The 72,089-nt window shown below is 33.8% G+C and overlaps 2 protein-coding genes across 2 annotated transcripts in view; both read left to right on the forward strand.

Annotated features, from left to right (window-relative positions):
- Positions 1 to 28,337: 28,337 nt before the first annotated feature.
- LOC129231591 (leucine-rich repeat-containing protein 15-like) lies at positions 28,338 to 45,682 on the forward strand. The gene is made up of 4 exons (XM_054865952.1): positions 28,338 to 28,401; positions 39,863 to 40,485; positions 43,237 to 43,405; positions 45,373 to 45,682. The coding sequence occupies exons 1-4, from the start codon at positions 28,398 to 28,400 to the stop codon at positions 45,531 to 45,533; spliced, it is 957 nt and encodes a 318-aa protein (XP_054721927.1). The 5' UTR covers positions 28,338 to 28,397; the 3' UTR covers positions 45,534 to 45,682.
- A 12,359-nt stretch (positions 45,683 to 58,041) lies between these two features.
- The window catches only part of LOC129231634 (oplophorus-luciferin 2-monooxygenase non-catalytic subunit-like), a 27,615-nt gene continuing 13,567 nt past the window's right edge, over positions 58,042 to 72,089 (forward strand). Inside the window, exons 1-3 of the mRNA XM_054865997.1 lie at positions 58,042 to 58,157; positions 63,106 to 63,728; positions 65,465 to 65,633. Coding sequence (XP_054721972.1) covers positions 58,154 to 58,157; positions 63,106 to 63,728; positions 65,465 to 65,633 — 796 coding nt within the window. The 5' untranslated portion in view covers positions 58,042 to 58,153. The remainder of the gene's footprint in view (positions 58,158 to 63,105; positions 63,729 to 65,464; positions 65,634 to 72,089) is intronic.

Raw genomic sequence — 72,089 nt, forward strand, 5'->3', positions numbered from 1 at the left:
AAACTGATGAAGTTTAAATTGGGTGATTGTAAAATAGAAATTAGGTCGAAATTTGATTTTTTTTTTGCTGATTACAAGTCCTTACGTAGAAATTAAGTAAAGTGAAATGAATAAATGATCCTTTAAATCCCTGACAATCTTATCAATTTATTTCCGTTAAATTTTTTTTTCTTTTGCCATCGGCCAACGGCATCGGCCATCGGCCATCGGCAATCGGCCATTTGGAGAAAAACAATCGGCAATCGACCATCGGCCATCTTTGAACAATAGGCCAACAATCGGCATCGGCCCATCGGCCAAAAAATGCCATCGGTCGAGCCCTACGAAACAATCATTTCTCTGAAATCTTTAGAGAGAATCGAAGTAAGGTTAAAAGTAATAGCTTTGTCACATTTTTCGACTCACCAAGGAAGTACCAAAAGCGTTATCGCTACCATAGCCACTGCTAAGATGAACTTGCAAGCATGCGCAAAGTATTCCACTTGCTTGTTACTCTTGGAAAGTTTCGGAATCGAGAGACTCACTTCCTTCAATTAGGAGTTACGTCAATCTGAACGGACCACGACGACGATAGTAAAGTCAGTTCTTCACTAAAATTCATTAAATTATCCTTCTTGAAATTATTCTGGAATCGTTTTCAAGAATTCAGTACTATCTTAGGCAGCACAGTGCAGTTGAGCGTATATAAAGGGTGTGTGAGGGCTTCGGAAAACATTTCAATCGTTGGCGTAATGCAGAAACGAAGCGATTTATCCGACGTCCAAAATGGCATGATCATTGGCTTTCGGGCCAAGGGTGGAAGCATTTCCGAAACGGCTGAGTTTGTGAACTGTTCGCGTGCCGCCGTGGTAAAAGTGTACCGTGCATGGCAAAATGGGACTGTCCAAAATCAGCGACGTGGCAAATGTGGTGCACCACGGGCCATAGATGACAGAGGCGAACGACGGTTGTGGAGATGCGTTCGGGCAGATAGACGGGCTACCGTTGAGCAACTGACCACCAAAATAAACCAAGGGGCTACCAAAAGTGTCTCCCAAACTACTATTCAACGAACATTGCTGCGTCTGGGCCTCCGAAGCAGGCGCCTGGTTCGTGCACCTATGCTGACTGCTGTTCATGGACGACGAAGGCTATAATTTGCACGCCGGTACAGCAGCTGGACGTCCACTGAGTGGCGACAGGTAGCGTTTTCAGATGAATCGCGTTTTATGCTCCATCGGACAGATGGACGTTGGCGTATAAGGCGTGAAACCTTTGAAAGGAACCACCCTGCAACCATTGCTGGAACGGTCCAAGCTGGAGGCGGGAGCATTATGGTCTAGGGAATGTTTTCCTGGCATTCTCTGGGTTCACTGATCATTGTGGAAGGCACGATGGATCAATTCAAGTACGCATCTGTCCTTGCGGACCATGTCCGCTTACATGCGCATTGTTTTTCCTCAGGATGATGGCATCTTCCAGCAGGACAATGTGAGGTGCCATGCAGCTGCCAGTGCACGTGCTTGGTTCGAAGAGCACCAGGATGAGTTTACCGTCCTCCCCTGGCCAGCAAACTTACCTGACTTAAACCCAATCGAGCATCTGTGGGACCATCTCGATCGAGTTGTTCGCGCCATATATCTTCAACCGCGTGATCTAGCGCAGCTGGCCACGGCATTAGTGTCGGCATGGCTCAACATCTCAGAAAACACCTTCAGGGACCTAAGTGACTCTCTTCTTGTACGTCTCGCAGCAGTCCGCTCTGTGAAAGGTGGTTATTCTGGCTTTTGACAGATGGTCACATTAATGTGACTGGACTGTGTATATATATATTGTAACGGATCCGGTGCGGCTTCCAACTTTCTTGAAAGGATGACACAGTTCTTGATTAAAAACACGTATTTACTTCCAAATACGAAAACAACACAGCGAAATGCCTCGCAATAAACAGAGCTAATACACTCTCAGTACAAATTCTCCATCGAAACTAACTTTTTATCCAGCGTAACGGCTTATATACACACCGAAAAGAGAGCTCTCAAATATTCCACAACATTCGAAATGCTTCTCGAAATGCGTAGACCGTTATCTTATTCCATTCACAAATTTTATCAATGAAAAAAAAGAAATAGGGGGTCGTATACTTCAGCCGAATGTATAGTGACTGTATATTCTTACGGGAAACTATTTACAGGTTACGTTACTACAATAATTACTATTTACAGAATTTGTAACAATATATATATATATATATATATATATATATATATATATATATATATATATATATATATATATATATATATATTTTCAATTTTTATTTTTGGCTTTATTTAAGAGTGAATCACTTCAATAAAATCTATACTTTGTTATTTAGAAAAGGTAGTCCCCAACCCCTCTTTTATTCTTAGAATCCAATATAATTTTTGCTTTCAATTTTGAAAACATGCACTTTACTCTTTTAATTTCTTAGGCCCAATTGCGAACCCATCAAAGTGGAAGACGATGATGAGGACGTACAATTCATTAGACAGAGGTATGAACTTTTCCAGCACAATCTTATTATAGTGTAATAAAATATGACATAAAGATAGTATCGATGCTAGTTCGTTATTATCAAGTAATTTTAATTTTCTTTACTTAAATTTGAATTTGCATATTAAACTATGACAAATTAAAAAAGTAACTTAATCAATAGTCCTGTGTCGTTTTTGCATGTGATTCGTTACACCACCTAGAGATTACAAAGCTTGAAGTGTATCATCTGAACCTCTCTATGTAAAACATGTTACGCAAGCTGTCTACCGATCTAGCGCTCCAAAACTTCAGTAAACTTCCAATATTTTTAGGGTAAAATTTGAAAACTTCCAGTATCATATATGAAAAAAAAAAAGCTTTATGAGACATTACAGAAATATTAGATGCATTAATTTTAAAATTTTGCTTAGGATTTACTAGCAGAAATATGTCAAAATATGAATACAAAATATTGTTGCACTTATTGTACATAATTAAATACACCTTTAAGAAAAATCACTGAAAACAATGAAAAGAAACCACAAAGCAAAGTATTATACAATTTATTATTTTGTTTAGCGAGGAAAATTTTCTGAAGTGAGCAAGTAAAATATCCCAGGACTCCGCGGAACCAGTGGTCGAGAACCCCTGGACTGAAGCAATTTTGTTCCTCTGTTCACATCAATTGCATATATTCCCGCAAATATTTTCTACACTGTAAAAACGATTCAGAAACGTTCCTGGAAAATAATGGGCAGCTGATGTGCCCAATATCTGCCAGTAACATATCTTGCAAATTCCGGGAGCTTTTTCCGCTAACATTCAGTAACCTTCCTGATATTTTCCTGGAAGTCTCCCGAAAAATTCAGAAATCTTCCCGTTTAAAACCAGTCGTGTTCGTAGAAATAATATCTTGGCATCATTCCGATTTATCAAGGAAGTTAAAAGAGCATTATTGCAAACATGACCAAAGCTATGCCAGAGTTGCAAGTAAGTAACGAGAATTTTACTTGCCTGCAAATCTTGCAAAGCAATGCAGTCCACACTTTTTCGCTCCCTTTGGAAGTTTAATTAGCATGGACGGGCCGTACGTGATGCAAAGTCAATACACTTTATAAATGCGCTCAATTAATCTTTAAACTGGGAGTTAAAAATATTTTTCACAACAGTGAAAAGTCTGCATTCTTGCGACTTGTAGCAATTCAGGAAACTTTTTGTCAAGAATACTTAATTTTTCCAGGAAGTGGATAAAAACCATTAAAATCTCGAAACGTGACACGGAAATATCCAGTAACGCTTCAGAATTTTTTTACAGTGTAAAATCTCCCATTACTTAATTAAAAATTCCAGTGTAAAAAAAATCAGCACATTTCAGTATTTTAATGATTTCCACATTGTTAAAACTAACGGTGACAAACGGGTAACTTTTTAGACCTTAGGGAGAAAAGACATTACGTGCACTGAAGGTTTGAAAATGTGATGGATGCATGTGATTGCTTATCTCCTTGCATCCAACCGCTCACTATTTCAAATTTTCTTTGTTGGGTTAGCAGGACGCGGAAAAACATTACTTATCAATCTCACAATGGAAATTTACAACCGTTTTATGGATAATAATTGTTTTTGCAATCCAAACAATGTGAATCAGCGGGGAAGGTTGGTACAACAATCGTAGCAATCGATTTTACAACAATTCACACTTCAACTTTGAAAATATCACTTTCAAAACTCTTACCATTATCAACTGAAGGAGCACAACAGTACAGAACACTTTTCAAGTGTGTTCAAGTTATACTCATTGATGCGATCGAAGGATGAAAACCAGATTTCGGAAGAATAAAAAAGGGAGAAAAAAGACTTTTTTAATTTATTAATATCTCCGCTGATTAAAGTCGTACAATTATACAACCAAGACAAACATGATGTTTGAAGTCTTCGGAGTTATAGAGATGCTCGAATGATACATAGATACATTCATTAGATATACATAGATAGCCAAGATATATAGTAACCCAAGATATACATAGATTCATTAGAATATACATAGATACATTCAGGTTTTAATATTAGACCCGCTAATGGACTAGAGTAGCAGCCTTCGGCGGCCACCTTCGCCTTGGGGCCTACGGCGTCTTCTGCAACCCGCCAGGAGCGGGATGTACTTTGGGGGGTTTTCACCCCCTTTTTGCAGCCTAGTGTACTTCGGGGGCTTGGCACCTTTTACCACCTGTGGCGGTACATTTATTAATGAGCAGTACCCAGTGGCGCACACAAAGAGGATGTCCAGGGATCCGAAACTCCTGTATCCGTCTATTTCGTTTTCGGTTATAATCCTATTTATGTAATAGTAATCTCACCACGTGCAGCAAAAAAATAAATTTTTTCATTACTAATTTTCATGATAATACATGACTGTGAAACGCGCGTATTCTTTCAATAGAGAGTAAATCCATTTTTTTTTAGTTGCAAAAAATGGTATTTACATAATATACCGTACAAATGAGGGAACAAAATCGAACGTCACGGAGCTGTCTTTTGAGAAAAACGTATGTGATGATGAAAAGTAAAATATTCTAGAATTGAAAGAAGATTCTCATTTTACCGCAAATTACTTCCTTTTAATTATGAAAAAAGTAAATACATAAATTCTTGTGCTCTCTGATAATTTAATAGGTTTTTTTTTAAATAAAAGTTAAATTTATTAATTAATTCAAATTTATTTATTCAATAATTTATTTTAAAATGTATCTTGCTCCCGACCATAAATAAAATCAAATGAAGATGCTTGGTTGCGAACTGGAGTATAATATGAAAATAATCGACTTTCGACCCTCGATCCCCCTCCCTGAAAAATGCCCATGTGCGCCACTGGCAGTACCTTAATATTAGGAAGGTATAGAACACCAACGAGGTACTTTATCCCACGGCATGACAGGCTCAATTAAGGGGTTAACTCCCAGCTGGGCTGGTGCCCAGCAAGGGACCTTCTCTGCCGCAATGCAACATGATGTCCGTGGATTGCTTACGACTATCAACCTTTCAACTTTTCACTCCAGGGTCCCCCGTAGCAACGACGATTTGTGGTTTAACCAGTTGGATGGGACCCTAAAGACAGCTCTGATTTTTTGATCCGGATCAGAAGCCGAGAAATCTCTGATCCAGCACCCCCAGAGTAGGGTGGTTCAAAAATACACGTAAAAAAAGGCTTCTCCTAGATAACAGGACACCCCTCAATATTTTTAGACTTGTGGATAGTAATATACTGGAAGAATTTTAGCTTCCTATTCAAACTGAAAGGGGGTGCTCAACCCCCTCCCCCAACTTCATAAGTATGGGGAAGGGGGTTAAAAAAATACTTTGAACTGAAAAAATAATGCTACATATTGTAATATACATTAGTAATATACATATACATTGCAATAAAATAATTATTTCCAAACAAAATGAAAAAAAAAATAAAAAAAAAGAACAACTGGGGAAATTAAATGTTTCTAAATTTGTGGCATTTTTTATGGTACGTCTAATGTAAAATGAAGTGGTCATTGAGCACCCTCTTAAAATTGGGACAAGAAGCTCTTTTACAACATAATACTATTGGTAAGTCTGAAAAAAAGGGGGGGGGTGTCCTGGACTCTAGCTGAAAAAATGTTTATTTGAACCACCCTACCCCAGAGGTATCATTTCACTTGGAGGACTTTGTGACCACGAGTATATTTAACGTCCCTCAGTCACCACTAATGAAACCGGTGGATCTTCGACTGTCTAAGATCGAACCCGGGACCCTCCGGTCACCAGTCCGATGTCTTACCGATTAGGCCACACGGCCGTACGATTATCGACCTTCAAACCCAGTCGTACAGGGTGCTCGCTACGCGGTTCCCTCGTGTGGTAAAACCTAAAGCGTATCCGCTAAGTGGTGGGGTGAGATGGAGAAAAGTAATGGCCGTTTTTTACAAGAAGGCACTTCACCACGCCTCCTCGAACGCAGAGTTTCCATTTTACGCGTGGGTGATCGGTAAGCAATCCACGCGCTTCTAAAGAGGAAAAAACCAGACATTCTTAACTTGGGTGTGCATTTTAATGTGCAAAAAGTCTTAGTGTCCTTTACATCACTTGCTTCACTTGTCTGATGTCATTTTAGTTATTCTTACATTTTACAAACTGCTACTTGTACAACAAAATGCTATGATCCGAATATACCTTCAGCTGAAAATAGTGAAATAGAATCATCGGATACCACGTGACGAGGGAGGAGTCAAGTGCCTTCTCCTGAAAAACGGACAATACCTTCTCTGAAACCATTCCAAGTTCCGTTCGCCTTTTGCCAGGTGAAAATTAAGAACCGTCGAGGGGATATTTTTTTGAAGCGAATGAAACATTCTTAAGTTAATTCAATGTGCTCTCCTTGTTAATTCAATTTGGACCCTAAATTCATGAGGTTTAATGTTGTTTATTGAAAAATACCTGCTGAAGCATACCTTTTACGTGACAAAATTTGCAGAACAATTGTTCTGTTACTTCTTGAGAAATTCTTTAAAAATGTGAATTTTTGCAAGAAATACAGTCCCCCCCCTCTACTGTAAGTTCTTTTCTCTCTCTCCCTCTCTTTTTTTTTTTACTGCAGATTTGTATCATTTTTGCAGAAAACAGTCTTGAGTTTATTGCATAACAAAAGTCAACTGTAGTTTCAACTGCTAATCCATCACTAGACTTTTAGTAAAATTTTTATAAATTAGTACTACCGATGTTGAAAGGAAGAAAATCAATAAATGATTTTCTGATGATTTAGCAGCATATTTTTCACAAGACTTTTGTTTACATTTGGAAGTTCATGCGAATTTTATTATTATTTTCTAAAGTCTTAATTTAACTTTGCAGGTTCTCAGATATTCCCAACACGTTCGAGGAACGAATCGTGTAGTAAGTGCATTTTCGACTCACTTTCATATGTAAAATTGATGTCGGTGTTTGGGTGGTACGTTGTGAATCGTTTTCGCAATGAATTATTTTCAAATAATAATAATAATAACAATAATAATTTAAAAAAAAAAAAAGGAAAAAACGCCAGACGGATCCAGATTTTTTTTTTTTTTGTACAGGGTATGATAAACTATTTTAATACTTAACTAATTACGTACGATTTATTAATTTTCATTCACTTTTTCAGGTCAGTCCTTTCTATAAACTTCTACCTAACCGAACTGACTACCCACCGAATCCTGAATTAAACACCAATTTAACTTCTTGACTAACAATAAAGCTCAAAATCTCTCTGTCTGGATGTCTGTAGGATGTCTGGATCTCTGTGACGCGCATAGGGCTTAGACCGTTCGGCCAAATTTCATGATATTTGGCACAAAGTTAGTTGATAGCATGGGGGTGTGCACCTCGAAGTGATTTTTCAAAAATTCGATTTTTATCCTTTTCTATTTCAATTTTAAGAACATTTTCCGGAACAAAATGATCATAAGATGAACGAGTAAATTACGAAATTATCATGACGTGGAATGGGAGAGCGAATGAACATAGCCAATTGGCGAGAAATTCGTCATCCATTATTTGTAAATATACAGGCGAACTGAATGACCTTTTAATTTTTAACTACAGGCAAAGCCGTGCGGGTACCACTAGTTTTTAATAAAATTTGTAATATACTCTTTGGAACCCAGACAGTGTACTTAAAGTAATAATTTCGTGGAAAAAGTAATTTTCACGAGAGTTAAATGTTTAAACTTAAGTAATTGCATGGGTTAAACTGTTCTAATTTGACTTTATACATTTTAGAGTTATGCTGAATTTCACAAATGGGCTCTAATTTGTCTACTTTACAATTTAATCGTTCATTCGCCATCAGACTTCAGTTATTTCAACTAGCTTCGTGCCAGTATTGTGCTACTTTAAATTCAAAATTTTAAATCACTAATTACTGCTCTTCATTCAAAATTTTCAGATGAGTCAGAATTGTCAGTGGTGAGATACACACAAACACACACACATTGTTATAAAAATTCAAATTTACTGATCACAATTTTTTTTTTCTTTCATTTTTCAATTTTTGTGCTTAGCTCTGTTAAAGAGTGAATTATCTCAATAAAATCTATACTTTATAATTTTGAAAAAAAAAAAAAAAAAAACGTATCACCCTACTCTTTTTTATATTCATAGAATTTAATCTGAATTTTTGCTTTCATTTTTTTGTAAAACATTCTTTTCATTTTTCAGTCCCAGCGTATGTGCCCGCCAGATGGGTGGCGACGTGGAAATGCTATTCGACAGGTATGAACTTTACCAGTACATTCTTATTATACTATATAAAATGTGACATAAAGTATCGTGGCTAGTTCGATTGTTATAGAATTATTTAATTTTCTTTACTTGAATTTTATTTTTCATTTCAAACCATGAAAAATTTTGAAAAGGGACTCTATTAATAGTTCTGCCTCGTTTTTGTTTGTAATTCGTAAAAATCTTTTAGAGATTACAAAGCTTGAAATGATCATCTGAACGTCTCCAAGTAAAATATGGTACACAGGTTGTCTACTGATCTGGTGCTCCAAAACTTCAGTGCATTTCCAGTATTTTTTAGAGCGAAATTTTGAACATTTTCAGTATCATATTAAAAAAAAAATGCTTTACCAGATAAAACAGAAACGCTAAATAAATAAATTGTAAGATTCTGCTTATGATTTACTGCAAAAATATGTCAATATATAAATAAGAAATTTTATTGTACTTGTTATACAAAAATTAAATAAATATTTGAGAAAAATCACAGAAAACAATGAAAAGTAATAAGAAATAAAAAGTAAAATATTACATAAATTAGTACTTTTTAAGTAAGGAAAACTCTCTAAAGCGGGCACGTAAGAATCTCCGAGGACTCCGCCGAACCTGGGATCGAGATTCCCTGGACTGAAGTAATTTTGCTCCCCAGTTCACATCAATTGCATATTCTCCTATACACATTTTTTATATCCTTCATTGCTTAATTAAAAATTCCAGTATTTCGATAGAGTAAAAAAAGTCACATTTTTTTCACTATCGAAGAAAAAGGTATATTTCCAGGGTTTCAATAATTTAAAGTATCAGTACACTGTTAAAACTAAGAGTGACAAAAGGGTGCCTTTTGGGATCATAGGATGAAAAGGCGGTACATTGCGGTTTACTAGAAGCTTGAAAATATTTTTGAAAAGACTTTTGTCCCGTAACTGTGTGATGACGCTAATTATAGTGCCAATAAACCAGGAAATAGAAATATTTTTCCACTTCTAAAGGCGAAACGTACCTTGCGCATGCGCTTCGACATAACGTCCAACCAGTTTAATGGCGGAGCTTTATAAGTTTGCCATTAAAAAGATGTTGGTAATCTTTCACATTTAATGGAATACGAGAAAGGATAAAACTTAAATGTTTCCTACAAAATTTTCTCGTAATTAAAAGTTTTTGACAATGGTGTAGCTTTTAGGCTTTAAAACGGATTTGGAAGCAATAAGCAGTAGTGCTTCAAAGTAAGAGCACTACTGCTTATTGCAAGTACTGTTACAAACACTGTAATGTCTTGCTCTTGATGCTATTATTATGCATGAAGGTAAGTTACGTAGAAATATTTTTAAGTATTTTTAGATAAACAATGTTTTGTAATCAAAATGTTTAATTTAGCGAATGTTTCTTAACTAGAAAAACTAATTCAACTAGCAATGAGGGAGTATTAAAAATTAGATTTTCTTAAACTGTAAAATCCCACTTTTTAAAATAATATAGCGGTGTTTGTTTATATTGTCAGTGATGCAAGCCCGTCATTTATCAATTGAGGCAGTGAGAAGCAAAGGGATGTAAGTAGACATTTTTAATTTCTGAGTAATACGCGTTTAGAGATAAGGTCCTAGGTAGGCTTTCATTGAAAAATTTTCTAAATCATGCTGTATAACAGAACTTACCAGGGCTACTAGTACTATCTCTTAGCTAAGACAGAGGAGAGGTTCACCTACCATTTGTACACTGGTTTTCTCCAAATTTTTAATTTTGCCACTTACTTCCCTTTGCTTCTCACTGTCTTAATTGCCTCTGGCATTGAAACACCAATATTTTTACACATAAAGAGGCGTGGTTTTTTCCATTTTCTGATAAAATTCGAACATTATTATTATTTATTTATTTATTTATTATACATATTTAAACAATCTGCAATTATTAAAACTTTAAATTTGCTGCTAACTTTTTTACGTATTTTTTCGCTTATGTAAACCTTCATGAGATACTATTTCTGGAAAAAATGGCATGAAACAATTTTTCTCTTTCAGTTCCTGTCTCTGTCAACTGTGCAAAAAATTAACTAACGGTAAGTTATTACAGCCTCTGAATAATTTTTCAATGCTTTGGCACTGGCCCGTACTTTTTAAAACTGTTATTTATGCTGCGTTTGTTCTTATCAGTATATAATATTGTTCTGCTGTAATTTTCAGCTTTATCAGGATTCAGCAATATTTAAGAATAATTCCTGGTCTGATTTTGCTATTTTACGAGACATGCTTTCTCTCTGCTTGTCAAGACGCGATACCGAGATGGAATCATTTTAGAAATGTTAAACTTGAACCATATAATGTACATTGCTCAATCCATTCGCACATATTTTTACCCATATATTTGCACTTTATTCCTGGAATTTTAAGGTTTGACTTTTGAATGTGATACATTCTTCATATATAAGGGATCATCATGTACCAAGTACCAAGTACCATAATAAGAAGTACCAACTTTCTTGAAAAAAAAATCTTTTTTTCTTGAAAACACATTATCCTTATATATTATTTCTGTACCCTGTTTTTTGTTCCTACGCGAGATCTTCCTCAATTTTTGATCGATTTCTTTAATCTACACCTTATTTTAAAGCTTATGGTGCAGGCTAATGACAAAAAATAGAACCACGGTCTAAAAATGTTTTTTTTTCTGTCAAAAAACCTGTTTTAAAGAACCAGAATGAGGTTTTCGGTTAAATTTATAACTTTAACTTGCATTGTGACCGACACAGCTGAATAGCTCGATATGCAGAGCGTTCGACTGGTAACCAGGAGAATGAGTGTTGGGGCCCATGTCCAGACAATCTGCATAAAAAAACTAGAGAAATATCGCGCACTACATGAACACTTAATAACAATGAATAACAAATATGAGTAAACTAGTCGACCCGTGCGGAACTCCGCACTGTGCTTCGAATCGTTTCATAAGGCATTTCGCTCTTCAAAAATTTCAAAGAAAGAACATTATGAAGAAGAACCGAAAAAAGTAAACGGAAAAAAGTAAGCGCACATGAGAAGGCATGTAATTTGAAGAAATCAATAACAAAACCTCGTTAAATACAACGTTGTAATAATTTGATCATCACTCACCTTTTGGTTGTACGTAGTTTCAATGCAAACATAAATATCATTAAAAGTGTGGCTGAGTTACTCGTGAAGAAGCAGTAATTGTGCATGTGAAAAAACAGGTTGTGACAAATACAGTCCTGCTCATGTGAGCATCTGGCAGAAAAAAACAGAAACATTAAAGAGATATTTATTGGCACGGATTCGAACTAGCGCCATTCTGATTAACAGGACACTCCAACAAACCTAGCAATTGTACCCTCCTTTTCGAATGCTATTTATTGAAGGAATGCGTAATAAAAAACAGCAAAAAAGCTTTTTGCCGAAAAGAAAAAAAAAAGATCATGCGTCTATGTTTTTTCATTAGCCAGCATGATACGATTTAAAATTAATTGTAAAACATAAAATTAATCGTGTAGCGATTGAAATAAACATTCTAGAGAAGTAATAAATTAGATTGAAAATAAGTGTTTTTATTTTTGAATATTGAACTATTTCCCATAGCAGGCTGCTTTAATCGTTATGGCTTAAATGCCTGTACATATTTCTCTTTTAATCGAACACTTAAAATTCAAAACCAAAACCAGTTGAACTGAGTTCGTTTTTTTAGTGTAATTTTTCGAACGTATATATATATATATATATATATATATATATATATATATATATATATATATATATATATATATATATATATATATATTCAGTCGAAAGCAGAGAAGTAGAAAATGATTTTTTACTAATGAAGTTGGTAGTAATTTTAATGATTCATATCGTACTCGAATAAATAATCAAAGGTTTACTGGGCGAAGCTCGTAATTTCAATTTGGCGTAGTATTTTTTCATTTGTACAAAAGGTCGAACACTGCTAATAGAAAAATCTACGTTTCAGCATACAATGAAAATGTTTTTCTGCACAAAAAGGATTCCCTTGAGGTAAATCTAATACTTTTTTATGCTTACATTATGCTTAGTGGTCTGGACGGAGTCAAAGCTTAAAAAACGAGCTGATGTGTGCATCACATGACTTCCTTTTACTCCAATTTAATGTCATTTCTCCATTACTGGCAATTTTAATGTGATTCAATAGTTTACTCTCTAAATATCACCAATAGTGGCCAAACTGAAACAGATTTTTAAAAAAATCCGTCAAATTTATCGCCAAGTTGGTGGCAAAACTTGGCGACTAAAAGACTGGCGTTATATCGCCAAGTGTCCGCCAAGTTATAACGCCACTTGAGTTTACATCAAAATTAACAATGATTTACCTCCAAAAAGGGGCAAAAGACCCCTTTAGAAATACCCGAATGCAACCAAAAGGGGAGGTGCACAACTAGACTCCACTAGGAGTCTACGTACCAAATTTCACCTTTCTAGGACTTCTCGTTCATGAGTTATGCGACATACATACGCACATACGTACATACATAGATAGGTACATACAGACGTCACGAGAAAATTCGTTGTAATTAACTTGGGAATCGTCATTATAGCTATTTCGCGTGTCTATATGCTCTTAGGCAGTTACCTACGTGTGGTCGAGTCGAAAAAAAACTCAATATTCATTCGGAGGTGAGTAAAATGGAAATTATGGTCGATTTTTGAGTGAAATATTTTTCGCGAATACAATTCTTCCTTTTTTGTAAAAGGAAGTAAAAAAGGAAGAACACCCTTCGATTAACAGTCCACTTATCTGAATGATAACTGTAGCCTGCATAAAGGAGTCGAAACACCAAGTAGCATTTCCATCGCATTTATTTTATTGTCTTACGTGTGTTATCTGTTGTATGTTATGAGTACATGTAATGCGTGATATTAATCTAAATTTGCTATTATGTCGGACAGCCTGGACTTCCCCGAAGTTCAGATAGTTTATAGCCGAACGCTCTACCGAAAAAAACTTATCAATTTAACCGAACAACTAAGTACAGTGCTTTTAAACTTTATTAAAAAAAAAAACAGATCAATTTTAATTTTTTTTTTCTTGCCGAAAGCGACGCAAAATATGGAAAATTGTATTAGAACTTTGCTTTAAAAAAATCTGCATAAGAACTATGCATCAAAGTTTTGCTACAGCAAGGGGCGTTTCCGAAAACTTAATTTTTAGACCATAAGTCTATTTTTCTTCATTAGCCGGCCTGATAAATTTTAAAATGAGGGGGGGGGGATTTCTTCGAGAGATAAGAAAGATCTCGCATACTGACAGAAAAATAATCCACAGAAATAATATATAAGAAAAGATATTGAAGACAAGTGTTTTTACTTTTGAAAATTTGTACAATTTGTTATTGCAGGCTGCTTGAACTGTTATGGCTCAGATGGCAGCACGTGTTCATCATTTAACAGCATGGTTAAAATACAAAATAATTTGAACTAAGTTCTTTTTTAAGCGTAGCTTTTCGAATATAGCAAAAATGTGATAGGCTATTTGTTTTTTGCCGAAAGAAGTAAAAAAGGTGTATTTTACCCATCAAGTTGTTAGTAATTTTAATGTTTCACTTCGAATTCTAAAAAAATATTCTTAGTTTTAAATGAAAAACGCAATTTTAATTTGAGGTAAATTGTTTTTTAGCTGTACACAGGGTCAAAAACTCATCAGAAGAATCTATATTTCAATATACGATTTTTTTTTCTGAACAAAAAACAATTCCAATAGAGTCTGAAATCTTAAACCTGATACCTTTATTTTCGCTTACTTTATGCTTTAATTTTCTGAGCGGAGCCAAAGCTTTAAAAAAAAAAAAAAAACCCTTACTTTTAGGAATCAATTCAGCTCCATGTTGCATCAAGTTTTCATAACAGCAAGGAGCGTTTCTATCTCATTTATTCTATTCCCTCACATTCGTTGTTATTACGTGCTCATGAAATACGCGATATTTCTCTACTTTTTTGATGCAGATTGTCCGGACACGGACCTGAACGCTCATTCTCCTGGTTACCTGTCGAACGCTCTGCCGATCGAGCTATTCAGCTCTGTCGGTTACCGTGCAAGTTATAAATTTAACCGAAAACCTCATTCTGGTTCTTTAAAACAGATTTTGTTGAGAGAAAAAAAAAACAATTTTTAGGCCGTGGATCTATTTTTCGTCATTAGCCTGCACAATAAGCTTTAAAATAAAGTTTAAATCAAAGAAATCGATCAAGAATTGGGGAAGATCTCGCCTAGAAACAAAAAACAGGCTACAGAAATAGTATATAAGGATACGTGAAATATCATAATTTAGTCTAAAACAAGATCGCGTTTTTATACCTAATTTTAGCAGCGAATTTTAAATACCAAAATTGGTGATTGTTGCTGTTGGTCATTGGATGAGCTTGAAGCATTAGAAAATGCTGTACAGTCCTTTATAGAAAATAGAAAGAAAGCAACATTCTTAGTTATTCGGTTATTGTGCATGCTAGGAAAGAAAGAAAGGTGTCATCCGATATGGACTAAAGTCTTCCTTCAGACTCGTAAATTAAATTTTTATAATGTCCCATGTACAAAGAAGAATAAACACAAACTCAGTATTTTCTAATAGGAGCTCCTATTTTTTACTACATAAATGAGTTTCTGAGACTAAAAGCTGAAACTAAACACAATCTATGATTTTCAATAGTGATTGATGAATAATTAAAATGTTTCCCTGTAATGCAAAAGCTCCACTTCTATCGTGTGTTTTTACGACACCCCCTGTTTTATTTCTTTTTAATAATAATGATAATAATAATAATATAATTTGAATTTTGTCATCTTGAATTCAAATTATGTTTTTCGCAATCATGAGTATGTGTTTGTATGTGTGTGTGGGGGGGGTATGTGTATGTGTGTGGGCATGTGTGTTTGTGTCTGTGTGCAGATATGAATGTGTGGGCAGTTGTGTGTATTTGTGTGTATGTGTAGGTGTCTGTATGCATGCGTGTGTGTATGTGTTTGTGTATGTGTGTAGGGGTATGTGTGTGTATGGTGGTGTTTGTGTATGTGTGTGTGTGTGCGTGTGTGTTGGTGCGTGTATGTATGCGTTTGTGTGTAGGATATGGACGCAACCTGGAGACGGTTTTCGCTAGAGGAGCAGCATCGTGAGGCCAGCCGACGCGACGGGTGGTGCTGGCAGAGGGTGGCGCCGCGCCGGTGGGAAAAATGATAGCACGCCAAAAACAGTCAAATGAAAGCAATAAGCAATCGTGATTGCTCAAAAATTTGCACGAGAAGATCCACGTTTTTGCCCCTTCCTGAAGAACGAAAATGGAAGCCAAAGACCAGAGGGGCGCAGCGCGCAGCGAGAGGTTTTGGGACTTAACAACCCAACCCTTTTGATTTTATGCCATATTGCCAATTCAAAAATGATATACAGATATGGACTGTTGTGACCAATTTTCCCTCGAGCCAAAATTCTGCTTCGTCGTGACTTTCCACCTCCCAAAGGAAAATTCTGTCTCCGCTAGTGCCATGTATTTCGATATTGTATTATATAATATGTTTTTCTTTTTATGTTGTTATGTTTTTCCATTAATGTAATCTGTATTTCTTTTCATGTATCAGAGGAGAAGTTGGCCCGAAAGAAATAAACGTAAGTTTTTGTTTACATTTCCCCTCACCTCTTAAAAAAAGTTGTATGTACAGTTTTTTTAAAATGCTTGTTGCATTACGAAAGTTTACGAGAAAAAAAAAGCCGTCACTGTACAAGTTTAAATGCTTTGCATATTTATTGCCCAATCACATTTACAGGAGTTGAAAGAATATTAATAACAAGTGGTTATGTCTAACTGGAGAAAACCTTGAAAAATGTATTGTGATTTTTTGCAATGATAGTAATTTATGTGCATGTCGTTTTCTTTGTAAACAATTGCTTTATTACCGCTTTAATAACGAAATTTAAAAATAGAAAGTTTAATCATTATCTATTCAAAGGTGACAACTTTTTTCTACGAAAATAAGGAATTATTTTTAATTAGTGCATATATGCATGCATATATTCAAGTTTTTTTAGTGCATGTAACCGAGGCTCTAGTTATAGATGATAAAGCGTATTAAAAAACAGAAGACAAAAAAGTGTTAGTCATTTTTTTCCTTTTTACTAACGTACACTCAAATAGAATGGTTTAGTCACAAAGTAATCTTTTCAAACTAATCCTACCCTAGATTTAAAATTAAATTTCTATTGTGAAATAAATTCGTTACGTTTCCTATCACTTTTTCCGCCTCAAACGAAAAAAGAATGCTTTGCTACGGGAATACACTGTAAAAAAATTCCGAAACGTTACTGAGTATTCCCGTGTAACGTTGCGGGACTTCAATGGTTTTTATACACTTCCTGGAAAAATCAAGTATCATTGTCAAAAAGTTTCATGAATTGTTACAACTTGCACGAATGCAAACTTCTCACTGTTGTGAAAAATATTTTTAGCTCTCAGTTTAAAGATTAACTGAGCGTATTCATACACTGTAAAAACGATTCAGAAACGTTCCTGGAAAATAATAGGCAGCTGATGTGCCCAATTTCAACCAGTAACATATCTTACAAAAAAGAGGAACGTTTTCCGATAAAAGTGAGTAACCTTCCTGATATACTGGGAAATCTACCCTGTTAAAGCTAGTCGTGAACCTTCTACAAAAATTGAATAGGTTTAATTAGAGCCCCTTGAAAAAGACAGGCTGACTTATCCGACATTTTGGTTCCAAGACAGAATTGGATCCAACCTCGTTTCTAGTATTTATAAATACGTCATAATATTCGCTGGTTGCTAAGTCGTAAAATAATTGATGATAAGTTGAGTAAAATGTCACTTTAGGTAAATTTTGAAAGATAACTTCGTTTACAAATTCAGCTAAAATGTATCGGGAAATGTTTACGGTAATAAACCTCATTTTCATACCTTATTTGTTTTTAATTTGTATTAATTAAATTGTATTCATCCACAGAATAAAATAATCAAACATCAATCGGGCAACACACCTAAAGTTTGGACACCAGTTTTCTGCAATGAGGCTTTTGTACAAATGTTTATTTTTTTCGCCCGATAATTTTGGAACCAAAATGTCGGATAAGTCAGCTCCCCTTATATAGGAGCCTTAGGTTTAATGCATTTGATTAGAACCATCCTGCTTTACCTAAAAATCTCCAAAAGCAATAACGCAACCATGGCCAAGGCTACGCGAATAATTGCAAGCAAGAGCCAAAAATATATCTTGCCTGCAATTCCTGCCTCGCAAAGCTGCAGCTATCCCGTGACTTATTTGCTCCCATTGGGAGCTTAGTCAACCCAGACGGGCCCTAATTAAAAAAAAGCCGGTACACTTAATAAACACGATCAGTCAACCTTTAAACTGGTAGCAAAAAACAATTTCACACTAGTGAAAAGGCTGCATTCGTGAACCTTTTAGCAATTCAGGAAACTTTTTTGCGAAGATACCTGATTTTGAAGGGAAATAGGTGAAAACATCTTAAATCCCGAAACGTTCCACGGAAATAACCAGTAACGTTTCGGAATTTTTTTTACAGTGTAAAGTGTATCCGCTTCATTTCGATTACGGCATGTCCATGCTGATAAAGCTCCCATAGGGAGAGAGAAATTATGAACTACGTTGGTTTGCGAGAATTGCAGGCGAGTAAAATTCTCGATAGCTTGCAATTCTGGTTTAGCTTTGGTCATGTTTGCAATACCACTTATGAAACTTTCTTAATAAATCAGGAAAATGCCAAGGTATTATACTATACCTGCATATGTTTACTCTAAAGTTTCAGAGACACGACTGGTTTAAAACAGGATGATTTCTGAACTTTTCAGGAAGCTTCCGGGATAATTTCAGGAAGGTTACTGAATTTTAGCGGAAAACATTCCTGTTTTTTTAAGGCATTTTACCGGAAGATATTGGGCACATCAGCTGCCCATTATTTTCCAGGAACGTTTCTGAATCGTTTTTACAATGTACATAGACATTTATAAACACGCCTGACTATCCTAAAAATGTTCCGAAATGCTACAAAAAAATAAAATAAAAAATAAATAAATAAAGTTCTTATGTAACTTTAATTTTAGTCTTACTGTCTCCCTTTGAAGGTTCAGACGTTGTCTGAACGGACAAGAAATGTAACAAAAGGAATTGCTAGAAAATGAATGTTAGAGCAGTTGAACGATAAACCTGCAGTCAAAAATAAAATGTAAAATGTTTCATAAATTAAGTATATTTTAAAATGTTAAAAAAAAATTCAGAATTAAAGTATTGATAAATTATCAAAACTCTTAAATCCATTTGGTGCCCTCCCCCCCCCCACACATACATTATTCTGGTTAGCTATTGATTCCATGTTTCTTACCTTTAAAAAACATTTGCACACTCAATTTTGAGCCACCCTGCATTTTATATCTAGTTCAGCTCAATTTTTATTCAATTTTCAAGCAGCACAGTTTATGTTGATATATTGACCTGAAAAAGTGGTTTAAACATTTCTCAAAAGGAGTTATATTACCACTGTTAAGACCCAGAAGAAAATTCTACCTGCGTTGATAGGAATGAAATTAAATTTAATAGTGAAGACTAATCGAGGCAGTGAGAATCAAAGGGATACAAGTGAACATTTTCATGTTTTGAGTAAAGCGCGTTTAATGTTCGTATTCTAAGTAGGTTTTCTTTTTTTTTTTTTTTCTTTTCTAAATCATGCTGTATAACAGCACTTTCACTGTAAACACGATTCAAAAACGTTCCTGGAAAATAATAGGCAGCTGATGTGCTCAATTTCAACCAGTAACATATCTTACAAAAACCAGGAACGTTTTCCGATAAAAGTCAGTAACCTTTCTGAAATATTGGGAAATCTCCCCTATTAAACCCAGTCGTGAACCTTCTAGAAAATTTCAGATGTATTTGATTAGAACTTCCCTGGTTTACTAAGAAAGTTCCAGGAGCATGAGAGCAACCATGGCCAAGGCCTCGCAAAACTGCAGCTATCCAATGACATATTAGCTCCCGTTGAGAGCTTAGTCAACCTGGATGGGCCGTAATCAAGCTAAAGCCGATACACTTAATAAACACGCTCAGTCAATCTTTAAACTGGTAGCAAAAAATATCTTTCACATCAGTGAGAAGTCTGCATTCGTGCATCTTTTAGCAATTCAGGAAACTTTTTTGCGATGATACTTGATTTTACGGGGCAATAGGTGAAAACCTCTGGAATCCCGAAACGTTCCACGGAAATAACCAGTAACGTTTCGGAATTTTTTTACAGTGTACCAGGGCTACTGGTACTATCTCTTGCCCCAAGAACCATTTGTACTGGTTATCTCCAAATTTTTGATTTTGCCACTTGCATCTTTTTGCCCCCCCCCCCCGTGCCTCAATTTAAGTTCAGCGAATTCATTTCAGTTGTAAAAAGCTTCAATTTAGTGCTAATTTTTGTGACTATTCCAGTGCATTTTTTAAATTTTATTTAAAAATTTTTGAAGACTTTAATTAATTAGTAGGGAAATGTGGAGCAAAGTGAAGTAGTCGGGTAAAACAAAATGGTCAAATATTTACTGTTTTTAGGGTGACCTATCTGGTAATATCTTAAATATGTTAACACACATAGTCTATTCCAGTCAGGAAAAAGTTATCTCTGACGACCAAAGTATATGATAATACAAGTAATTTTCGAAAATTAAAACTTATACTGTAAGATTTTGTTTTTAGTCGAAAATTATTTTTGTTGCTTAAAAATGAAAAAGTTCTTGTTATTAACATTTTGATCATTAATTAGGACAACGTAATATTGGGTGCAGTATTTTTTTTTTATTTTTTAAATTTAATATGAAGCTTATTTTTATATTTCATTTCAAATGTTTTGTAAAATTAATCAATTGCATGCGCGGCAAAGTGAAATAGTTCATTTCGTTTACTTATTCATTCAGTTACTTAATCACGTATGTAATTATTCATTAATTAATTCACTTACATTACTTAATTCATTCATTTATTATCTTCTAATTCATTCACTATTTTTTTCATTCATTTTTTTTATTCTCATACGTTAAATTATTAATTTATTCGCTTATTTATTCATTAATTTGAACGAAAACACTTTTAGTAGTTAAATAAAAAATATTTAATAAAATGTTTTTTCACTGTGTCTCCCTCCCCAATTCTCCCAAAAAGGTGAAACCCCCCCCCCCCTTTTTTTAAGTACAATCTAATTGCCGAAAACGAAAAAAAAAAAACAAAAACAAAACAAAAAAAAACACGTTTCAGTGCAAATCTTAAACAAGTTTTCCATTTTTCCATTTTGAAAAGTCATCTTAGCTTTTTCACTTTGCCCCTCATTCCTCCGTCTACCTGTCATGATCGTACTTAACGTGTTGAAGCAAAATAACTGGATTTTTTCTTTTTTTTTGCTCATACATTTGCATATTTAAAGTTATTTACTATTTAGATATTGAGTGCAACATGATTTTCTGTCTCAATATCAGACTTTTTATTTTTTAAATTGGTTTTTCCAATGGACTGAACGCTTTGCCAGAAATTATAAAATTATTTGCTTTAATAGTTTTTAACACAACAATACTCAGTGCTTTGCTGCATTACATTGTTTGAACTTAAAAATTTTTGTAATTGTGATCAATTAGACAATTGCCTTGGTATTGTCATTTTCATATTATAAATTTTGAATTTGGATATGATCTAAAATGTTCTCACAGTTTTTGAAAAATTTGTTTTGTAATTAATTGTTTTACAAACTCTGTAAATAAACTTATTTTATACTAATTATTGTAATTTATATTTCAGGAACACAAAATAATGATTTCAAGATTTTTGTATCTTCAAGATTAGAATTCTAGCAAGGGCTTCTACTATTATGTGTCATCACCAGGCATCATGTCCAGATCATTCAGTTTCTAATTAGTTTTTAAATTGTACTCTTTAGTAGCATAAAATCCTTACTTTCTATTTGTATGAATTCATTTCATTTATAGTTTTACTTTCACTCATTACCAACGAATACCTCGATAGAAAATTTGACACTACATGAGCTACTTCCTGATTTACAAACAGATAACAATAAAAAAAAAAAAAAAAAAAAAAAAAAACAGGCATTTCCTTTCTCTGAAGCACTAAAATTAATTAAAAGTATTTATTTTTAATTTTTTTTTTGTAAATTATTTGATCTACTTTTTAGACTAAATTTGTTTGGGGGAGTTTTCAAATGTATGTACAATGGCCGCACCTTATGTGAATCGCGTTTGTTCAAAACAGTTTTAATTCCATAAAGCGGCTGATTCAAGAAAACGGCCAATTCAATGAAGCTGGGTCTTGTTCTGTTTCTGACGATTTGATTCATTAAAGCGGCCGATTCACTTAAACTCTGATGCAATTAACCGGCGTCCACTCTATCCTTTTTTTTTTTGAGGAGGGGGGGAGTTACAAATTTAAAAAGGCTGGGAACCACTGCCCTAAAACGATGAAGAAAATTACTAACCATCACTTACATAATTCGTAATTATTTACTCAACAGCACATGTAAATTGTTGAAGCTATTTACATGTACTATAAACATGTTTAAAAAAATACAAAACATGTTTGAATAAAATCATTTTTGTTCAACAGTCAGCCACTGAATTATGGAAAGTTACATGCCATAGTAATAATACAGTAGGAGTCGGAGGCGTCTGTGCAGATGAATCCATTTTGTTCTCTTAACTCACACGCTTGTTACCAATTCAAGGTTCAAGCATACATAATATTGTAATTGAGGCAGTGAGAAGTAAAGGGATGTAAGTGGACATTTTCAAGTTTTGAGTCAAACGCGTATATAGATTACGTCCTAGGTAGGCTTATATTGAATTTGTTTTCTAAATCGTGCTGTATAGCAATACCTACAGGGTCTACTAGAACTATCTCTTGCCCCAAGACAGAGGAGAGGTTCCTTTACTATTTGTACTGGTTATCTTCAAATTTTTAATTTTGCCACTTACACCCCTTTGCTTCTTACTGCCCCAATTTATCCATCGATATTTTTTTTTTGAAATGATCAGTTATTACGGCAAAAAGAAGAATGTGTACTTAGAAGAGTCATTTCATTCAAAGAAATAAATTTCTGTGTATAAGAAATGAAAAAAAGGAAAGAAACAGCATGCATGGAACCTTTTTAACAAAATCCTAGCATTAAATGATAATGGCAAGCAAGACCTGATTACCCCACAGGTCGACTGGACCTGAGCCTGGGGCCCCATCTTCCTAAGGGGCCCCAAATTTCTTACAGAATTATGCTAAGCATTATAATGCTACGACAAATACTTGTATTTTTAAAATAGTGACAAATAATAATAATAATAATAATGAAGTTAATAGCAAAAATTAAGAAATTGGCGAAAAGTAAATCGTCTCTCAGAAATTAACCATTTCTGAAGTCGAAATTATAAAAGAAAAAAAGAATGATGGAGAAATGGATAGTATATTGAAAATAATCATTATGATCATTAATCGGCTCTGCTGATTATGAACAGCCGCTTAATCGGTAATCAACCAATTTGCTTATCGGCGCATCCCTTATTCTTTACATTCTCTTTCAATAACTTATTCTTTATTGAAAAAAATTTAGATCGTATATTTTTTCAATAGGCAGCTAAAAATTCGAATGCATTTGTTAGTCTTGAATACTAGTTGTGTATCTACCTGTTATATAAAATAAATGATGACAACATCAGAGGAGAACAAAATTTGCTTGATTTTGCCATCTTAATTGGTGAACCCACTTTTTTACTCTTCGAATGATATCATGCTAAGCTTTGACATAAGTTATGTACACTGTCAAATCAATTGCTAAGGGGATGCAGTACCGAAAAAATGTGAAATTTTCTTTAAATTGTAGATTTTTAAATTTTAGTCTTAAAATGATCCTTTAACTGTTTTCTTTGTATTTTCTAAATCTTATTCTGAAATATTAAAAGGGAAAAAAGTTATAACCGATTTCGTAACATCATGTCTGCTGTGATCCCCTTAAATTTCCTCCGGTAGTTCACATCCATTGAAAACTTTAAATGCGTTTTTCTCAGTTTCTAATTTTTACATGTTTTAGTGTATTTAAAGTGCAAAGGCCTTTTGTGTATTTAAGATAGCAATTTGAAATTTTTTGTACTTGTTTATACTGCCGTGCTAAGCGCAAAAGTGGTATCTGCAGCTGAGTTCAAAATGAGAAATTCCCGTTTAAAGTTGTGTGGCCCCATGTATTTGATTCAGATGAATTTTTTTAGAATTTTTGAAAAAATACTTCCCATCGACAAATGACCATAAAACATTGTATTTGGATAAAATATGTGACAAAGAACCATTTGGTGACAATAACTCAATTTTGACAAAAAGTACAGATACCACTTTTGTGCTTAGCACGGCAGTATAAGTATTTGCCTCACATAATTGGGTATTTTTGAAACTCTAAGTGAAACAGTTTTTTTTTTAAATCAAACTTTAAAATAATAGATTTTTTAGACATACTGTATAAAAAAAATCGTAAATATTTTTCTATAGCTCTGATATTTAAAAAAATACCTAGTTTTATGTAAAAGTGTTTGAATAGTGTTTTAAAAAAAGAATGGATTCGATACGACAAAAATTGTAGAAGAAAATAGCTTTTTAAAAAAAAATTTCAAAAATTAAAAATTTTTAAATTTTATAATTAATAATGAATTAACACGGCTTTTTTTTGGCTAAAATGTTTTATTGTATTAAATCATAAACATAAAATAATAAAAAGTTTTGAGTTAAAATGAATATAAAATGTTTTTTTTTTTTGATGTTTGGTACTGCGTCCCCTTAAGTAAGAAATATCAATAAAAGTATAAGAAAATAACTAAATGTATGTTTCGGTAATAAACTGAATAAAATTTTAAACTTAAACTGAGCTGCAAGAACAGTTATTCAATATGAATAGAAGTCAGCTAGCAAACATGAAACACTGCTTTGGAGCTGTCCACAAATTATGTTACGTGCTGAGGTGGGGGGGGGGGGGGTCGTAAATTTGTGACAGTTTGAGACAAAGGGGAGGGAGGGGTTAAGAAGCAGCGTGACATCACGCATTTTTTATATAGAAGTTCAGAATATGTTAGATCGTGACAAGGGGCTTGGAGGGGGTAAAAAATGTTATGGGTTAGGTTAAGTGTGACACTTAGTGACAAAAAGGGGAAAGGGGGGTAAAAAATGTTGAACCAAAGTATGACATCATTCACGGACAGCCCTTATGCATACTTTGTTAATTAATAGTACTATATATTTATGGTGAATTCATGAAATACTTTTAACTTACTCGAATTAATAATAATACGACACATTTACGTAGTATTTATTCAATTGTTCTGTAAACAGTTAAAATAATAAACATTATTGGTTTAAATTTTATGTTTATTAAATTATAGTTTAAGCGTTTTATAAAAGTGTTTATAAAAAGTGTTCTCTAAAAAATATCAGTTTCTTTCAAAACATGTAACTAGGGCTGATTCATAGATTTATCTGAAGGAAGTTTTTTTTTTTTTTGTTGGATAAAAATAATTGTTTTATTTATATCTTTACTTTGACATAAAAATAGAAAAGAAAAAGAAAAACTTTAATGAAATATGTAAGGTACACCAGTAGTGGCCAATGCTTAGTAGTGATTCAGTAGTGGCAACTTCAAGGTTGATATTTGAAAAAAAAAATGGATTCCAGGTTTCCCAAAGGATTTAAACGTGCAGGAGATAATACCAGCTAATACTTCCTGCATGTTTGATGCACTTTTAAATCCACTAGAAAACCTGGAATCCTATTTTTTCAAATAATATAAACCTTGAAGCGGCTACTACTAAAGCACTGGTCACTACTGGTTAGTTTACCTTGTACTATGTATATGATTTCTTCCAGGGCTTGTTGAGTTTTTAAAGCTCATAGTTGCAACTAATAGCAAGTAATTACAGATTTATAACCTGAGTTCTGTAATTTGAATTCTGATGCTTATGAAATAATTTTTTTAAATATTCATTTATATCTGGTCAAAATATTTTACTATGGGCTTGATGAAGTTTTAAATTAAATATGTTTAAAAATACGACTTAATTAAAATAAGATTTTTTTTTATATCGTCGCGACAAACAAGCAATTGTAGGTAAAATGTAAAGAAACAGCAAAAGTGTTGCTGGAAATAAAATCTTACGTATCAGTTAAAAAGGCAAAACGAAATTTCTCAGTTTTCATAAAAATGAACAATATGCTACATGAAAACTACACAAATATGTAATATTAAATCTAATGTATTACATGAATCAATTCAAACTGCTGAACGAGTTTCAAACAATTTGTGGCATACGTGCAGTATACCAGACAACCCGGTTACCAAATACAGAGACTGCAGTTTCGTTCTTATTAGAACTCATCAGTCTAGATTAGTGAATAACCGAGCAGAAGGCAGATGTCATCTTATTGAAGCTGAGAGTACTAGAGTTCGAATAAGAGCGAAACTGCAGTCTCTGGATGTGATAACCGGGCTGCCTGGCGTGTTGCCTGCCTTAGCCCTAGCTTAGGGCCGGTTACTGCTAAATACCCAAGCTTTGCCTGCAATTCACGAGCACCATGCTGCGGACATTCGCTGGCGAGATCAATTTATTTTATCTGCCAGTTTGTTGGCACTCTCAGCTTCAATGAAATGACATCTGCCTCTAGCTCGGTTATTCACTAATCCAGACTGATGAGTTCTAATAAGAACGAAACTGCAATCCCTGGACGTGATAACCAGGCTGTCTGGTATATTGCACATTGCATTTAGTTCTGCCTTAGCAGTGGCTTAGGGGTGGCAACTTACTGCTAAATCTGAGACATACTATTTAATTTAGCGTACTCAAGCAACATGTAATTCAGAAAAGCCTTTGTTTAAAAAAAAAACGGAATTCTGTAAAATAATCCAAAATTATTTCACAGCATCTATTTACTGATATACAAATTAATCATAAAACTTAACATTTTTTAATGTATATTTTCAGCTACTTTAATTTGCGATTAGAAATATGTGAACATTCATTAATAAAACGACACTTTTTTAAGAATCGAAACTCAGTATTTGTTTACTGTCGAGATAGAAAAAAAGTAGCGCGGTGTGACCCAAGATGGGAGACAGCAAGCCAATGTGACAGCAATGAACGTCAACAATATTCCTTGTGATGTTGTCTTATTGTTCTTAAACAGAGAAATTAACAAAATATTTTAATGATCATTATTTGCATTAAAGTTCCCAAAAGACTAACAGATACTTAAAAGCAATAATTTAAATAAACATCCCTTAATAATAAAAAAAACCCTCTAAAATCGTAGAAATCGGCAGAAAATAGCTGTATTCCATTCACTTCTTTGCACACTATTGTCTCGAAAACAATGCGCACCTGTTGGTGGAATTATGAAAAATAGTTTAGGGGGTTTTTAATCTGGCGAGTAGCAGTATGGATTTCAAAAAAAAAAAAAAAAAAAAAAAGTAGACTCTCCTGATCTATTTTAGAATTGAGGCAGTGAGAAGCAAAAGGATGCAAGTGGATTATTTTAAGTTTCGAGTAAAACGCGTTTAAAGATAAGATCCTAGGTAGGCTTTCATTGATTTTCTTTTCTAAATCATGCTGTATAGAAGCAACTACCAGGGCTACTAGTACCATCTCTTGCCCCAAGACAGAGGAGAGGTTCACCTACCATTTGTACTGGTTATTTAAAAATTTTTAATTTTGCCACTTGCATCCCTTTGCTTCTCACTGCATCAATTGTAAAATTTACTTTCCCTAATCCGTCCATATTAACACGATCATCAAATAAATTTGAATCTATAAAACAATATTAACGAGTATTGGTCAATAATTCGAGTTTTTACGTAAATATTTGAATCACTTTTTGTTAAAACGGCGGGTCGGGGCGTAAGTCAACTTGTGAAGATTTTACGCCCCTTTAAACGAAATTTGATTCATTTGACTTCAATTACTCTAACGCCAACAGCGTTAAATTATACTGCCGTGGGCAGGTAAAAGGCAGTAACTGCAAACCTTTCATTTTTCATTTTATTGCATTTTTGCCATCCATTGGACGTTAACTTTATTATACAAGTTTGCTTATTTCGCTTCCACTGAAAAAAAGGCGCGAAAAAAACGTCTCATTCCAAGATTTCCCTGTTGTTGGTATTGAATCCAACACACATTTCTTCAAATATCTCGAAAACTTATTTCTGCAGATACTGCCCTTTACCTGCCCACGGCAATATATCTGACTAGACTTCAACAGTGTGAACTAAAATAAATGGAAGGAACACGCCAATGTTCAGCATTTCTTATCAGAAAAATTAATAACTATTTCAATGAACCAATCAAAGGCCACTTATTTTAATTGAATATGTTAATTGCAACGAATTTTATTAGCTTTATTCTCGTCTGCAAGAGATAACTCTATCGGATTATGCATGCGAAAGCATTGCTTATTTCCCAGACGCATGTGTTAAATTTCTCAAGTATATTATCTCACTCCTTAATATCTCTAAAAACTTTAAAAGCTGTTAGTAAGTTTAGCATCAGTTCGACCAGGCATCAAAAGCAAGTATGGGTGAGTATTCGTGCTAAAATGCATCAATTAAACTTAATGTTTTATTGGTAAAAGCTTTTGAAATAATTTAAATAAAAATTTAACAATTTTATGTAAATAGTTTTGAACGATATTATTCCAGAGAAAGAAGTATGGTATATCTAATAAATAATGGCGTTTATCTATTGTTCATTCTGAAGATAATTACAAGAAATGAGGGTTCAAACACATACCGATCAGAAAAATAACGCTGAGATTTTGCCAAAAGTTGTTCGATTAAAAAAAAAAAAAAAACTGCGATAAGACAAATTCATGAACTTATAATTTTACTATGCATTAACTACTAATGTTAAATATAATTTCAGTTGCTTAATTTGTGCATCGTACTCGAATAGTTAAAACAATCATATTCTTTTGAAATAATTATAAAACAATATTAAAATATAGATCTAGCTCTGATGACATTTTACAGGTATTTTCATTTTTTGAAAGCATTTTTGAGAAACCATAAGTTTTAAATTTAAAGCCAAAATATTTGTAAGTTTCTTTCATTTAAAGTTCATTCCATCACTGTCGTAAAACTTGACGTTTTCTATGTTAAAGTACTTTATTTTGACAAATAAGAATGAAAAACGACGCAACACGAAAACAAAACTAAATAAAATACAATTGAGAGTAAAAGACAAGAGTAGATTTGTTTAAAAAAGAAAAAAAAAAACGTTCTTTAAAAGCTGTAAAAGTGAAAAATTAGTTCGGTACTTGTGTAAACGACTTAAAAATGTTTAACTACCGTAACTTAGCGGCGCAATAAATAAATTTAAAAAAAAAGGATGTTAAGCTTTCTGATAGATTGCACGAAAAACTAAATTTTAAGTGGCTAATACATTGTCCACAGTCATGGCGATAAGAAATGAATGAATGAAAATTGTACATTTATCGAGATACTTATTACAACAAGTTGTTGCTTCTTGTAATAAGTTCTCGATCTCGATAAACTACTTATTTTGGCTATTTAATGAGCCAAAATAAGTACATTGGCTTATTGTATATTATTTTGAAAAACTGTGTAGTTTGTACAATTGAGAAAAACGAAAAAAAAAATTAAATTTTTGACAGAGAATATATGAGGCAGTGAGAAGCAAAGGGATGTAAGTGAATATTTTAAAGTTTTGAGTAAAACGCGTTTAAAAATAGCCTCCTTGGTAGGCTTTCATTGAAATTTTTTTCTAAATCATGCTGTATAACAGAACCTACCACAGCTACTAGTACTATCTCTTGCCCTAAGACAGAGAAGAGCCTACCATTTGTACTGGTTATGTCCAAGTTTTTAGTTTTGCCACCTATATCCCTTTGCTTCTCACTGCCTCATATGTTAAAAAAGGCTATAGCTTTCCTCGATGGATATTTAAGTCTAACAACATATTAACATTCATAAAATTATCAATGAGAAACTGAGGAATTTCTTACCCCTCCACCTGAACAGTGAAATATGTAGTCAAGTGTTATGCTTTTTTCAACTGCGAGCTCTATGAAATAAACGGATGGCATTTTGTTAGCTTGTGTTCTGTTGAGTTTATATTTGAAAACATGTTGGCCAAACCATTCATATGATGTGTAGCTCGACGTGACCTGTTCACTTTATAGAGATACGAAATAATGCCTAGACTCCTAATATCCTCCTGTAAAACTATTCTTCCTCTTTGTACGAATGCAGATTCGTTTGAACTTCCATGTTTTTTTGGATGAAAACGCTTGTAATATTAGGAGGGACGCCAAAACCAGACTCGTCGTATAAGATGATATTGCTCTATTCATGTCTTTTTTAAGTGACACTCGCTTTGGACAATGGTGATGTTATGCTAACGAAACACTAACCAAAGATTTGCCAGAATATAGATCAGGGATGGACAACCCACAGCATGCGTGTGACAATGTGGCGCAGCAAAGCAATAAGCATGCGAAAGCTTAATGAAGAATTTAAAAAGACTGAGAAATTAATATCGTTTCCAGAACTTTGCTGAAAAACCTACTCATATTCGGAGAAAATCATTGAAACCATATTTGTGATCGATATCTATTAAATTATAAATATAATGATAAAAACAATTACGTGAAAAGTCAGTCAAAATAACAATTTTATCTGGATGACATGCGCAAGGAGGTTGGCACGCAGTGTTTCAGAACAGCAGTTTTGCAATACTTATCATTAGCTTTGAATAAGAACTGACGTTACAGTCAATACGCAGTTAAGCAAATTTGTGGGCTACATGCATGATAATTTTGATATTGCTGAAGAAATTCATTTGCGCCGACTGGTTTCAACTACAAAACAGAACATTTTTAACGAACTTGATATTTTAATTTTAAAACAAAAAGAAGACAAAACTCGAAATTGTTTGCATGGTTGACAGAGAAACTAGTTTGATAAATTGCTTGAAAATTATTTGGAAGTATTCTAAGTAAAGCATTTTAGTGTCTAACAAGAAGCTACTTTTTATGCCAAGAATTTAAAATCGTCTTTTATTGCTGAAAAAAAAGGGGGGGGGGGCAAGCAATTTCCAAGAAACTATTAAAAACAAATAAATTAACAAAACACAAAAAAATAATAATATCAGAAGACCTTTAGCAATCAATAAATTTAATTGGTTTCAAACTAGCAGCCTTTTGCAGTAATACAGAGATGTAACGGCATATTGAAATTTTCATTCAAGGGAAGTAAGTCCTTTAATCAATCCTGTTCCCTATAAAGCAATTAGTTTAGAGAACTCAATTTTATGTGTGTTTCGGGTAGACCTTTGACACCAAAATAGGCTATACAGTTTAATAAATGGGATTGAGGTCGAGCGAGTAGAGCGTCCACTCTAAAGATATCATATCAAAAGTAATGCGCCTTGCACCACTCTTGCCTTTTTGGCCATATGAATCGGTGTGGAGTTAAAGGAAAATGGTCCAGTCTACAATGCTCTTAGGCCCACAGAAGTACAACAACTTCTAAAATGTCCTTCTGGTTCACTTTTTGATTCATTTTACGGCCCTCATTCACATTTTTTGTCGCTTGTGCTGATTCCATCTCAGACCAAGCCTGACTATTTTAATTTTCCATTTTTTCCAATTTTTCCCGAAAAAAGCCGGTAAAAAACAGGTTTTTTTCACCATTTCAAAATTTCCGGAAATTTTACATCTCTACACACTATTTAAAGCATTACTGCAAAGGTTTATTTGTTTGTGAGACCGTATCGTACGCAATTGTTAAAAACAGAACGACAAAAAAAAAAAAAAAAAAAAAAAAAAAAAAAAAAAAAAAAAGGTTATAAGTCAACAAAAACTGTTTATGATGCTTGAGAAAAGCTGCAGATTGCCTATTAAGAACCCATTTTTTCGCCCTCATCCTCTAAACATATTCTTTACTAGTGGTAACCGCACGGCTTTACCCGTAGTTGAAAATTAAGGTCATTTGGTTCGCCTGTATACTTACAAATAATGGATGAGGAATTTCTCGCCAATTGGCTATGTTCATTCGCTCTCCCATTCCACGTCATGATAATTTCGTACTTTACTCGTCCATCTTATGATCATTTTGCTCTGGAAAATGTTCTTAAAATTGAAACAGAAAAAGAATAAAATCGAATTTTCGAAAAATCGCTTCGAGGTGCACACCCCATGCTACAAACTAACTTTGTGCCAAATTTCATGAAAATCGGCTGAGCGGTCTAGGCGCTATGCGCGTCACAGACATCCTACAGACATCCAGACAGAGATACTTTCCGCTTTATTATTAGTAAAGATTATCCGTTGGAGTTTTTTCAGTTAGTTCGCATCAGCGTTATGGAAAGACAATTATAAGTTTTTTTTTTCTCTTTTAAAGTGGAACTTGTGTGTAAATTATTGGAATAGCTTTTGCTGTTTTATAAGTGTGTAACGTACTATGTAACCTGGACAAATAAGAAGAAAACTTTTGACATTCTTGTCTACCATGCTCTTTTTCATTTCCCAAAGGAGATGACCCTTGAAGTAGGCCCTGTTGATTACCTTTAAAGTATTTTGAAGATTTCAAATTCTGTTTAACTAGATTGTGTTAGTGGTTATAGAAAAGCATAGATATGAAAAAGAAAATGAGTCTTTCACACGCTGGTAAAAAAAAAAAAAAAAAAAAAAAAAATCCGAAACGTTACTGATTATTTCCGTGGAACGTTTCGGGATTTCACGGGTTTGCATCTTTTCCCCGTAAAATCAGGTATATTTGCAAAAACGTTTCCGGAATTGCTACAAGTTGCACGAATGCAGACTTCTCACTTTTGTGAAAAATATATTTTGCTACTAGTTTAAAGATTGACCGAGCATGTTTATTAAGTGCATCGGTCTTAGTGCGTTCGTGGCTCGTCCAGATTGGCTAAAGATCCCAACGGGAGCGACTGAGTCACTGGATAGATGCAGCTTTGCAATGCAAGAATTGCAGGCAAAGGATAAGCTCGGCTCTTATTTGCAATTCTGTCCTGGTCTTGGCTATGATTGCATTAAAGGATCAGGAGTTCTCTTGGTAAGTCAGGAAGGTTTTAATCAATTACATTAAGCCTACCTATTTTGTCTTGAAGGATCCAGAGGCATGATTGGCTTAAAACGGGCCGGGGAGATTTCCAAATTCTTCAGAAAGTTTCAATGATACACTGGCCTCAAAAAAGTTAGGGTACAACATGTTTTTCGAAGGTCACAATTAAAAAGATGGCAGCAACAATAAAATGCATAGTTTGCATGAATGACAATAACGAACTTTAAAACCATTTATCAAAAAAAAAAAAGATTGCTGCCACTTTTATTTTGTAGAAAAAAGAATATCTTTATGAGTGAGAAAAAAATGGAAATATCAAGCTCTCATACTTTTGTGTGTAAGTTGTGTTGATTTCCAACTGTTGTTGGCAGTTTCGGTGACAATAGGGGATATTAGGGGGGGGGGAGACTCATTCCTTAATAGAACCCATTTTTGTATTGTTTCTATGACATTTTACAACATAACTCTGTGATGTTCTGTTTTCTTCAAGAATGGACTTTTCCGCAAAGATTGCTTTTTTTTTTGTTATTAATCGTTTTTGCAATACACTAATACAAATTTCTATGACGCAGTCAATAAAAAACTATTTAATGCACATATACTCCTTTTTTTTTCTACATTAATTCAATTGCAAATCAGACGCAAAAAACCGATTGTACCTTAACTTTTTGAGGCCAGTGTATAATTTCAGAAGGGTTATGTCATTTAGCGGAAAACGCTCCTCTTTTTTGGATGATGTGTTACTGGAAGAAATTGGGCACATCAGCTGCCCATTATTTCCAGGAACGCTTCTGAATCGCTTTTACAGTGCAAAAATAAAGTTGCCTGATTATTAATCATATATTCAACGCTTCTTTCTTAGATATTACATACTTCAACGTAGTAATTATTATTATTGCTTCAAAAACTATAGGTACGCTAGAGTGGATTGCGATATAGCGATGCTGTAATTAAACTGACAAGAGATGCAATCAATCATTTCATTTTTCTGCCAATTGCTAAAAACGTCAAATTTCGCCTTTGAGAAATTATCGGGTTTGTTAATTTATAGATTTTTCCATCACACGCGGATATCGATGTTTTATACTTAAGGGTCATTCCATAGTGACTAACGTAATTTCGCAGCTGATTTCCAAACTCTTTTTACTTACACCGAGAGTAAAAATAAATGTGTTTTGGTTTAATATGCAGATTTAAAATGTACAAAGTGACTATTTTAAATTTCTACCGAGAATTTGAAGCAAAATAAGCGCTGGCAGGTGTTTTTCACCAAAAAAGGCATCGTGACTAACGTAACATTTTTGCAACCCTGGAAACAATGCTTATGTTACGAGGCAAATTTTTCTGAAACTTACGCAAGCATTTAAAATTGGCTGATATATTTGTAAGAGGTAAACAATCTATTTTTAAAACTGTACTGCAGATTTGTTACAGACGAATGTTTTTTGGCCCTTAACGGTACTTTTAAGAAAAACTGTGTGTGACTAACGTAACGTGACTAACGTAACCATCGAATAACAAGCAATGAATGCATATAAAAAACTTTTTCTAATTAATTTTTTGCTCTTATATTACTTTTACACTTTTTAGGAACCTTCTTTTTGTTGCATTATGGTTCTTTCTTTACTTTTTTTTTCTATATTAGTGTAAGAAATTGAATGGAAGGATTCAGTTCAATTAACTCAATTTGAATGTGCGAAAAAAAAAAATTAAAAAAAACTGCTTTTGCAATCATTCTTGAGCTAATTAAATCCTAAATATCTCTCTTTTAAAAAATTAACTTTATGCAAATTGATAGTTTCACCGAATTCTAGTATTCTGCCGACATACTAACTATCGTCATAAGAAACTCCATAGTACTTTTCAATGGCATATTATTTTTTAAGGTTTACTGATTCATCGAACGAATAGTGTTGTGCATGCTTTTGAATTAAAATGCAATATTGAAAAAAAAAATATTCAAACATTTTTGCAGAATTCCAGATATCACCGCAAATGTTTGAATTTCTAAATGATCATTCTTGCATTTTCTGAAATATATGGCAGCAGCACTTATTGTCACTGTATCATGAAACATCTTCAAATGTTTTGGGTTTGGGGACTATTGGGTGGCGATTGATAGATGATTTTTTTACTTCCCGTTGTATAAATTAGTCGCCTTGAAGTCGTTGGTGCTCGCTAATTCTGTCCTTTACTTTTTCGATACCCTCCCTCATTATATCGAGCTTTTTCTGTCCTTTCTCTAAGGAACCGAGTTAAGTCTATTTAGAACTCATCGAAAAAGACCGGCTGACTTATCCAGCATTTTGGTTCCAAGACGATTTTGGATCTAACTTTGTTTCTAGTATGTATTTATATATGCGTTATAATATTCTCTGGTTGTTATGTCGTAAAACACTTGATGATAAGTTGAGTAAAATGTCACTTAAGGTAAATCTAGAAAGATAACTTAGTTCACAAATTCAACAAAAATGTATCGGGAAATGCTTACTGTAATGATCCTCATTTTCACACCTTATTTGTTTTTAATTTCTATTAATTACATTTTCTTCATTTACAGAATAAAATAATCAAACATCAATCAGGCAACACAAAGCTTGACCACCAGTTTTCTGTAAAGAGGCTTTTGCACATATAATAATTTTGTCCACCGACAAATTGGGAACCAAAATGTCGGAAGAATCTGGTCCCCCATTATAGGTCTTAGGTCTAGCAGGATTCGTTTCATCCAAGCCAACTAAAAACATAAAGAAAACGAATTAGAGGTGTCTCATACTGCTGCTTTGAAGAATTGCGTGCAGATGCGAAATCCTGTTATTAAACCGCGTCGTTGGGAGGAAAAAAGGAGAGGGGGAGAAGAAACACATTTTTTGGAAGTTATTGAGGGGGGGGGAGAGTAAGCTCCTAATGCTTACCTTACAACAGATTTCAGAGAACGGTCAAAGGATTAGGTATTTGCGAGAGAGACTTGCTGTATTGCACAAATGCAGATAAAGGAAAAAAAATAAAAGCAGATTTTTTCTCCTTTTTGGGTTCTTAATTTCGAAAGCTACATCATTCCCCCCTATCTCAAAGAAGGAAATCCTTTTTCGTTCTAAATAACGATGCTTTTCTCCACCTGTAGTTTGTCCAGGTTGAACTATAATAGCGAAGATGTAGAAAATATTTTGAGCTAATGAAGGTGGAAAATATTCGCAAATAGCTTGCACTCGTAAATACGTATGTTGAGCCGTTTGTTCCGACATTCCAAATGCTTATCGATTTTGTATATTTATTGGATTATAGTAATGTGCATTTTTATAGACATATTCAAAAACGTTTTCTTTACTTGATTGTCCGAAGATACTTATCTATTTTTTACCCAATACACTTTACTTTGTTATCCTAGACGGTTTTTTCCAGTGCGTTCGATGTACGGAAACTTTTCCTTTAATTACAGTGCCGAATCTAGGGGGAGCAAGCCGGGACTTTTCCTCGGTTGACACCTAATGGGGGGCGGTAAATTCCCTATATTTCTGTGTTTTTTTTCGTTGAAACTCGATATGAAAACTTGAAGGAAGATGGGTATGGGCAGAAGATTCCAGAATTGAACCGGTTCAGAAAAATCGAAGATCAGGGTAATTACCAGTCATGGGGAATGCTTTGTTACTATATACACAGCACCGCGATTGAAAGAACGGATTAAATCAATTAAACAACGCAGACATGCGGACATTCTAATCTTGTTATTACGAAGGAGGGAAACGGATAGACATAGAGCAACGATAAAAAAAATGGAAAGCGCAGTTCATTTTCCTACAAAAAGGAATCGGGTATACGCAGTGGAGTAGCAAAAAATTCCTCGAGGGATTTCCAACTGGAAAATACCCATCGTAAATAACCCCGCGCAAATAGAAGCAGCCATAATTCGAATTTAATTTTTTATGGAAAGTCATACATACACAATTTACAGGGTGTCCTGAAAATGACTGTTTTCCAAAAATTTATAACAGGAAAATGGTTAATGATAAAAAAATAATTTTTGCAGAAAATTCATGTGGTGGGCCATAAGTTTCGTCCCTAAAAATTCCAAATTTTAGCTAACGAATTTTCCAATAGATGGCGCTGTAAATTGTAAGACCATAAATCAACGAAAGACAGAAAATTACATCATAGTTTTCAAAAAATGTTTTCATAAACAAGATTACACGACTATATTTTCAAAATGCCTGTCACCGGCTGCAACCACATGTCGCAATCAGAAGAAAAATCAATGAATTCCAATATTTATTTATTTATTTATTTATTTATTATTATTATAATTATCATTATTATTTTGACTTCGTGGCTTACTATCTACAATGGCATCTATTGAAAAAATTTGAACTAAAATTTGGAACTAGGAAGGACGAAACTTATGCCCCACCACATGAATTTTCTGAAAAAATTATTTTTTTATCAGTAACCATTTTTCCGTTATAAATTTTTGAAAACAGTCGGTCTTTTTCAGGACACCCTGTATTAGATGATGAAAAGAGTACTTTAAAGAGATGGGAATGACATTAGTTTTCATTGCTGGAATTAGAACTTGAGGAGAGGGGTCTGAGCCCGGGATCTGTATCCGGGACTGAGCCCTTTCCTACGCCACAGTCTGTAAACATACAGGTTTGAGAGCGTAGTCAGAAAATTGAGAAAGTGCTCTAATTCAGTCTCGATGTCACAGTGAAATTACTGAGTTCACCTGACTGTTTTTTCAGCTCAAATGACTCGGCAGATCATTAATTTAGCAATTGGAGACAGAGATGGTTACAGGGGTCTCCAACCTACGGTCCACGGGCCACATCCGGCCCGTGAACATATGTATGACCCACGAAAAGCTTACAAACTGAAAAAACATTTTAAATTTTTGATAATCTTCTTACTTTCAGGATTTTTTTTTTTTTTTTGAAAACTAAGCCCAGAAAATCTCAAAAATCACCAGTGAGCGGTTGATCAAAAAACAATTCAGGAGTTTTGCGGTAAAAGGGGGGGGGGAGAGCTTATTAGACTATCTGAACTGAAATATTGTTGGATTGGTGGCCCGCCTCGTCGCCAAAATTTATTATGTGTTCCTAGAATAAAAAAAGTTGGAGACCACTGGTTTAGGAGATAGAAATCATACAAAATGGTCACGTGACTGCAGTCGAAAGTCTAAAATACCTTCCTGTGTCTTCTAACGTAAATCTACTAGTCTCTTTATTACTTGTATTTGCCAATTTGCCAAACGGTTTTAACAATGATTTTATAAGAACATTTTCACACATATTCGAGAAGTCTCTGAGTCGCCTTGAGCATCAACAAGCATATAAACACGCATGGGAGGTGGGACGCACTCCATGTACAATATTTTACGAAGTACCCTCGCAAGTGCTTTTTCTGTTTTTAAACTTGTCATCATTAGCACCGCTTGTAATTGAGTCGTGATCGTTGAATCTGAAATGAAAGAAAACAAAATACAGTAGACCCTCGTTTTACGCGGGTTTATTTTACGCAGTTTCGATTATACGCGGTTTAAGATTTGACACCTTTATTTTATTTTACGCCGGTGAGTTTCGGTTTCACGCAGATGCGGCAATGCAAACAGATAAAATTTTCCCCACTTTCAAAATCAAAACTCCTAAAGATTGCAGATTACGCGTAATCAACTGCATTTTGGCGTGCTAATAATCGAGCTCGGGCCACTGGGGACATTTTATGCGATTGGTCCAGAGCTCTTTCCAGAAGTAAAGTTATTAAACTCACACAGTTCAGAACTTACTGGAAGAAGAGCTTTTAGGAGTGACAAAGGAGGCCAAAACCAACGAAGATACCGACGTCAGTGACGCACAAGCAAAAACGTTCACATTGAAAATTTTGAGCCATTCCTAGACAATAGAAATGATTTTTCTGATTTGTTAGTAAAGGAAGATTCTATCATGGAAATGACGCAAGTGATCATGAATGCGTGCTCTGCAAAGAATTCCACAGAAAAATTTTTAATGACTGCCAAAAGGCCAGCTTTTTTTATAAACAGAACACGAAATTAATTTATGTTTTCTTTATGCATGTTGTGCATAGAAATAGAAATAAGTACACATTAAACTTTTTTTACGTACAATTAGCCATCACTAAATGAAGTATTTTTTTTATCTACGGAACCTTACCCCTATTTTAACACTAATATTAGGTCTCCATTTGCGCGGTTTTGATTTGCGCGGCATTCCCGTGGAACGTAACCCCCGCGTAAAACGAGGATCTACTGTAGTTAATCATTGCCAAGTACAGAGGTATTCGGTGGTGAAAATCGAAAATACTCCTTGAATAGTTGGGCAATCGTATTTTCACACTTTGCTATTTGAAATAAAAATTTAGCATTGTGGAAAATGATGGAAAAAGCAATCGGAATTTTTAAAATGTAACATTTGAAAGTTTTCTTTTTTTAATTTGGAAAATCGAGTTAAAAATCAAAATAGTGTACTCTTCCTTCCCCACCATCTTCCATTTCATTCTTTGAAAGTTATTTTTTTTCTTTAATTGATCCCTTTTATGGTTTTCAATATTTTCGTATATTTCACTCGTACAAAATGAATTTAGCTCCCCTAAAAAATGGCAAGGTGTATTTGTATAGCTCTGGTTACAGCTACACCTATATCAACCCAGATGCAATGAAGTTGATACTTATGCGAATATTTTTCTATGCAGAAATTTGGTAAAAATTTCTTGTTATTGCAATGCATGGTATAATATGTACTCAAGCATTATTAGCTTTGGTTGATGTACGCATTTTTTGAGAACATGAAATTGATAAACAGTAAGATTGTGTGAACAAATAAGCTTTGAAATTCTAACTTCGTTCCAAAAATGAACAATAAATGTTTAATGAATCATTATTTTGGGCATTGCATTTTTAACATTATTTTTTTTTTTTTTTTGTTGTAGGTTTATACTACTTTATCGTGGCGGTTGCCTTGGTTGCGGCAGCTTGGGCAGATGAGAGTTGCCCTGATCCTGAATCGCTGAAACCATGTACTTGCGATGGCGAAGGGGTTAACTGCATGGCTGCCACGTCTTTGGATCAAATTAAAAAAGCTTTTCAAGTAAAATTTAAATATGGAGGCGTAAGATCAGTCTGGGTGCAAGGGACACCTATAACATCCATACCAGCTGGTCTCTTTGGAAGCATCAAAAGTCAGCAATTTTACATTGAAATCAACAATGTAACTACTGTCGACATGGCCGCCTTCAGTGCATCAAAGAAAACCTTGCATACATTGAGTTTGTTCGGGAACAAAATCGTCGAGTTTCCATTCAAGGACCTGGAGCCATTCGAAATGTTAGGAACTCTCAATCTGGGAAGGAATAAGATCAGATCCCTTCCTGACAACGCATTCCAAAGCAGAAGTTTGGGAGGCATCATCCTAGCTCAAAATGACCTTTCTCACATTGGTAGGAACGCTTTTGCCGGTCTGCCTAGCTTAAGAGCCATTGAGATCTCAGGCAACAGATTAGCAACACTTGGACCACAATCTTTTGCTTCTCCAAGGCACTCTGCTTCTTTGCAGGTAACTTGAGTTCAGGAAACATCTTTCTACTAAGTTCTAATGAAAAAAAATGTTAACAAGTATTTTAGGCATAGTGTGAAAACTTTGCCTAACTTACTTTTGTAGTAGCGTTTGAAGTTACTTTGAAAGTAACTTTTGAGTAAAACTGAAACTCTTGATTTTAGAATGATATTTACTCGAGAAATTTACTCTTACATTTATGTTTTATTTACTGTTGTTTGTCACTTCATTAAAATTAATAATAATAACAACTCTTTATTAACCTTCTAACTTAAAAGAAGGAATAACTGTTAGTTTTGTTTAAATGCTCCGCTATATTGTAATTTATCGTTCGCAACTTCAGTTAAATTTCTTTGAACTACTTTTTGCTGGAGGCTCGATTTTGGATTAATTAATTAAAAAAAAGCTAGTTTATGCTTTATTCCCTATTTATTCGTCAATAATTTAAATAATAATAGCGAATACGTTGTTCTTACTTAATTTATCAGTCACTATATTATTTACAGAAAATGATTATCATTTGTAAAAAAAAAACAAATAATAATCATTTTTTGTTTTATTCTCTATTATTTTTAAAATTTATTATTCCCCCTAAGAATTTATTTTTTTACCGTTTAATTTATAGGACTAAATGAAGAAAATGCGAGAGAGAGTGTCTGATTTTAAACTCCGCATGAATACACAAGCACAGAAATTTTATTTATAATGACTTTTCTATAAGATTAAAATGCATAAACATTAAACTATTAGACATGCTTTTTAATTTTTCTTTCTAATATTAAACATAAAAATACATATTCTTAAATAAAATACGTTTTTATTACAGAGAACACAAAACGGTCTTGAAGTCTAATTATATGGATTTCTAATTAGAAAATGTATTTTTAAATATTTTATAAATAACTCTCATGATAACTATTATTTAAAATATTTATAAACAACTATTTGCTTGCTATTGTTTCATATAATACAGCGATTCCCAACCTTTTTAGTTGTGCGGCCCACCAGTTTTGTAGAAAACAGCATTGAGGCCCACTATATGTTACTCGCACAGTCAAAACTAACTTTCTTGGGGGGGGGGGGGCATTTGCCGATAACTGTCCTTAAGTGTTAATAATATACCGTTTTAGGATTGAAAGTGTGTTAAAACAAAAGTTCTTGATATGTTAACTCCCTTCTCCACTCATGCTGCACCACTGATATAGATATACTATACAAGAACAATTTTGAAAAATATTTTCAAGAAAGAAAATAACTTTATTATATTCTCTTAGCTGGCATATCTGCAAGCAAACTCAAAATCAAGTAATCAAAGCTAAAACTCCATGGGTTTTTGTTTTTCCTCTACGATGGGGTTGATATCTGGATTGAAACTGTTTAGTTTAATTTTAGTCTGAAATAACTTGCAACATTCAATGCATTTCTACATTTTTTTTTTAACTGTCTTAATCAAATAGGTAGGTTAAGGAATTCCTGATTCATTAGATTTCATCTTCAATTATAGGAGAAAATGTCCCAAGAAATATGAAAAATCTTAATCCTGAAGTTCCTTATTGGCTATGAGCCAGGGAGAACTTTTGAGTGACGGTACTTCTAATAAGCAAATTTTCGCATAAACGGGAAATGAAGACCCCAAGATTTATTTTGATGGTTTAGATTCTCGGCCAGTGTCCAAGGCCCAGTAGCACGCTGTTCGCGGCCCAGATGTGGGCCGCGGCCCATGGGTTGGGAACCGCTGATATAATGTATTATAATTCACTGTTATTTTTATTATCAGAGAAGAAAAAAATTGAAAACCACTTTTTAAATCCTATACATTTTAAATAACTGATTGCATCATTTAAAAAGAAACATTCTAAGTTTGATTGAAAATTAGGCATGCTTGCAAAAACTACATTTAACTTTTCTTAACATTTCTTTCTAATGATTTTTATTTTGAATGAGTTAGCTTAAAGTTTTAGAAAAGCTTGAGCGAATAACCGATACTGGCAATTTATCAATACATTAATTTTAAATAATAATCTAATTGCATTGATTTTAAATAATAGAACAGCATATCGTAACAGTCTGAAGAATTTAGAGAAATCCTTCTACCATTTGAGAATGGATAACTTGGTGTCAAGACTAATTTTACTCCACATCAGTGTCGAAGGTTACCGTTTTCAAATCACGAGCAACGTCTTCTCCCTATGAAAAAAAGTTTTTTAAAATAATTTATTTAGGCCACAGCAAGCAACTTCTTTAATTTTTTAAACATGGTTAACAACTTAACGGGAATACTTTTTCCATGTATATAAGGGTACCCAAATGTTCGTCAAAGGAAGCTTAATTCAAATTCAACTGATAATTTTTCCAACATTTTTTCCGCCGGCAGGGCCGACGGGGGGAGGGGGGCGAATGGTCGCCATAGACAGTTTAGCTTATATCTGCTTAAGGCCGCCACTGGTGCATTATTTTAAATTTTTAAACGGAGAAAGGAGCAGTCGCTGAAAGCTGCTGTTTTGCATAAAAAGGCAAATGGCGTACAAAGGCGACTAAAACTTAGTAAGCTGATGCCCACCTAAGTTATAAAACGCAAAGCTTTACTACAAGTGATAATACGAATACAAATTCTGTTCAGTGTAATATCAAATAACATATTGCGTATTCGCCAAAAAAAAAAAAAAGGAGGAAAAAACATATCTGATGTTTATTTGTTTGATGTAAGCTGTATCTGAGCATTTAGTACATGATCCATCTTAATGTTTTTAGATAAATCTTGCGAGCAATGAACTTTCTCAAGTAGACGCAACAGCTTTTGAAGGATTGGATCCATATGGAATTTATTTTTCCTCGAATAGACTGACATCTTTATCTAAGGAGGCCTTTTCAGCTTTAGTGACAAAAATAGCTCAAAAAGAAGGCTTCTTGGAATTATCGGGTATTATTTCCTTTTTTCTTATATTGTAGTTATTTTTTCCTCACATTTAAAACTGTAAAGAATTTAAGTACATATTTCTAACACAGCTCCAGCAACGCAAAAGGTTTTTATCTTTAGTAAAGCATTTCAAAATTTAGCAAAGCTTATTTTTGGTACTCCTTAGAATTCTGAAAATTGAAAGGAGTAAGCGTTTAAATAACACTTGTCTATTAATGAACTACTTCATTATTACGAAACACATAACTGTTTAGTTGCTATAAAACTGAACGAATGATTTCAAATTTTATCAGCTGAGTAATCAGCTAAAAAAATTGTATTTCTTACCGTAAAATTTTGCTTGCCAATAAATTCAGAATATGAAAAATGGAAACGCAAGATTCACTCAATGAGACGATTTAACAGTGTCATATGTTGTTTCTTAAAAAAAACCAACGAACTAACAACAATAAATATGTCATCTAGCCGCCGACGGCGGCTTGGGCAACACACTTGTAGCTGGATGGTGTACACCGCCTTTGGCGGTGTACTTCGGGAGTTTCGCTCCCCTGTTGATTATTGCAGCGAGTAACTCGACCACGCCGCCTACAGTAGCTCGTTTAATAATTGCAATGGATTGGTGTACAGTTGACTGACTTTCGTGGTATATTTTGGGGGCTTCGCTCCTTCTCTCCGCCTGCGTCGGTACATTAATTAATGAGCAGTGCATTAATTTTCAGAGGGGGACACCTCTGGAACCATTCCATTTTCTCAGTCCGTCGCACACTTTGTAACTTAACTATTAACTCAAATCATTCAGTAACTTCCGCTTGAAGCAAAAAAAGATTGAGAAATTATGAACCGCTGAAAAAGATAACCCGACCGAGGAGAGATCAACGTAGGCTTTTGAAAAGAGGAACTTAAGGTCGAATTTTGCAAAGTACCAAAAGTGCTTTCCTTCAGGCTGTAGAAACGTCCTTGATGATTTGGCGTTTAAATTAATATCTCCGCTGATTAAAGTCGAAGAAAAACAAATGTTACCTAAAAATGATGTCTGAAATATTACGAATCTATCGATACCTGATTCGATTATCATTTCTTTGTTGTTCGGAAAAAGTTAGAGGGCGATACATAGATAGATACATAGATCGATACACTCGCTTATTAATAAGCAAGAAAACAAAATGACGAGCTGAAAATTTATGGCATTGAATATAATTCTTTTACTTCTGCCCCTTCACCTTATTTTCTTTCGCAAACGATTAATATTAATGCATCTTATTATCTTTTTTTTTCTCACAAATTTATTCACGGACGTTTCGTTGAAATTTACAGATGATAAAAAAGGCGCTATATATGTATATATATGTCATGCTTTTCACAAATAATATATTTTTTTATGTACACATATTTTGTGCTTCTTAAAATTGCATGTTTCATTATATATTACATTTGTACACATTTCTTACTACGTAATTAATTTGTTTTTTGATTATTACTTTATGATTTATGGTATAACTTTCAAGTGTTCCTATATATCACGTACATAATATTGTACGATATTTAGTGCAAATAAAATGGTTGAAAAGAACTTGAATTTATTCAAAACTAACTTGTAAGAAATAAATTTTTGAGTAATAAGCATTATAATAGAGCATGTAAATTTGAAATGAGAGAAAAAAAAATAGCGCTTAAAGTAAAAGAAAGGAAAAAATTTCAAAACTGCAATCCTTGATTTGACAATTTTAACTTGTCAGAAAAAAAATCATTTTTCCTTTATTTTTTGATCGTATTTATTGGATTATATAATTTTATACCATGATTTATTAATATTTTTGTGTGAAAGGAGAATTGTACTATTTATTTACATTTTTGAGTAGAGAGAAGAAGAGTATAGAAAACATGTGGTTTAAAGAGTCTCGTTTTGTTTGTGTGATAAATAACGAATTGACAATCGATATATTTTTCAAAAAAAAAATGATTCTTTTTAGGCAATCCTCTGAGTTGTAGAGGCTGTGATTACTCGTGGCTTGTATTAAATAAGGATTTGCTCTACACAAGACTGTATGGATTTACTTGCCCAGATGGAACTGGTTTGATGGATCTCACAGACGCAAAAATTGGATGCAACAGCAGAAGAGCCCTTTTCTAAGATATTCATTATTCCTGTAATTAAATACAGTTGAAAACATGTTGAGTCTTCGTTCTCTTTTTCTGGCAATGGTGAAATTATTCTAAAAACAGCATTGCACAAATGTGTCAAAAGAGTATTCCGATTTTTCCCCATTATTTTTATAGAGATGAAAATAAAATGAAAAAAATATTTGTTTGCAACAGCTGCTTAGTTATAATTTGGTAGCATAAAAAACAAAACAAAACCAGGCAGAAAGTTGCGTGAACACAATAAACACTATTAAAAAGTTTTTAAAACAAATGAATTAAAATAAAAACCTATCACACCGATCATACAACGACAAGAATATTAAACAACTTTCACAATCGATCAACATAATAAAAATCTAAAATTTATCAAAAGTAAGTGAAAGTGGGGCAAAGTGAAATAGTTAAGATGACTGAGGGGACAATTGGAAATGGTTCATTCTTCAAAAAGTGTAACTTTTCTGTCACACGCCTTTTACAGTAAAAACTTAAAGGAACAATTCATTTAACAATGCTTTTTAATTTCATCAAAAATATATCTATTTAAACCAGCCAATAATTTTTTAATAATATTTTTTTGTAGTATATTTTTGGTTCACAACATGTGAATTCTCACCTCCGTGGCATGTCATACACCTTGTGTGACTGTTTAAGTTGCTTACTAACTTGTTTAATTAAAAGTATATACTTATTTATTCATTATTCCTTTCACAAGTTTCTCAAATACTAATTGTTTAAGTACATTTAAATTTTTAATATTGTGTTTTAGTTCGTTTTAGTAGGATAAGGAGTCATGTCACACAATAAATTCTCATCTCCGTTACCTAACCACAAAATGCCATTCCTCATTAACACGTAGTAGTAATGGCATCAAATTTTATATCCCATGATACAAGGAAGCCCCTTTGTTTATTTTCAGCCACAAAGAAGTTGTAAGATTCTTCACTGTAAAAAAATTCCGAAACGTTACTGAGTATTAAGTATCACTGACAGATGTTACTAACACAAAAAAATTTGACATTTGTGCGACCAAAATTGAAGGAGATATTAGACTTCATAGTTTTAAGGAACCATATAGAAGATGAGATTGGAACTTGTCGCCCTTTCAGAAGAATGACAGGTTATCGAAGTAAACAAAGTATTTATACTTTTCATTACTATTCAAAAAATAAATAAATAAATAAATAAAATGCAAATGTTATGCCATGATACGCAAAAACACACTACAAAACTTCATTCAATTTAAAAAACCACACTCTATGTACACATATAATTTAAACCCTTGTTAACTGCTATATTTCCCCTAAAAATATGGCTTTGACGGCGAGTGTAAAGTGGTGTAAGTCACAAGACGCTGCGTTTCATATCTCGGTGAAAATTGGTCGTACTAATGTCACATTTTTTGTGTTGTAATTATATTTTCAATGCAGGTTATTTCCCTGAACGTAAGTTAGGGGACCTAGGGTCCGTATAAAAAGTTAAGTTTTGTGTTTTTTGACTCATTTTTATTTCTGCTTCAAACTTTCAATATCTTAACCATGCATCTGATTTTGAACGTTTTTGCAATTGAAAGTATGCATCTAGGACTAACGGTTGCGAAAATATAGTTATTGCAGGTTAAAACGGAACACCCTGAATAGGTACTCGTAAAACTTGCTCTTTCATCAGCAAGCAATCCCTTACTATCAAGATACAAGATAAGTCCATTAAAAAGCATTCTTTCCTCGCCTTACCAAATACACTAGTGAGAGAAATCGGGCGTTAGTTTTTCAAATAATTTGGGTCCTTGTCCTTGGAAAATAAATGTAAATAATCAAGCTTTAAACTAATCGTTTCTTCAAGTAAGGAAAAGTATACAACACTGTAAAAACAGTTCAGAAACGTTCCTGGAAAATAATAAGCAGCTGATGTGCCCAAATTCTTTCAGTAGACCAGAAAACTTTTCGGCTTGAAGTCAGCAACTTTCTTGAAATTAATCTGCAACCTTTCTGAAGAAGTTAGAAATTTTCCTGGTAAAAGTCAATGGCGATTCTAAAATAAATAAGTAACTTTGTCCAAAAATATCGGCATTAAAATTCGTGATTAAGTCGACATTGAAATCCTGGAACCTTCTGGTTTTTACCAGGAACTTTATCAAACAAATTTAGCTATATTGGCACTTTTCTGGTTTTAGCTAGTGACTTTATCGGAAAAACAATGAAACGTTCAGAGGAAAACCTGACACCTTCCTAGTTTTTACCAGTAACTTTATCTGAAAATTTTATACATGTTCACAGTAAAAGCCTGGTACCTTCCTAGTCTCTACTAAAAAGGTTCCTTTCTCTCTCTCTCTCTCTCTGTGTGTGTGAACCAAGAAAAAAAATCTCAACCTGACCATCTCAGATTTTTATGAAACTTTCCGAATTCCAACTGTTTGACATCTTAAATTTGTAAATATTTTCCAAAAAAAAAAAAAAAAAAAAAATCATTTATAGCTTATGAGTAAATTTTGAAATTCATTAAACTGCACTCTTTTTTACTTGCAGACAGTGACAATCTCACGGGTTTTAATTTGATAAGCAGTTTAAATAATTTTCAGGAAAAAAAATTACAACATTTTGAAATTTTAAAAATGGAAAACAATATCCTTTTTTTTTAATGTTTGATTTTTAATGAAATTTGATGAATTCATCCAACAATTTTCAAAGTGGGCCCATAATTAGATCGGCAGTTACAGTAATATTGTAGGTCACTTTTTTACAATTTGCCCTAAAACATTTTTGTTAACTGTTGTAACTGCTAATGCATTTAAGGTCCCATTCTGAAAATATATAGTTGGACGTATTCATTTAAAATCATATATTTTTCAAAATTTTAAAAGAATCTGAAACTTTTTCAATTTGGGGAGAAAAAAAATCTAGAAAACTATTGAGTTACCTATCACTTCAAAGTACAAGTAATTGTCTTGAAAAGGAGCTGTTTGCAGCTCTGTAACCCTCCAAGAACTGGATTTATAAAATTTCAAAGCACTTGCCAGCAAATAAAAAGAGCTCTTTTTAACAACTAAAGAAACTATCATATACTCAGAAAGTATATGATAGATTATTTAAAATATTGTGTATCAAATACGTGTGTCAAACAGCAAGATTACTAAAAGTTTCAAGAAAATCTGAGATGGTCCGGTTTAATGGCTTGTTGATTTAACATGCCCCATTAACTGTACCTGAAAATAGGAGGAAGCTTCCTATGCATTTCCAATACATGAATATCATACTTGTCGATATGCTTGACAATTTAATTAAATTTAAATCTATATAAAGTAGTTTTTGAATCTTTTATGTGTAACAGTATTAAAATTTTAGATTTTTAATTAAGCTGTAACTGAAAAAATAACAATGTTCGACTTACTTCCGGGGCATATGTAATGTTACAACAGTAATGTATACCTAACACTAACTTTATTGCTTTAACAAATCCATTAACATATAAAACTATATCCCACTGTACTATAATAAAACACGAATTATTTTAGGTTATATGCCCAAGCACAGCTCCGTGTGGGGTTATCGGTTCAGACGCTCGAAGAACTTCTTTATTACTTTCAACTTGGTAGATTTTATACAAAAAAGTTTCTTTTTCATTTGCCAATAAAACAGGCAACAGTTTCAAAGCTGCAACATCCGAGGACAAATTGTCATTCAAGATTGTTTCCAACGAGTTCTAGTTGCCAATTTTTGAGCAATCACGATTGCTTATTGTTCTCACTTCACTGTCCTTGGCGTTGTGGTTCCTTTTTCAGCTTGGACCAGGGGCCTCTGCAGCAGCACCGGCCTCTGCAGGCGCGTCGGAATCCGCTTTTCCTGGTCAGAGGCGTCCATGTCCTGTACACACGCATGCTTACACACATATACACAGGCGCCTACGTGCATACACACAGGTCTCCGCACACACACAAGCCTACACGTACATGCGCGCACACCTACGCACACACACACACAACTATACACACGTAACCGCCCTGGAGGAGGGGCAAACTTGGCGGGACAGGAGCTGTTTCTAGGAACAATAATTCCAATGAGTAGGGCCCTGTCGCAACTCATGATTGTGAAATACATAATTTGAATTCAAAATGTCAGAATTCAAATATTTTTTTTTTTAAATTTTCATCACAATTCCCTCTTCCTTCACTTTTTCGCAACATTTTCCCAAGTGCCAAAGAAAGTGTGGCTCTAATTCAAATCCGCAAATCACTTTGAAGTCAACACCCAATTCTGTAAACAGAATTGGGCATTCTACTTTTTGATTGCATACTGTTACTAGTATCCTCTACCTCCTGTCACTGAAAGTAATCAGCATATGCTCCTCAATCAGTGTAAAGTTTCTTGTATCATTCGGCTTGAATGTTTCTTCTACACTGTTAAAACTACAGGTTGCGTTTGGCACCTGTCAGGGGTGAAACGCTTGTTCACCAGCGACACCCGATAGAGAGCCGAAATTGCACCCTTAGCAAGGGTGAAAAACTGACTCCCTTCACCCAACGTGCACCGTAGGTGAAAAGATGGTACCCTAGGTGAGAAAAATGGTACCTTTATTGCTTTCTATAGGGATTACCCCCCCCCCCGTGTTGTGTGCGTTTTTGAATACAATTGTGTTTTATTTATTTTGATTTATATATACGAAGGCATTTGATCACATTTCAACTTTCGAACATAGTTTACAAGTGTTCATGACTTTAATTTGTCTGTTCGTGCACTAACTTTCTTATATTCACACTTGAATTGCTCAGTAATTAATATGTTGTTGACAATTTTTACTATAATCCGTACCGAAAATGAACAGGGAAGGTATTTATCAATCATTTGCCGGAACAACCAGAAATATTAGGTAACATTAGATTAGAATCATAGGAAAATAAAAGCGTTTCATAAACGTTTAAAATTTTTATCGAGCGTAACTTATCAATACTTATTATAAGATTCGATATTTGAGTATCCTTATGCGTACAAGATAAATACTAATTTAAAAGCCCTTCTTTCCAATGTCAAGTTTTCCGTCAGATTAAAAATAAAAACGAGCAGATAACTACATTAGCTTCATGCAATAACGCCTGAGAAAGATACGTTAACCAAAACACGATGTGAAACTCATGAGTCAAACGCTAAGTGAGAGATTTCTTTTCACGCAGTTTTTTTTCCTCCGCCTTTGCTGCTCTGTTCGTTTCCACTACGTAATTTCATTGAGAAGAAATAGACATTGGTATATAGGCTGTTTACGTCGATGCATTTTTATTCCGGAATTAGCAATTCAATTATCAGCTTATTTTAATGTTTTTATTTTTAATGTTGTTGTTCAAGATAGTACTGATAGATAGTTTTAGGTAACAGTTTTGCAGGATATAAATAACAAGACATTAAATGTTTAATAAGGTAAACGGAACAATAAGAGTTGTCAACATACTTTAAACACTTTAAATATGTTCGAAAGTTCTGAGAGCTACAATATGATCAAATGCCTTTACTTACGCGAGATTTCGAAGATTAATCCACGAAATTTTCAGTTTTGTACTTCATTCAATGTGAAAGTAAATTTCGTTGCAACTTCCTTCGTTCGCCATTCAAACTGGAGTTGTCGTTGGACGATAAGTCAGAGCGCATGCGCAAGGAGTCGCTCTTCTATTGAATGGTCTTTTATCACTTTTGTTGACGTCGTTCACCCACTGAGGAACCAAAAGCACCTTAACGACACTTCCTAGCCTCTGTTTCACCCAGAGGCACCTGTTTTTCACCCTTGGGTGAAATTCTTTACCCCTGTGGAACTCCTAGTTTTAACAGTGTAGCAGTATGTTTTTACTGGAAGACGTTTGCTCTAAATCAGCAGCACATAGCGGAGAAAAATTTATTTCAGTTTTTATCTCTTGTTCGACGATCTTTTTCCTCCAGTGGCCCTCCTCTTCATTTCTTCACACATTTCGTCGTTTTTCTTTTGAGATCATGCGTGGAAATCGTCTCCTGTATTGGACTTTAAACTTGGAAACTCCGGAGAAAATTTTGTTTCGGTAATTTTAAATTTGTTCGGCCACGGCAACGATAGTTGCCTTGACTGCACTTTTCCTACAAAATATTTAACAATAAATATTCAAAAGTTTATATTTTTTGAAATCGAAGTATTTTTCATTTTGAAAGGTATCAAAACATGAAATATTACAAGGCTGCCTTTTAGCGAAAAAAAAAAAATATTCTGGGTTTGTCAACTTCAGAGCAGTTTTTCAATTTTTAGGGCAACTTCAACCCTTGCTAAAATGATCATTAATTAATAAAGCATCACTTGCCTGATAATTCGATAATTTAAAAAAAAATAGATTTTTGAATAACTAACAAATTTTAAAATAAAATAGATTTTCTGGATTATTTTTAACCACGTACTTTTTTTTTCTCAATTATATCAACGTCCACACTACATTTATCTGACGAGTTTAGAAAAAAGGTTTGTGTGACAGAAGAGAACTCCAGCTTTAAAATTACTTTACTAGTGTGAATGGAATACTCTCAAAAATTCAAAATTAACAGAAGAGGATCAGTTGGGGTGAAGGGGAACAGAAATACAATGTTTAAACATTAGATTCCTTCCCTTTCTTTTGGATAGATTGAAGCAAAAATTTGTGACCAAAACGATCATGTTACTCTCTCAGAGCAACTGGGTATGAAAAATTTGATTTTATGACTGCACTGTAAACAAATTCCGAAACGTTACTGAGTATTTCCGTGTAACGTTTCGGGATTCCAATGGTTTTTATCCACTTCCTGGAAATATCAAGTATCACTGTCAAAAGGTTTCCTGAATTGCTACAAGTTGTCCGATTGCAGACTTCTCTCTATTGTAAAAAATACTTTTAACTCCCAGTTTAAAGATTAACTGAGAGTATTTATAATGTGTATCGGTTTCACATCGATTACTGCTCGTCCATGCTGATAAAACTCCCAAAGGGAGTGAATTAATTGTGGACTAGGTAGCTTTGCAAGAATTGCAATCAAGTGAGATGCTTGATACGTACTTGCAATTCTGGCTTAGCTTTGGCCATGTCTGCAGTATTACGTTCGGAACTGTCTTCATAAATCAGGAAGGTGATAAGCTGTTATATTATATCAACCTAAGATAACTCTGAAGTTTCAGAGACACACTGTAAAAAAAATCCGTAAAATTTACAGAAAAAAACTGTCAGCCAGGACGCCAGTTTTCTTCCGTTTATTTTACAGAAATCTTCCGTATTTTTATTATTTATTCAAGCTGATTTATTATTTTATGAAGATTAAAAAAATGAAAATATACTTTTATAAATCCATTTCAATATTTACTATGCTACTACGAAATACATGTATACAGAGGTAAATTTCCGAATATGCCTCTGTAACAGATGACAAAAAAACATAATAATAAAATATTGATTAGGATGCAATGAAATGGAAGTTGCAAACGATTTAAAACTTACTCGCTTTAAATAAATATAAGATCAAAAACTCGAGCACGAGAACCAAAATCCAAACACGCCGGCGAAATTTCGTAGATTCGAAGAAAACCAAAGTATAACCGGTTACAGATTTAAAAAAAACAGAGAAATCCTGTATTTTATTACGAACAGTTTTTTTCTGTAAAAAATACGGATAACTTCTTCAAAATTTACAGTTTTTTTTACAGTGCACGACTGGTTTTAAACGGGAAGATTTCTAGATTTTTCAGGAAGGTTACTGAATTTTAGCGGAAAACGTTCCTGGCTTTTGCGGGATATGTTACTGGCAGAAATGGGGCACATCAGCTGCCTATTATTTTCCAGGAACGTTTCTGAATCGTTTTTACAGTGTGTTAACAAACGAAATCGTGTTTCCTGTCACCCCAGCAACTATGGGGTAGGTGGAAACAACCCATTTATTTTCTCATGAGGTTGATGTACAGTATAATCTCGATTTAACGATTGTCAAGGGACTGGAAAAAGTTATCGTTAAATCAAGAATATCGTTAAATCGAGGAGCGTATACATTCAATGTAGTTAAATCCGGACCAGTGAAATGTATCATTAAATATATAGGGAATTATAAAATCGAAGTTATGCTGTAATTCAATAATCACACTATACACAATCAGTTAAGAAGCTTAGAAAGTTCTACACCAGCAATACTCAGTCTGTGACCCGTAGGGTAATCCCCCGAATGTTCTCTCAAATCATTTTAAAAGATAAATCGCACGAAAAATTTACTTTTAGGTGTGCTTTAATATACTCTCTTGGTAGTGGGTGCGCGTCAATATATAATTGCTCATTAATATCCGTATGTTGGAAACATACTGAAATGAGCATTCTACACTGTAAAAACGATTCAGAAACGTTCCTGGAAAATAATAGGCAGCTGATGTGCCCACTTTCTGCCAGTAACATATCTCGCTAAAACCAGGAAAGTTTTCCGTTAAAATTCAGTAACCTTCCTGAAAAATCCAGAAATCTTTCCGTTTAAAGTCTTTGTGTCTCTGGAAGTTCAAACTTATCGCTGGTAGGGATAATATCACAGCTTGGCACCTTCCTGATTTATCAAGATAGTGCCAAAAGCAGTACTGCAAGGATGGGCATAGCTAAGCTAGAATTGCAAGTAAGTATCAAGCATCTCACTTGCAATTCTGGCAAAGCTACGAAGTCCATACCTATTCGCTCCCTTTGAGAGTTTAATCAGCATGGACAAGCAGTAAATGAATTGAAGCCGATACACCTTATAAATACTCTCAATTAATCTTTAAACTGGGAGCAAAAAAATATTTTTTACAACAGAGAGAAGTCTGCATTTGTGCAACTGGTAGCCATTCAGGAAACTTTTTGTCCTTGATACGTGATATTTCCAGGAAGTGGATAAAAACCATTAAAATTACGAAAGGTTACACGGAAATAGTCAGTAATATTTCTGAATTTTTTTACAGTGTACATGATATTTATTTCGTCCCAATAAATACTTAACTAGTAACAAATTGAAATAATTTAGAATAATAAGTTAATATGTTATGAGATATACTCATATCATTTAATATATCTGTATTTAAAACGCATTTTTCAAGCAATTTTTCTGCAAAATTTACGGAACTACCAGATAAATAAAGTTTAATTTTTAGATTTTGCAACCACATTGAACTTTGAACATTCATTAAATCCTTAAAACCTTCAGCTGTAACAGACATAGTGAAAGTTGATACAAGATGTACTATTGCTTGCAGTTTTAAGAAAAAGATTCCAATTTGATCATTAAAAGTCTTGAAAGTTTCACTTTTGAATTCAGCATCATCAGGCTTTTCATCAGAGTTTTTACTGGCACTCTCAAGGGACAAAATTTCAGTGCCTGAAAATTGGGAAAGTTTGAGTAAAAATATCTTCATCAAGGACTTATCGAAACCATGTTGCTTGTAAATATGAGCACAAAGTGATGTTTTTATTTTAAACTTGGTGCTTTTTCTAACGGGGTACTCTACCGATGTCCCAGCTTTCACATGTTTTTCAAAATGTGAAATAAGCCTTGATGAATTAAAAAGTGTTAAATTGCAATAACAGCAGCGTAATGATGAAGTTTTATTAATCCTGTGTGCCCTTGGTAACTTAGAGTGTATTTCAGCAATGTGGAATGTATATGAAGATAGAACCTTATATATCCTTCCACAATTCATAGGACAGGCTGTCCTGAAATTGGCGTGATGTCGACGATGTTTTACACGAATGTGTTAGATAAAATAAGAATGTTTAAAAAACCTCTGATAGCACATAGTGCAGCGCATACTATTTGACATCACCGGACCTGTGGGGAAAGAAAACCTATGTAGTATTTTATGTAACTATACAACGTATGAGGCAGTGAGAAGCAAATGGATGTAAGTGAACATCTTCAAGTTTTGAGTAAAACGCGTTTAAAAATAACTTCCTAGGTAGGCTTTCATTGATTTTTTTTTTCAAAATCATGCTATACAACAGCATCTACCAGGACTACGAGTATACTATCTCTTGCCCCAAGACAGAAGAGAGGTTCCCCTACTATTTGTACCGGTTAACTCCAATTTTTTAATTTTGCCACTTGTATTTTAAACATTGGTTATCAGTAAATTAAATTCATTAACTAATTTCAATAATTTTGCTTAAGGGTCATTTCATGTCAAATCGCCTAATGCCATGTGATGTCATGTCTCTAATCTATGACAACAGCCCAAATTATTTTTTTTAGATTTTTTGAATGAAAATTACGGTTTGGAGAATTTTTTAAAAAATTCGGTTTTTTGATCATTTTTCGGAGTCACCGTTTTGGCATGAATTCAGAAAATCTCTCTAATTTCTTGATTTTTCAACCAATTAAGCTGAATTTGGTATCAATTTCAAGCTAATATTTTTCTCTTTCAGTGTGAACGACGGAAAATATTCTCTGAACAGTTGGGTGTTGCCACTCTTTATCTAAAGTCAGTTTTTATGTTTTTTCAATTGGCGGATTAAATAAGTTATATCTCCAAAGTACCTACTACGATCTGCATCAAATTTCTTTTGTAGCATATTTAAATCATTCTCTTGCTATGTAGAAAAAAGTAGAAGGGTGTTTTTTGTTGTTTTGAAATAACAAAATAAAGTTTGTTTTGCAGAAAATAAAAGTTTTCTATTACTTTAAACCCCTTTTAAGCTTCAAAAAGGCCAAAACCTTTTCAGAACAATTAATACTGGACTCTCAAAGGATTTGTATCAATAGTTAATCGCTAAAAAGTTGTTTACTTTTGAAAAGAATTGTGCAAAAACCTCCGTTTTAGACTTCACAAAAATAAATAAATAAATAAATAAAAGCACTTTTGTTTGAAAGTGTACTAAATATTAAGAATAAAAATTTGAAGAATAGTGTAAAAAATATTTCTAATGGCATTATTTAGCTTTTCTTTTTTTTTTTTTTTTTGACAATAAAAGATAGGGGGTTGGAAGAATAATTACTATTGAAAAGTTTTCATATCCCAAATTTGTTTGGATTACATAACACCTGACAATGATCTTCCGCTCTTACAATACTCATGCAATACGCGTCATTCTTCTTTCGCTTTGAAAGTTATTCGACACATAGCTTTCGTCGATTATAAAATGTGAAATGAATGGCATGCTTATGCGTACGGCCCTTTTTTTTTTTTAAATTTACTATTTCCTTTGTATCAGAAGATGAAAAAGTCAGAATTTCTATCAATAAGTTTCAAAGAGGTTTTAAAATATACTTCAATCAGCAAAAATAATCTTCTTCAGAGAAATCTAAAGTTGTGAAGTACTTACTGTAAGTGTGGAAGTTCATTGTCAGGTGTAACGTAATCCAAACAAGATTATTCTAAGAAGAGTTTTCAACGGTAATTTTTTCCATCCTTTAATGTCAAAAAAAAAAAAAAAAGCAAAATAATTCCATTAAAAATATTTTTATTCTGCAAATTATTATTCTTAATATTTAGTACACTTTCAATCACAAGTGTTTTTTATTTATTTATTTATTTATTTATTTTTGCGAAGTCTGAAACGGAGGTTTTTGCACAATTCGTTTCAAAAGCAAACACCTTTTTAGCGATTAATTCTTGATACAAATCCTTTGAGAGTCCAGTATTAATTGTTCTGAAAAGTTTTTGGCCTTTTTTAACCTTAAAAGGGATTTAAAGTAGTAGAAAACTTGTATTTTCTGCAAAACAAACTTAATTTTTTATTTCAAAACAACAAAAAACACCCTTCTACTTTTTTCTACATAGCAAGAGAATGATTTAAATATGCTACAAAACAAAATTGATGCAGATCGTAGTAGGTACTCCGGAGATATAACTTATTTAATCCCCCGATCGAAAACACATAAAAACTGACTTTACATAAGGAGTGGCAACACCCAACTGTTCATAGAATACTTTCTGTCATTCACACTGAAAGAGAATAATATTAGCTTGAAATTGATACCAAATTCAGCTTAATTGGTTGAAAAATAGAGAAATTAGAGACATTTTCTGAATTCATGCCAAAACGGTGACTCCTAAAAATGATCAAAAATCGAATTTTTGAAAAAATTCTCCAAAACGTAATTTTCATTCAAAAAAACTATAAAAAAAATATTATTTGGGCTTTTCTCATAGATATCTATTCGTAAAAAATAATGGAAAAAATCGGAGATATGACGGCACCGCCGACTATTTAATGTTGGCGATTTGACATGGAATAATCCTTAATGTTTTTTATTCCCGACAATCGATAAAATCAAAAGAATATGTTTGGATGCGTGTTGGAGCATATGCGGATGGTGGACCTTCGATCCTGAACCCCTTTCCCTCCCTTTGAAAAATTCCTGTGAGCGCCACTGTTTTTGAATATTATCCGTTTCCAACAAAAATAAAAACAAACAAAAGCTACTTTTTCTGGAAAAAAAAAAAACCTTAAATATGTGTGTTTTACGTAAGCATATTGATAATAGCCCGTCGTTATAAGCATCACTACCATGCTGCTGTTTTCCCAATCACAGGTGTTATTGTACCCATCATTATTATCTTACACTTCCTCAATTGCCTTAATCTTTAAAAGGTTTTTTAGAATTGCTATCAGACTGCTCTGTGGTATCAAGTGATCAAGCAGAAATGGGTAAGAAATGCTTAATGTTTTAAATGAACTAATGTTATACCCATCTGCATTATTTTTTTATGAAAAAAAAAATAACTAATATGTAGTTTTATTGAAATTCTCACATTCCCTTCTTTAAGTCTTATTCTGGATTACTTATTTTCATTATGAGACGATTTTCTCTTTCTCTTTATGTAACTCACTGAAATGTGTAAAAGCATGCGAAAGAGGTTACCTTAAAAGTTTTGACATTTTAATACAAATTCACACATTCCCCTTTTCAATTCTACTGGTCTGTATTACGTATTTTCTCATTATGAGACGATTCTCTCTCTCTCTCTCTCTTAATTTAGCTTGCTGAAATGTGTAAACATATGCGAAAAGTTATGCTTGAAAAATTCTTACATCATATGAGTTAGAAAAACTTCTAAAAGAAGTTTTTCGTAGATATCGAAGAAAACAGCTATCATTCAAAGCAGTAGAATCATCTTTTGTTTCAGAAAGCTATGATTTACAATTTTGCAATTTGTTTTCTTATTCTTACACAAGCATATCAAATTATGTATTTTAGCATGTTTTCGAATTCTCCTCAAAATAAACTCGAATCTCGCCGGTAAAGGAAAGAAAAAGATATAAATAAAACAAGTTTTTTATTTGTTGAATTTAAGATTCGGAGCAAAAAGAATCGTAAGCATTGAAAATAAAGCATGTAAATTTCTATCAATATATTATTTCCAATTATATCTTTTGATACAGAAGATTTGAGATATATATTTAGAGGCTTTATCTGATATTTTTTGTACTTGGACGAATAAATTTGTAGAAGCAACCAGGGTTGCAGAGTCAGGAGTCGAAGGTTTGAAATTTTAAGAGTCGGAGTCCGTCACTTTCCCCAAAATCAGCAACTCTGCCAGGGCTTGTGGAATCGGAGTCGGACTGATTTTTGGGGTAAATGAGTCGAAGGCTCTAAAACTCACGGAGTCGGAGTTGTCATTTTCACTCCAACTCTGCAGCCCTACATGCAACAGCATAAAGCGAAGGAAAGCTATATTTAGGGGTGCAAATGAACTTAAGTGAAATTTTCTGACGGCAGTGTGAAATTTTCTTTAACTATGAGGAAGCTTGACCCCGTCCCCTCTCCCCCGTAAAAATTCTTCAAATATGCACACAAAAAATCAATAAAATCATTGATAAAAAGCACTTTTTTTTTTAAATAATTTTTCAGTTTTAGAATGTGTTGTCAGCCTAAAATTTTCGGGAACGGCAACCCAAAATTTTCTGAAATTTCGGATCAAACACCCTTGGCTATATTGTAAATTTTTAAGAATAAGAAAAAATATTCATATGTACTCTTGACATGCGAAAGATATCATTAAAGTAATGTGAATATGTTGGAGTATATCGTCTTTCCTAGTTTCAATATACGTTTCAAAACGTATTTCACGAAATTTCAGTATGATTTAAATAGTTAACTAATTTTTCAAAAACTCTTTTTGCAGCATTTTACTTTGCTTTCTTCAATCACCTTATAAACAGAATAGCATTTTCACGTAAAAGAAAACAATAACTGTTTGGGACTGTGTTAACTAAACAAATTTTAGTTGTTCAGTTGAATTACCCTTCACAAATTTAAATGATTTATATCACAGCTGGTTAAATTTAAGCTTTCAGCAAACTACAAAGGTTATTTACATTTTTGGGCAATTACGGAGAAGGTATTTTAATGTTTAAAATGTTAAAATTTTTTTTAGATGTTTAACTTGATTACTTGGTTTCTGCACTATATGTCTAGATCTTGTTTTCCATGATAGTAGAGCTTTTCTAGAGATGTTTCTTGCCTATCTTGCTCCACAACTTTCTTAAATTCATCATTGGCAGCTGGTTTGTGTTTAGAGAGAGCTCTTTTCAGCAGACCAAAGACACAAAAGCGCATATAAGATGCATGACGTACCTCAGTAGGAATATGTTGAAAAGGTATATACTCAATACCTGCATCAAGTTTCATTTCTTCAAGTCTTGGTGCTGTTTCACACTTTGAAGATCGTTGGGATAAAGAAACGGAATTTTTTCTTTAAATATCGGACGTAAAACAATCTCCTGGTAGTATAATGAGTAAATTTTAAAAATAATGTTAATTTCCCGTTATAAGAGAAACCTGCAGGAATCAACTTTCGTAACAATCCCGAAATCAAGATTGGACACAATTTTTCTCCTCGCCTATGATAGTAAGAAGACCTTTTTTCGTTGCAATCATTTAGGTAAACCCATGCATGCTTCATCAAAGGGACCGACATGTATTTCCATTTATTTTCTGCTAAGTAATTTTCGTTCAGTATTCTGCAACATGTCTTGCGTTTGGCCATCACATGCCTCGGCAAACGACTGAACATTGCATTTGTTAGTTGTTTTAAGTTGTAAATTTTGATTTTCATTATTTTCCTAGAAAATCGCTCGCCAAAGAATAAAGAGTGAAAATTGCATCCACATTTGAAAGAAGCAATTGCCTGTTTGGTGATATTTTGATTGCTGAAATTTTAACTCTAACTAAAGTGGATTAACCCTAAACTCCAATAGCGCTAATTGTTGATCAGTTTTTCGTTTATTCATTCTCCTAAAATTATTCTTACCAGTAAAACAGCTAAGTGATCGGATCCAATTCAGCTTTGGTAAAATAAAGCATTTCCTTGCATGTCAAACATTGAGAAAAAATATTTTCAAATTATAAATAACTTACTGAATATTTGGTGCTTTAACAATGAAATAATGGCGTCACGCAAATTTCATGATTGGTGACGTCAGAGCGTTACTCGATCAGTGATTTTGACTGTCATATATATATATATATATATATATATATATATATATATATATATATATATATATATATATATATATATATATATATATATATATATATATATATATATATATATATATATATATATATATATATATATGAGAATTCTTTTCTAAGATTTGAAATGTAATTTACATAATTGTCCGAGTTCCAAGTTGCAGTTTTAATCAACAACTGGGTCAATTTTGAAAAGTGGATAGAATTTTGATTTTTTAATTGATTTTCCCATGTGATTAACAATCTATGAACAAGTTGATCTTTTCCAAGTAGTTCAGATCTTTCATATGACCAGTAATATCGACAAGAAATGCAAATTCTTTTAGCCACTTCTCATCCACAACTCAGAGATCGATTTCCCTTTGAGTTCCATAACTTGCATAACTTCGTTCTTCAATGAAAACAGGCGGTGAAACATCTTCCCCCTGTTCAGCTTCTGAATCACTCAAAAATTGCTGAAATTGCTTGTGATGAAGTCTTTTGATGGTGCCTTTTTGAAGTTTCGTTTGTATTTTGTTAGAAAAGCTTCCCGGGCCATTAGAATACCTTAGACGGACCACTGGTTGAAGAACCCTAATCGAAATGATAAAATGAAGAAAGAAATGAAGAACGCGAGAAATAAATTTTGAAAATAAGGGATTTGCTTGAATGTATCTTTTTTTTCAGATATAATTTTTTGCCAAAAAAAAAGGAGGGGGGGGAGGATTTTGCTTAAATAAATAGTTTACAGATTTAAATATTTAAACATAAGGCCCCATATTCAAATTACAAAATTTAAAATACTTCAATACCTTAAGTTAAAGGAAAATGAAGAAAACGATTTTTTTTATAGGAATTTTTTCTTTCGTTTCTGTGATTTAAAAATGAAATGGCTTTTATTTCTTATCACAACTGTGTAGTACCCATGACTTCCATAAACCAGCATTGTGAAATTAAATGATTTGCATTGTTTTAGTTTTCTGTTTAATTTTCCAATTAAATCCATTTTATTTTGCTGTATAATATGGCAAAATAGAATAGTCCTTTAATTAAAGTTCCTCTCATTGAGTGATAATGAACACGATGCTAAATTAATTATTTTCCTTTTAGCAGTTTTGTAAATTGATTTTTTAGTAGTTTATACTTGAAAGTATTGCAATTTAAAGCCTGACTTACAGATTTATGTTTTTTGTCTTTTTTTAAAAATTAAATTCTACAGTTCACATTTTTTTCATTATTATTTGTATGCACGCTGAACAATTAAGATTCATTAGCATAATTTACCATTTAATAAATCTTAAGAGTAAGAATTTAATAAAATGTGAGGCAAAAATTTGTTTTGAGGGAATGAACTTAAATAAGCTTGTTAAAAACTTGTTTAAAAAAAAAATGCATCGAAAATAAAAGAAAGTATGAAAAAAGTGAAATATGAAATAAAAAGTGGATAGAAGATGGCCTACGAGAGTTACTGTCACAAAATCAACGTTTATACAAGCCAAATTATGCTTCTTTATCCGTTAAGAGTAACTAGCTATTAGATAATTATTTTTATAAAGTTTGGGTGTAGAAAAAAAAAGATGTTTCAAGACAGCAAATACGATTCACAGTGTGTTCAAGAAATCTGTATTACATCAATTTGAGAATTAAAATCTGTCACTGAAACGTATCAAAACGTAGAAATCAAAAGTATGTCCCGAAACTTAAATAATCAATAAACTAACTTAATTGAGAATCTAGTACTGTTTCTCTTTCAGCATATAACTTAGGGATTCTACACATATCAGCAAGTGACGGTTGATCAGAAATTGAAAAAAAAAAATAAAAAAATTCTGAGATGTGCTTGTTCAACAAAAGCGCTAAAATTCAAATTTTTCTGTTTTTGCATCAGAATTTAAAAGATAGACTTTATTTAGAAAAAATAACTAAATCAATCGAGGAGTAGTAAATTATAAAATGATTAGACAATTAGACTTAGAGCATAACTCTTCTATTTTACCAAAATAATCCCCCTTCTCCCCTCATGAACCAATGCAGTTTGTTTACTTGCGAGCACTTATTTTTAAATGTAACTAACATGAAAAATGAAAGAAATAAATCTGAAAATCATGGTATTCAATATTTATTTATTTATTTCAGGTTTCTACTGGTTTGTTATTGCCGCTGTGATAGCAGGAACCGTTTTTGGAGATGATAGCTGCCCAAGTGCTACAGAATTAAAGCCCTGTACTTGTGATGGGGAAGGTGTTAACTGCATGCTTGCAACTTCAGTGGACCAAATAAGAACCGCATTCAAAGCCAATTTCAAATACGGGGGAGTTCGTTCAATATGGATTCAAGGAACGCCCATCACGAATGTACCAGCTGATCTCTTCAGTGGCATAAGAAGTCAACAGTTCTACATTGAAGTAAATAACATAACCTCAGTTGATATGGATGCATTTAGATCATCAAATATGTCAATGATCAGCTTGAGCTTCTTCGGAAACAAGCTCTCGACATTTCCGTTTGGCAAACTGCAAGAATATAAAAGACTCGGCTCTCTGAATTTGGGAAGGAATCGATTTACAAGCATCCCCGACAATGCATTCAAAAGCAATTCCTTAGGACGCCTCCTGCTAAGTCAGAACGGAATTTCTCATATTGGAAAAAATGCCTTTTCCGGTCTTCCCAGTTTGAACGAGCTTCATTTGACATATAACCAGTTGACGACGCTTGGTCCAGAGTCCTTCTCCTGGCAGACAAATGCCCCATCTTTGCAGGTACTCTATATTTTGTAATTACATTTTATGGGGGAGGCGAAGGGGGAGGAGTGTACTGAACTCTTAGTTTTACTGCACTTTTAATTGTTCACTGATAAATTCCTACTGCTTTAATACATTTATAAACTGTTAAATTCTCTCCAAGACGCAAGCCACGCAGATATACTCAAGTCAACATTTTAAGTTTTATATTTTAGAAATTCTACTTCCCTCCGACTATGATTCCCAATATTTTATTTCCTTTAACGTCGTATCATCGCAAATTTTGTTTTTCGCCTAAGCCAGGGGTTCCATACTTTTACAATCCGCGGCACCCTTTAAGGAAGTAGAATTTTCTTACGGCACCCTTGTCTTTGTCTATTTCCATATTACACTTGTATATGTTTATATTGATATCATGGACTACAGTGGCATACATAGTACCCCCGAAACCCCCGCAATGCGGGGGCACAAAAGGTATGAGGGCGCACGCTCTAAAAAGATATCCCTATGCCAAAACTAAAAAATTTTATGGGATCGCACTTATAAATCTTCCAGGAAGGCACACCGAAGTCTATGAACGCTACTGCATGGACACTTTGGGGCACACCTGGCCTTTCCAGAAGGCACTCTACTTTGTGAACCCCTAGCCTAAACGACGATTTACCAGTGGTGTAATGAATGTTGACACCCACGGCGGCATGTCACTTTTCCATCACTTAATTCTTCTGATGCTTTAGACAAAAAACGTGAAGTCATCTATTAGCGTGGACACTGGACACCTCTCATATAATGACACTCTTTGCTTTTTGTGGCAACAGGTTGTCTTTCTTACACTGTAAAAAAATTCCGAAACGTTACTGGGTATTTCCGCGTCACGTGTCGGGATTTTAATGGTTTTTATCCACTTCCTGGAAAAATTAAGTATTCTTGACTAAAAGTTTCCTGAATTGCTACAAGTCGCAAGAATGCAGACTTTTCACTGTTGTGAAAAATATTTTTATCTCCCAGTTTAAAGATTAACTGAGCGTATTTATAAAGTGTATCGGCTTTACGTTAAGTGCGGCCCGTCCATGCTAATTAAGCTCCCAAAGGGAGCGAAAAAGTGTGGACAGCATTGCTTTGCAAGATTTGCAGGCAAGTAAAATTATCGTTACTTACTTGCAATTCTGGCATAGCTTTGGCCATGTTTGCAATATACGCTCTTTTAACTTCCTCGATAAATCAGAATGATGTCAAGATATTATTTCCACAGACCCGGCGGGAAAATTTCTGAATTTTTCAGGAAGCTTCCAGGATCATATCAGGAAGGTAACTGAATTTTAGCGGAAAACGTTCCTGGAATTTGCAAGATATGTTACTGGCAGATATTGGGCACATCAGCTGCCCATTATTTTCCAGGAACGTTTCTGAATCGTTTTTACAGTGTAATTATGATTTATTTTAAATGTATTTAAATTACTTAGTAATTTATGTTCTTATTCTTTAATTTATTGCACATTATTTCTAAAATTCGTTCATTTTTTACCACTCCATTGTTTTAATACCACAGATTTTTTCTCAATAAAATCAAATTAACATCAGATCTTTCTAAATATTAAACGACCATACAGATATCGTTTACAGTTTAAGTTATCGATAGACAGGCACCTTTGGCAAAGATTTCTATAGAATAAGGTCAACATACAACAATACAAATGAAAATATCTATAGAAACCCTTTAACTTATTTATTATTATTTTTCAAAATTGTTTCAGATCTTGTTGCAAGCGAACATGATTTCAAGTGTATCAAAAACAGCTTTCCAAGGAACGCAACCTTACGGAATACAACTTGGTTACAATAAACTTACATCACTTCAACAAGACTCCTTCATTGAAGTTGTGACCAAAATCGTTAACAAAGGAGGATATCTAGAACTCAATGGTTGGTATATTTTAATGTGATTATATAAAAATATAGTACATAACAATGAAAATACAATAGCATGTGAATTGGTACAAATCGATTTGCTTGCATTATATATGAGGCAGTGAAAAACAAAGGGATGTAAGTGGCAAAATTAAAAATTTGGAGATAACCAGTACAAAAGAAATAGTACTAGTAGCCCTGGTAGGTGCTGCTGTATAGCATGATGTTGAAAAATAATCAATGGAAGTCTACCTAGGAAGTTATTTTTAAACACGTTTTACGCAAAACTTGAAAATGCCCACTTACATCCCTTTGCTTCTCACTGCTTCATATAAATAAATGGCTTGTAAGATTTCTGAAAACTTCAACAGGGGCACCGGAATACCCCCCCCCCACACCAGAGTAGCGAGTATTCAACTTGCTACTCTGGTATATACACTGTTATAACCAGGGGTTCCAGACGAGTAAAAATATTCCCTCTAAGGTGAAAGCATAGTGCCTGAAGGTGCAATGCAAGCCAGAAAATAGAGCAGGGGGGCCAAAACAGCATGCAATCGCAGAAAGACTCATTGCGCATGCGCTTTTTGCCTTAGACATACATTCAACCACCTCAATATGGCGGACAAATGATGATTGCGTTTGTGTGTCTTTCACATTGAATGAAGTACACTATTGGATTTAAACACAATTTTTCTTGGATTAATTATCCGAAATTACAAGTAAGTACAGCTTTTGATCACTTTGTAGCTTTTAAGGCTTTCAAACATAGTTAAGTGTTTAAAAGTGCATTTATTGCTTTTCAATAACCGTTAGTCTTCTAGTTCCCGTTTACCGTTACTATCGTGAAATTTCCATCATTCAAAACGCTACTAAAAATATCTGTCATTATTTTCTTGAATACTCGATAAGCAGCTTTTATTAATCACCAAAAGAACCTTAATAAAAATGTTTCTTGTGCTTCGTAGATTATAACAGAAAGCTAGTGAAAAAAAAAATCTCTCTCAGTCTAGCTCTTTTTTTTTTTTTTTGCTTTTTCATTCAAGTGTTAGAATCATTTCCTGTTAGCGGTTAGCGATAGCGTTAGAAATTTCTTTTGGTTTTTTATTTAACTGGTTGAAAAACTTAATGTGCATTTTATTTTGTTACTCTTGATTAACGTTTATGAAACGATTTTGTTTTTCCGTTATTGTAATATCCCTGAATATTTTTGGCTCATCATGTAAATAATCCATAAGTACAGCTATGCTTCAATTTCGGAATACGTCATGTTTTAGTAAATGTATAATTTCTCACATGTTTTAAATAATTGCTCATTTTTAAATTATAACGTATTTGTGACAGATCTTTGATACCAAGTGAAAGGGTAGATATTTATTGTTTTATTAATTTTTAACATTACCTTTTGTTAAAAAAAAACATCAGAACCCTGAATTTTTTCACGTGTTTTTTAACGGCCCCAGAGTTATTATTCATATTATTTATTTTATGAATTTTTAAGAAAACGATAAAGATTTCACCGGTCCGCAAAGTTTTTCATTTGCTTTTACCGCGCCCGTGGGTCAAAAGAGGTTGAGAAACACTGAGTTAGAGCACGATCAGATGAATTAAAGCTATGAGCACTTCTTAACTATGTTAAAACTCTGAAATATGATCAAATGCTGTAATTACATGTTTTAATCATTTCCAATACCGAGTGCAATGTGAAAAATGTCCAAAACGTAGAATATCATAAATCAAAACAAAACTTTAAAAAAATAGATAAATAAATAAATACACAACTGTATTCAAAAACGCGCACAATACGGGGGAGGGAGGAGGAGGATCAAAAGGAAGGGTGCCATTTCTCTCTCCGAAGGTTCCTTTTTTTCACTCCGGCTGTCTAGTTTTTAAAAGGTGCCTGTTTTTCACCCTATTTAGAGGTGCGATTTCGGCTCCGTATTGGGTGCCGCTGGTGAACAAGCGTTTCTCCCCTGAAAGGTGCCTAATGCATCCTGTAGTTTTAACAGTGAGTGTAAAAGTATTCTTTAAGGGTTGATTTTTGGAGTAATTTGGACGGTAGTTCATTCTGTATGCTATGAATGAATGGTTAATAACTATGACCCTAAACCAGGGGGTAATAAATAATACATGACGCAAACACACACACACTCACACACACAGAGATATATTTAAACATTTTATTTCCTACACGTCAATATTTCAAAGTTACTTTTCTAAGAAGAAAATCTTTGCATGAGGAATGAAAATTTGAACATTATTTGCATGTTCTTGGTCTTTCTGTTTTTAATGTTGCTGTAAAAATCCTCACAGGCTAATCCGATATTAATTTTAAAGCGACTATGTTATAAATCTGTACCTCAGAGAGATTAACGTAAGTGACACAATCGCTACTTTACAGGAGATAGGAATAACATTGTCTGGTGAATAATTACAGAGGATTTTTTTTAAAATTAGGTTTGCATGGCTCGATGTAGCCTAGGATTATATATATATATATATATATCCTCTTCAATTCCTCTATCCATTCCTTCAATTCCTCTCATAAAAACCCTTGGATTGCTCTGTAGTTTTAAATGATATTGACATTTACTTTAGCATAATACCAAAAATTAAGAGTGTATTAAGAGTGTAGGCATTTATTAATAATTTACAGGCACAGCCAAAAATATTCAGTTATATTGCAATCTCTTAAAAATCAAATCGTTTCATAAATTGCAGGCGTTTCATAAACGTTCAAAATATTTTAATCAAGAGTAACATATTGATACGTATATATGGTTCGACATTTGAATATCCTATATGAGCATAAGTAATCTAAAAAAGCAACTTTTTTTTCTTTTTTAAATGGGAACTTTTTTGACATTAAAATAAAAACAAAATTTTGGCATCCCACATAATGAAAAAGCATTGCAAAAAGAAATTAGAAAAAAAAAAAAAAATAAATAAATAAACTTAGCGTAAAAATAAACGCGTCTAGATACTGAATGCGTTTTTTGAAATAACACCAACGAAATATTTTTACGTAATGAGTCATGGCATGAAACACACGGAGAGATTTTTTTTCCAAGCGTTTTTTTTTCCTTTGCTACGTCTACGCAGCTATTTTATTGAGATGAGGAAGATATTTAGCGTGTCTGCTTTAAGTTACATCGTTGAATTTTCATAACGGTTACTTATTAATTATTTCGGATTGCTAACAATAAACATTTTGGGGAAAATCCGCGACACCGCTGACGCGACAAGCAAGTAACAGCATATATTAGTACACATAGGGCCGTGGTAGCCCGATCGGTAGAGTGTCGGAGTCGGGGGCCGGAGGGTACTGAGTTCGAACCTCGATGGTCGAAGATCCACCGTCGTCATTAAAGGGGACTGGGCGACGTTAAATATGCTCGTGGTCTCAATGTCCTCCAAGTGAAACGATACCTCTGGGGGGTGCTAGCACCAGGTAGCTATTAGCTCTTGGTCTAGTTCTAAATTCTCATTAACTGTTCGATCTGGTGATGGTGCAGCCATCTTTCGGTATAAAATATAATGGAGGCAAGACAGTATGCAGTCCTCGACATAAATACAGTTGTAGTCAGTTGTGACTCGGAATCGAAATCGAAAATATTAGTACACATGATAGAAAAAGCCATACATCACCATGTTAAAACGGTTAACTATAAATAATAACTAGTACTCAGTTTACTTTGTTGAAACTCGACTCTGAAAACACTAAAAGCCTGTTGGAAAGCCTTAAGTATTATACCATGATTAAATGCTTGTACTTACGCAAGGTTTTGAAGGTTTGTCCCAGAAATGTTGAATTTTAATCCAGTTTCGTTGTCTATTCAATGGGAAAATTAAATGTACCAACAACTACGTTGCTGCATCGTCATCCGCCATTAAAGTGGCTGAATTGAACTTGTGCCGGACCGCACAGCGCATGTGCGAGCGAGGCATCTTTCCGGAGGAAAAGATTCTATTGACTACTGCGTGGGCTGATGGCTCTTCATTACCTTCTTTCATCCACTGAGGTGCTAAAAGATATCGGAACAATTTTTCCTAGCCTCCATGGCACCCTATGGCTCCGTCTTTGCACCCTAAGGCGGAAAATCGCACCTATCTGGCACCTCCGGTTTTAACAGTGTTCCAAAGTTGAAGCCCTCAAAAAAGAAATAAGCCTTCAAAAAACTTCTTTAAAAATTCCAATGGCGCAATCTGTGCTATGGACCCCCCCCCCCCCACCCCACCCCCCGCCTGGGCATTCCGGTTAATTACCATTTTTGTTTATTAGAGTTTTTCTTTTACAAATTTAGAGTGTATTTTCTGCGATTTTTGAGTAATTTTTTTAAGTAATAGAAATGTAAAAAAAGAGGATTTTTTTCGTCCCCCCCCTTTTCCTCAAACCCAACGCGAAAAATGCTGGGACTTTTTACCCCTAATTGTTGGAAGGGTAAGAAATAATTTGAAACATTTTTTTTATTTATTAATTAATTATTATTATTATTATTATTTTCTTTTCTTTCTTTCTTTCTTTTTTTTTTTGATGCTCGGGTTTTGCATTTTTTTTCGCTTAGTTTTGCTGTACTATTGTGTATTATGTGTACTGCACATTTCTTTTTAAATGTTATTTATTGATTCCATCAGCATTAGACAAGAATTAATGGACGAATCGTGATATTGCGCTCCCTTGAATTAGAAACCAGTGAGTTAAACAGGAGTGACCGCCCCTAAAGGGCAAGGGCGCACCCCCCTCAATATCGTGGAGTCCCCCCCCCCAATGTGAAACATTCCCCCCAATTCAACCTCCGACTAAAAATGACAATGGTGCAGTCTGCGCAATGACTACCCCTCTACCCTAGGTGGCCACCCCTGAGTTCGATTCGATTCGATTCAGAGTCACAACTGACTTCAACTGCATTTATGTCGAGGTCTGCATACTGAGTGCCTTACCTCCATTATTTTATATACACCCCTGAGTTAAAAGTATTCTGCCGCTCCGGCCGCTGACTCCAGTATTACTTCTTTAGCAAACAAAAATGCTTTTATTCAAACATCTTGGGTGCAGAGCCGAATTTAGCTCAACGCAGCACCTAGGCAGACTTGAAATCTGCCGCCCCCTCCCGTGCACATAATAAAAAGCAAACACCTTGAATTTGAAATACCTATTAAAAGTCCCTAGAAATTTGAAATAGAGGTCCCAAAATTTTAAAAGTTAAGCTTATGAAAAAAAAAAACGATCATGCCCATATCCTATGGTCCACGGTAAGTCATTGAAAGATTTAATTATGACCATTTTAAATACGATATACCATACGTGGCATTCCTAAACTGTTAAAACTACAGGTTGCATTCGGCACCTTTCAGGGGGGTGAAACGCTTGTTCACCAGCGGCACCTAATACGGAGCTGAAATGGCACCTCTTACTAGGGTAAAAATCGAGCACCCTTTACCCTTTATGTGGGGTAAGATGGAACCGTAGGAGAGAAAAATTGCTCCTTTTTACTGCTTCCTGCAGCGGAACCTGCCCCCCTCCCCTCCCCCGTGTGTTGTGTGCGTTTTTGAATAATATTGTGCTCTATTTATTGTTTTGAATTATGATATACGAAGTTTTGGTATGTTTTTCACATTGAATTCAGTTTGGATTAAAACTTGTCATTTAACGCATTTGATCACATTTCAGACTTTCCAACATAATTTAGAAGTTTTCATGACTTCAATTCTTCTATCCGAGCTCTAACTATCATACATACCATTGGATTGCTCAGTAGTTTTAAATGATATTGACATTTACTACAGCATAATACCAAAAATTAAGAGTGTAGGTATTTATGGATCATTTACAGGCCCAGCCAAAAATAGTCAGAAAGATTACAATCACGGAAAAATCAAATCGTTTCATAAAACGCAGGCGTTTCATAAACGTTCAAAATATTTTAATAAAGAGTAACATATTGATACGTAAATATGGTTCGACATTTGAATATCCTTTTTGAATATGTGTTAATTTGAAACTGATAACTTCATGTTAAAAAACCTTGAAAGCATCAGGACGAAGCTATTTCCTCCAAGCCTTCCCATGCTATTACAAATCATTCTGTAATATGTTGTAAGTTTTTATCAAATGGAAAAAGGAGCTACAGTTCCTTTAGCCCCCCCCCCCCAACTCACCATTAATACGCCACAGTGTATATATTTATTTAAATATAATGCTTATTTAAATTCGGATAAAAAGTATTAAAGTATTTCAAATTTCGGTTTTTTTAGAGTTATTTCTGACCTAATGGAGAGAGGGGGGGGGGGCTATAGCCCTCTTAAATAGAAGTTTAACATATATGGCTTGTTTAATTTGAAAATTATAACTTTAAGATTAAAAAAAAAAAGATTGCAAAACGAAACTTTCCTCCAAGCCTTTCCATTCCATTGCAGATCACAATTTAATCTGTTTTAAGTTTTGACCAAATCTGAAAATGGGAGGAGCTAGTC

Source organism: Uloborus diversus, chromosome 10 (assembly GCF_026930045.1).
Source record: "Uloborus diversus isolate 005 chromosome 10, Udiv.v.3.1, whole genome shotgun sequence".
Taxonomy (NCBI): domain Eukaryota; kingdom Metazoa; phylum Arthropoda; class Arachnida; order Araneae; family Uloboridae; genus Uloborus; species Uloborus diversus.

Bases quoted from the DNA above. Each gene is read 5' to 3' on its own strand.
- LOC129231591 (XM_054865952.1), top strand. The intron at 40,486-43,236 runs GTAACTTGAGTT...TAATGTTTTTAG, and splicing joins GGCACTCTGCTTCTTTGCAG to ATAAATCTTGCGAGCAATGA. The intron at 43,406-45,372 runs GTATTATTTCCT...GATTCTTTTTAG, and splicing joins AGGCTTCTTGGAATTATCGG to GCAATCCTCTGAGTTGTAGA.